The sequence below is a fragment of the Bubalus kerabau genome, chromosome 12 (assembly GCF_029407905.1).
Source record: "Bubalus kerabau isolate K-KA32 ecotype Philippines breed swamp buffalo chromosome 12, PCC_UOA_SB_1v2, whole genome shotgun sequence".
Taxonomy (NCBI): Eukaryota; Metazoa; Chordata; class Mammalia; order Artiodactyla; family Bovidae; genus Bubalus; species Bubalus kerabau.
Genome location: NC_073635.1, coordinates 55,989,571 through 56,061,659, shown reverse-complemented (window position 1 = coordinate 56,061,659; position 72,089 = coordinate 55,989,571). Strand labels below are relative to the sequence as shown.

The window sequence follows — 72,089 nt, the reverse complement described above, 5'->3', positions numbered from 1 at the left end:
ATCATGAGAAATGCTGGGCTGCAAGAAGCACAAGCTGGAATCAAGATTGCCGGGAGAAATATCAATAACCTCAGATATGCAGATGACACCACCTTTATGGCAGAAAGTGAAGAAGAAATAAGAGCCTCATTATGAAAGTGAAAGAGGAGAGTCAAAAAGTTTGGCTTAAAGCTCAATATTCAGAAAACTAAGATCATGGCATCCGGTCCCATCACTTTATGGCGAATAGATGGATAAACAGTGGAGACAGTGGCAGACTTTATATTTTGGGGCTTCAAAATCACCGCAGATGGTGACTGTACCCATGAAATAAAAAGACGCTTACTTCTTGGAAGAAAAGTTATGACCAACCTAGACAGCATATTAAAAAGCAGAGATGTTGTTACTGTGCCAACAAAGGTCTGTCTAGTCAAGGCTATTATTTTGCCAGTAGTCATGTATGGATGTGAGAATTGGACTATAAATAAAGCTGAGCATCAAAGAATTGATGCTTTTGAACTGTGGTGTTGGAGAAGACTCTTGAGAGTCCCTTGGACTGCAAGGAGATCCAACCAGTCCATCCTAAAGGAAATCAGTCCTGAATGTTCATTGGAAGGACTGATGTTGAAGCTGAAACTCCAATACTTTGGCCACCTGATGTGAAGAGGTGACTCATTGGAAAAGACCCTGATGCTGGGAAAGATTGAAGGCGGGAGGAGAAGGGGACAACAGAGGATGAGATGGTTGGATGGCATCACCAACTCAATGGACATGAGTTTGGGTGAACTACAGGAGTTGGTGATGGACAGGGAGGCCTGGCGTGCTACAGTCAATGGGATTACAAAGAGTTGGACACGACTGACTGACTGACATGAACTGAACTTATACTTACAGACACTTAAACTTTTTAAATTTAATATTGATATTTTAAAAATTTGGGAATTCATTTCTTTACCTATTGATGAAAATAAGATGGTTTAGAAAAATCTCAGTGCAAAACCTTATGTGAAATTCTTGCTACTGACGTAATGGTTTCAAAAAATAATATGTTTTTACTTTGACCTATGCCTTAAATTTTCAGAAATAAGATTGCTTGGTTTTTCCCTCAGAAACAGTAAGGATAACCTGCAGTTCCTTTTTGTAATGTTCGCTTACACAGAAAGAGAAGTAAATACATATTCTACTGACCTGGACTTTGAAAACAGCTCATTAGTGCCAGTTAGCATGTAATAGATATTTTGGCTAAAGAGGTTTATGAGTTTTACAAATAATTTCTCCTTCCCACACACCAACTTTAACAGTTTTATAGTCCTTTACAACTTCCACCCCCATTCATGCACCTCGTCATTATACCAAGAGCCAAATTTTAATGATTTTTGTTGCCTCTAGCAGTGTATACATGTTCAGAAATGATGCACCCCAAACTCTGATTAAATGCCAAACTTCACTGATGAAAAGCAGGTCCACTGAGTAAGTAATAATGATGAGTGAGATTTCATGCTGTTTTACTGCCAACAGACCATCAGAAACAGTGCAGTTCATATAAAAACAGCCCTCCTCTAAACAGTCAGGATGGCTGGCAGCCTTGCTAAACAAGTAAATGAACTTGATAACCCTCTCTGTTTGGAGAATTCATGTAAAATACTCTCCTGCTTGCTTTATTTGGCTTGGTTTAAAATGTCAAGGGATTTGCAATGAGGCCATTAGCTCCTAAACTCCTAAATGAAGTAAATGTGTCCTGTGATGGCTGACTAGGACCTGAAGTAGGATGTATGATGACTTGAGAAAACTGAGAAACACATACGAGAATCTCATGTTTTACCAAGAATAATGTGTAAGGTAGCTAAAAAGAAACGTCTTTAGGTTTCTACAACTACTCAGTGTTGCCTGCATGCTGAAGTCACTCAGTTTGTCCGACTTTTCGTGACCCTATGGACTGTAGTCCGCCAGGCTCCTCTGTCCATGGAGTTCTCCAGGCAGGGATACAGAGTGGGTTGCCATTTCCTACTCCAGGGGATCTTCCCGACCCAGGTCTCTTATGTCTCCTGCATTGGCAGGCAGGGTCTCTACCACGAGTGCCACCTGGGAAGCCCACAACTACTGGGTCCTACCATGCTAAGAACAAAGACTTGGCGACATGAAGAATTATTGTATCTTGTTATAATTAACAAGGTATAATGATGTGATATTAATAATAAATAATATTTACTTACTGCCTAGTATTTTCTAGACCCACTACTATGTTTTACATATGTGAATTCATATAACTTTTATGATAGTTTAGTGTAAAGAACATGAAGACTGAAGACCAAGGAGATTAAATACCTTGTTCAGAGTCACATATAAACTTTGGAAATAGAACCAGAGTTCACACCCTGGTGTATCAGATCCAAACTCTTGGCACTACACAATAAATAGGACACAGGCATACACATGCATGCACACACACACACACACACACACTTTATATTTTGTTCATTTTTAAAAAATTTAAACCATTACTTATATTATGCATTCCATTGTAAATGAAATAAGGGATGAAACTAAGTGATTTATGTCAATTAATGAAAAATGATCATGCCAAACACATTTAATTGTCCCTCTTCAAGGCTGAGTTGGTTCTAGACAAAATGAGAAGTCTTGAATTTGAGCCCCTTCCAAACTTTATTTTGTACCCAGATTCCCACCACTTATCCTCCAGAAGCTGTTTGTCCTTCTTTGGTCTTCTGAATGTCAAAGACATCCCTCATGGCCACTCCACTCCACTGGCTTGAACAATACCCCAAACTTGCTTATGGGAAAGAAGTAGAAATACCTTATGTGTGCACAAAGAGCTCTTATACCACAGATGAGGAACCCAAAACTATGAATCTGGAAGCTTGTATAGGCCACCTACTTCCTCCGCCCCAATGGAGGGAAAGAAAGAAACCCTTGCTCCCTAATGTTTTACAATTATTTGGAATGTGAGCAGATGGCTCCATAACTCCAGATTTTGTCCACCTTTCGAAAGTAAAAATATGTAGAAATAAATCCCTACCTTACTCTAAAGTTTTTTCCAGACCTACTCAGTAATGTTTTACATCCTTTAACCCAAGCTTGCCCTTCAGCCTAGTTCAGTTTTGATTGCTCAGAAATCGCTATCACGCAGAAGTGGGAAAGTATGTCCTTGCTGTCATCAGGTAGGCCTGAGTTTGAATCACAAATCTATAATCTACCAACTGAGTGCTTTTGCACAGTGTTTTAATATCTTCAAAGTTCAGTTTCCTCAATTATAAAATTTTTTAAAAATTAAAAGATGTAACTTCAAAGTCATCTTGTGATATAAGTTAGATGATGCATGTAAACAGCAAAAAACATTTCCTGGCTCCATGCTGCTGCTACTGCTGCTAAGTCGCTTCAGTTGTGTCCGACTCTGTGCGACCCCATAGACGGCAGCCCACCAGGCTCCGCCATCCCTGGAATTCTCCAGGCAAGAACACTGGAGTGGGTTGCTATTTCCTTCTCCAATGCATGAAAGAGAAAAGTGAAGGTGAAGTCGCTCAGTCATGTCTGACTCTTAGTGACCCCATGGACTGCAGCCTACCAGGCTCCTCCATCCATGGATTTTCCAGGCAAGAGTACTGGAGTGGGCTGCCATCGCCTTCTCCATCCTGGCTCCATAATAGGGGTTTAATCCATGTTAGCTACAGTTACTTGTATTTTGAAATCCAGGAGGAAGGCTCTAAATTTTCTGTAACTAAAACATGAAGATATTTTTAAATTGTTAAGCACAAGGTTGAAAAAAGGTGTTGAAGTACAGTTATTGAGAATAAAGTCTTTGCAATGAGCCATTCCTGGATTTGGGTTTGAATCCTGGATCTGCCATTTACTGGTCATGTAACATGGAGGTATGACTCTGCGGTCTCTTTTAGCCTCCAAAGCCTTGTTTTCCTTATGTTTGAAAGGTTGACAATGAAACTTAACCCACTGGATTGTTACAAGAGTTAAATGAGAGAGTGTACAAAAAGCATTAAAACCGGCATACATTAAGCTCTCAGTATATGTTAATCATCTTATTGTTATTGTTATTACCATGGGAATTCTAGAAAGGTGGGTTTAGAAGTCAAATGTAGTCAGAATAGCTAGTGCTCTCCTGGAGTGGTGTAGGGGCACCTGGACTTCTAAGGAAGCAGAGGGTTCGAAGCCCATCCGCAGTTGTGAGGAAATGTTCGTATGTCTCTACTTACATTTACTCCAGGAAAGAGCCTCCATCTTTGTAACGAACATGCTCATTTGTGTTTTTCCAGATGGAAGTGGTCTGCACTTAGTCATGGCGGAGTGTTGACTAGTATTCTACTGTATTTCTAAAGTAATAGAAGAGACTTCCCTGCAAGTCCAATGGTTAAGACTCCACGCTTCCAAAACACGGGGATGCAGCTTCAATCTCTGGTTGGGAAACTAAGATCCTACATGTTACACGGTGAAGCCAAAAATAAAAAATTTGTAAATAAAGTAATGAAAGAAATGACAGAGAAGAGAATAACACATTTACCTTGAGTAAACCAGAGTAATCAAAAAAGAGCTGTGATCATATATTTCCTTCTTTTCTGAACACAAAGAAGTGAATTTTCTGAACACAAAGATATGAATCAAGCATCTTGAGTGTTGACAAAATATGAATAAACTAGAAGAACTGAACTGTGTAATAATGTGAACAATAAAACACAGTCTCAAAATCCACACAAGTGAAGGAATTACATTTAAAGATAATGAAAATGCAAAGACCAGGAAAAAATCCTCAAAGATGTTAGAGGGAGGCAAGAGAGAATTTCAAGGTAGCAATAGAAAGACAATATGGCTTATAATGATTACTTTCATTTATTATAAAATATGTTGCTTTAAAAACCTTTTCTTGCAGTTAAGCGTTCTTTATCTGGGTTAAGTACAGGCTTTGGTAAACAGAAACATACAAATGGGTGATTTAAAATGATACTCTCCCACAAGTCTCCTGGAGAATTCTTTTCTAACAAATAGAGTATTTCTTTTGTCTTACAGTCTTTTATTTTAAATTAAATTAAGAACAAATTGCACATTACCCCTTCATGGTATTACTGTACTTAAGGCAGCAGGAAATCCTATAATATGAGTCTTTTTCAAGAAAGTTAAATAAAGCCCTTATTTCAACAATCACATCAATTTCTGTACCATTTGTAAAATTGATTCTGACCTTATCAGCCTTCATCATCTTCTTCAGATTTAGATCAGAAAATTCAATTCTTAATGCTGTTGAAGATTTTAAATCAAATGTTCATAAATCCAGTCATTCATTGGCCTTGTATTCTTGTTAACCTATTAGTCTTTCAACTAGAGTTAGTCTTTCAACTAAAGTTAGTCTTTTAACCTAGAGTTAGTCTTTCAACTCCAGACTGCTTAATGAATTTCTGTTTCTACAAATGGTATTACTGTTCCTTCTTTGTTTGAGGGCATTATACATTGGCAGTTCTATTTGTTATAACAGCCCAGTCTAGCATACCTAGCCAATATGACTATCAAAGTATGTCCTAATTCTGTCCAAGCCTCAGTTTCTCCAATCTCTGTTTTAGTCCAAGACACTGTTATCTCTTGCCTGGACTTCTACAGTAGCTTCCTATTAATAGATGTTTTCTTACTTCAGGTTCTTCCATTTCCCTAGTCTGTTCTTCTGATATTTTAAATTACAATGTGTCACGCATACCTCTTGCCCATTACTTAAGATTCTCCAGCAGCTCTTCATAATACATAGACTAGAGACTTCAATCCTCACTGTCAGGGATGACATTGAAGACGTTTAATAAGCAATGGTATAGATGATCTTATTTGCAAAGCAGTAGTAGAGACACAGATGTAGAGAACCAATGTATAGATACCATGGGGGTAAAGGGCGATGAGACGAATTGGGAGATTAGGATTGATGCATATACACTGTTGATACTATGCATAAAATAGATAATTGATGAGAACCTACTGCATAGCACAGGGAACTCTATTTAATGCACTATGGTGACCTGAATGGGAAGGAAATGCAAATGAGAGGGGAATATGTATATGTATGGCTGATTCATGCTGCTGTACAGTAGAAACTAACTCAGTCATGTGTGACTCTTTGCAACCCCATGGACTGTAGCCTCCATCCACAGGATTCTCCAGGCAAGAATACTGGAATGGGTCACCACTTCCTTCTCCAGGTGATCTTCCTGACCCAGGGATCAAACTCAGGTCTCCTGAATTGCAGGCAGATTCTTCACTGTCTGCAGCACCAGGGAAGCCTAACACAGCATTCATTGTAAAGCACCTATACTCCAATAAAAATTAAATTTTAAAAACAGTGATGCAATAGCACCAACCATTCCTGAATCAATCCTGAGGGAAGTATCAGGGCATCTGCAAAGGCAAAGAGATGATAAAGGACACTGGAGTAGCAGCTATTTTCTCAATAATATTCTTAGAAGTATTTTACATTTAAATGAGTTTAGTTGTACCAATGCAAACAGGTTGGACCTACCAGGGCTTAGATCCTGCATGTTTTGATCCCAGATTTCCTTTTTGACCTCATATTTTATCCCTTTTCTTTCTCCCCCTGTGCTTAGCTATACTGGTCTTCTCAGGAGACATGGAAAGCACACAAACCTTAGGGTTTTTATACTTGCTGTTTCCTCTGTGGGGAAAATTACATTGTACACTGTCTCATTTCATATGTTTTATATTCAACAGTAACCTAAGAGAAAATGCCTTTGGCCATCCTGTCTACAAGGGGCATCTCCTTCACTCTCCTTCCACTATGGTCCTCTATTTTTCTTCAGAGCACTTACCACAGCCCAATATTATTTAATGCTCTTCTTTGATATTTTTATCTCTCTCCCACTAAATTGTCAAGTTGGAGACTTTGTGTGTCTTGCTTACCATGGAATCACTAGCACCGGTAATAGTTCCAATGGGTGATCAAAGGAACTTGTGTACAATGGATACAAACACCAGAAGCAGTTCAAGAATGATCTTATGGCTAACACATTACACTGGCAATGGGCATAATACTTTATCAATGCAGGAAAGGGAGATTCGCTAGAAACAAAGTTTTGTCTAAGGAAGAGCAAAAAGTTCAGAGCCACAAAGACCAGGTGAAAAATCAGCAACCAAGATCAAAGCCAAGGCAGTTACATAGAAACTGGGTTCACAAACATGCTAAATTAAAAAAAAAAAAATCACTAAAAAGCATTTAGAAACTCCTAAGCACTCTTCTGAAATAATCTTTTAAAACCTGTGGTGGATTCATTTTGATATTTGGCAAATCTAATACAGTTATGTAAAGTTTAAAAATAAAATAAAATTTAAAAAAAAAAAAAAAAAAAGAACACAAAAAAAAAAAAAAAAAAATAAAAGTTTGTATTGAAGATGAAGGCATAAAAGATATTTATAACTGATGGAGAACATATAGTATATGGGGTTGTGAAACAATAGATTAAGGATGAAATTTCATAGCATGTATCCAACTAAAACATTTTCATATGTGCTTTTTAAAAATTTCTTAACTGGTATTAATTTTAGGAAAAGGTAACACTGGGACTCAATATATAAAGCAGGAAATATTGAAGCATAGCATGGTGCAGGCTTGTAAATTTGCTAAACAATTTCCCCAACCTGCTAATATATACTCCCACGTCCCCAAGAAAGCATTATACAAGTTAAAAATGAAATGACCTCTTTACATCTCATTGAGCATGAATGAGTATTAAAAATTACCTAAAGTATTCCCAGTTTAGATACATCCTATGGAAGTACAATGTTGTAAGATATTATGTGGGCAGTATTTTTTCAGGTCTTAGCCATTATTTATCTTCATGTCTAAATCAGTTTAAGAAGATTATTCATTAAGATTAATAGTAAATTTGACTTTCCTGATATCACTACTTTAATTTGTGATCAATTTAACTGAGGATATGTACAATTTAAAAGAGAAGTTACTAGAGTGTTAAAGAGTATGTTTTTCCTATTATACTTTCAAAAATAATGTCAAATTTTATGCTTCCAATGCCACGATTATTTGAGAAACTATGATAGGAAAAAAATATGGATACAGGAAATTACTAAAATTAATGGAAAAGTATTTCCTTATTTCAGAAACAACCCCTAATATTGAGATTTTGGCAGAAACAAAGAACAAAGAGCATCTGCAATTTAGCTCAGCAATGGAGCAGAATGGTGTGAAGTTTTGGTTTGGGAAAGCAGTGCCCAAAGAAGGCTATCCACTGAGTCTTCACATTGAGCAAAAGATGGAGTAGAAGGACCTTTCAAGGACTACCTCCCTCCCAAAGAATGCCAGTCAATTTGTCATGTTCAAGAAGAGACATCCCACAACTATCAGTATTCAGAAAACTATTTCTCACATAAAAATGGAGAATACTACCCCTAGATATCTCATTTTTAAGCATAAATATTTATGAAAAGGGAAGTGAAATGACTAGAAAGATATAAACCAAAATTATTAAGAGCTTACTTCTAATTTATCTGTGTATATATTCCTTATTGGAGAAGGCAGTGGCACTCCATTCCAGTACTCTTGCCTGGAAAACCCCATGGACGGAGGAACCTGGTAGGCTGCAGTCCATGGGGTCGCTAGGAGTGGGCCATGACTAAGCGACTTCAGTTTCACTTTCATGCATTGGAGAAAGAAATGGCAACCCACTCCAGTGTTCTTGCCTGGAGAATCCCAGGGACGGGGGAGCCTGGTGGGCTGCCATCTATGGGGTCACACAGAGTCGCACACAACTGAAGCGACTTAGTAGCAGCAGCATATTCCTTATACTTTCTAATATTTTTCAAATACTTTATATTACAATGACTGATATAATGTTAATATGCCCAGTTGTGTCTGACTCTTTGGAATCAGATGGACTGTAGTCCACCAGGATCCTCTGTCCATGGGATTTTACTAGCAAGAATACTGGAGTGGGTTGCCATTTCCTCCTCCAGGCAATCTTCCTGACCCAGAGATTGAACTGGCATTTCCTGGGTCTCCTACATTGCAGGAAGATTCTTTATCTGCTGAGCCATTGGAGGGGGGGCATCTCTATATTAAAATGAATGTTATTCCAAGTAAGTGTTATAGTTGTAGATCCACGATACTAGGACAAATCTAATACCTTGGAAAAAAAATTGGCTGTTCACTTAAATAATTTTTTTTCCTGAATCTTTCATCCTCCTCTGACTTGTAACTTGGGTGAAATAGCTTGGAAACTTGGAGGAAAATATATTTTTTTATATAAATTTTCAAATATAAATATATTTTCTAAGAAACTCTCTTTACTTCACTTTTATGGCCCTCCAGTTTGTTTTCTTTACATCTTTTGAATTATATTGTTTTACTTAGTGCAGAACATTGTGCAGGCTCCTGGAAACAACTAATATATTTGTCTCATAAAACACAGTGTTTTCCTTCATGCAGCATTGTGCTTGTACCATGCATTGCTGGGTGGCCACATTGCCTATTGAAATGTAAATTAAACAAAGGTCCATCTAGTTAAAGCTATGGTTTTTCCAGTAGTCATGTATGGATGTGAGAGTTGGACTATAAAGAAAGCTGAGTGCAGAAGAATTGATGCTTTTGAACTGTGGTCTTGGAGAAAACTCTTGAGAGTCTCTTGGACTGCAAAGAGATCCAACCAGTCAATCCTAAAGGAAATCAGTCCTGAATATTCATTGGAAGGACTGATGCTGAAGCTGAAACTCCACTACTTTGGCCACCTGATGCAAAGAACTGACTCATTTGAAAAGACCCTGGTGCTGGGAAAGATTGAAGGCAGGAAGAAAAGGAGATGACAAAGGGTGAGATGGTTGGATGGCATCACCAACTCGATGGACATGAGTTTGAGCAAGCTTTAGGAGTTGGTGATGGATAGGGAAGCCTAGCATGCTGCAGTCCATGAAGTCGCAGAGTCACACATGACTGAGGGACTGAGCTGAAGTGACCATCATATGAGAATAGAATTCCAGGCACTGTTGTTAATAACTCACATGAAATAACACACTGATATCTGGAAACTGAGTACAGGGATTTTTAATTGTTTGACTGAAGTAACCATTAACACAGGCAGAATGTCATTAGTGGGGACCATTAAGTGACCTGCCATCCAGGCAAAGCATATCGACCTATTGCAGATAAATTCACATGGTTGGTGTGTTTATGGCCAGAGTTCCAAAGCAGCAATGGAGAAATTAACTGATCCACAGTGGACACAGAAATTAACTGATTCACAGTGGGTACAGAAATTAATCAATCCACAGTGGACAGTGGTCTCCTGTTTTGCCTTTCCTTCCCATTTTCTATCCTATAATGTGTCAGTGAAGTAACTTCCTTTTTGCTTCAATTGAATCAAAGCTCTACATTTTGATTTCTTTAAAAGTTCACCAAGCCATTGTTGCTGTTCTCTTGCCCAATCTTATGGCCTCTCCTGTCCTTGACCTTACAATTTCCAGGAAGAATCTGAAGCCATTTGAGCTACAAGTTAGATCTCCCCTTGAATAAACCAAAAAGTCATCTACTTCCTTAAACTTTTGGTTCTTCTCCTGAACATCATTAAATTCCTGCTCACTAGCCCCCTCCTTGACTTATTGTATATCTGCCTTTTCAATTTGATGGTCAGCATATTTCCCATCAGGTAATAGTAAAACCAAAAGATTATATGGAAGCTGAGATTTCATTTATTTTTATAATAACATCCTTTGGAGGGATTAGAAAGAAAACGCAAAGAGACACTTGAAGGAATGATAAATATACATACCTTTATACATTGTATGTTGGGAATTAAATCCCAAATGCAATTTGTTATATGTTAAAGATGAATTAGGGGCTTCCATCAATGGCTCAGCAGATAAAAAATCCACCTGCAATGCAGGAGACACAGGATATGCGGGATTGAGGAAACGGCAACCCACTCCAGTGTTCTTGCCTGAAAAATCCCACAGTCAGAAGAGCCTGGTGGGCTACAGTCCAAAAGGTTGCAAAGAGTCAGACACAACTGAGCGACTATGAACAATGATAAATTAGATGAAGGTAGAGATTAAAGTAACCTTAAATACATTGATAAGTAGAAAGAAATATCTTTTATTATAAAATCTATTTTGCTACAGCAAACTAGATTTGCTTGATCCAATGCTGTAGGTTTCATGAATATCTGTGAACTATTGACATTAATGGTGAAACAACAGATGATTTTTCTCCTGAGAAAGTGAGGTTACTAAATGATTTACTTTTACATTGTGTTTGTGCTTTCTTGCCTTAGACAATTTTTTGCATTGGTTCTATAAGATTCCTAGTTTCCAATCATGAAACTTAACATGAAAAAGATAGTGTGATTTTTTGATGTGTCAAAATTTCCACTTTCTTCTCATATTTCGTGATCTAGTCAAGGGGTTTGGGGCTGCTTTAACAAAATAATAGAATAGTTTTGAGCCATGAAAGCTAGTCAGATAAATAAAAAACACTGGCACAAAATTATGAGAAATCTGAATCTCAAATCACTTAAATTTCAGTGGCAATGGTAACCACTACCAAAAAAAAAGAAAACAATTTATCAAGATGGTTAAAACTCATGTTTTATGGGTAAAACACTTTTTCTCTATAATTAATAGACTGAAACAATCACGTTTATTTTTGTTTGCTATATTATGACACATAAGTTTGGAGGAAATAATAATCAATTTTGTCTGTTTCATAGACATGCTCACACATTGATTCTGGTTATGAACTAAATGCATATACTCCATACTTTAGTTATACACACTAGACTAATGATGGTGTTAAAGATTTGTCTAACTCTTAGTTTCCCCAGCCTAAGAAGGTTAAACTTTATTTTTTAAAAAGCCAACATCTTCCATCCTATCCATCCTATAAACTAAAAATAAATGTGTAAGTACTAAGAACAGAATGTCTGGTTGTTGTTCTTGTTTTTTCTAACATATACAGTATATATAGAGAACATTTCGAAGTTTGAAACATCAGTAATATAAATGACCAATCACTCCATTCAGAAAACAGATGTGTACTTTAGGCAATCAAGGTAGTTACACAAATTTAAATGAAAACCTCTGGGACTCATGTAAATGAAATATAATGAACATCTGCATTTAGGTAGGTGTCTTGTGGAATAGTCACACCATCATGCCCAGGTGGTTGGCCTCTCCACTCATGTTACTTACAAGCAGTTCCTGATTCCTGGACCTGATTTGTACCAAACCAATGATACATATGCCCCCTTGAGCTTCAGTCTCTGAAATGTGCCCCTTATACACCAATTCCCCCATCCCACCTATTTTCATTTCAACATCTAGAGGATTTTCCTGAAGGCAATATGAAACGTGGCCATGACTAGTTGCTAAAACTAATATGTGGTGGCAGCAAAAAGTCATTAGTTGGTGCAGATTTGGCTGGGGATCAGCAGTGTTGGTTAGAATCCACATACTAGATTCTGTTAAGAATAAGAGGAGCCAAGAATCATGAACTGGAGTAGCTTGTCCCATCAGCAAAAGGCAGGTAGATATGAATGATACAAAGTACCCTTCCCATAATAACCCTGTACCTATTTAGAAAGCCCATTGTTCAATCTTGGAGTGCCCAAGGCTACAGGCTATAGGTCAGGTTTAATAAGGAGCCCACTTCCAATTTGCAACTCCCTCTTTATATAGCAAAATAGTGCCATGGAAAAAACTCTAGGCAGAAGGTCAGAAGAGGCAGGGCCAACTTTCAACGTTTCAGGCCCACACATTTTTACTGAGTACTAACTACATACAGATACACATGTTCAAGAAAGCAGGCTAAAATAAGACATAGCCTCTGACCTGAAGGGCTTCCCTGGTGTCTTAGATGGTAAGGAATCTGCATGCAATACAGGAGACCTGGCTTCAATCCCTGGGTCAGGAAGATTCCCTGGAGAAGGGAATGGATACCCATTCCAGTATTCTTGTCTGGAGAATCCCATGGACAGAGGAACCTGGCAGGCTACAGTCCATGGGGTTGCAAAGAATCAGACACAACAGAGGGACTACACTTTCATTTTTGACCTGAAGGAGCTTACAGCCTGTCGCTTGGAACTAACGTACCTTTTTGTAAACATACAGTGCCTCAGATTCCAAATTGAGAATGTAAATGATTATATCTGCTTCAACATACTTCACATATGTACTATAATGCTCATCAGACTCACAAATGAGAGTTTTAACATCTAGTTTAGAGAGATCACATAAGAACAATAAAACCCAATCCGATGTCAATATGAAATTGAATTCACACTTTTTTTTTTTTTGGTCCTCAAATGTTGCTGGAGTGACCAAAACCAAAATAAGTGGGTTACTGACAGAGGCTTAGTGTATATTATTTTTCTATAAATGGTTTCCTGAATATTTATATTTGTTTATAATAATTTTGGTCCCATAAAAATATATTGGATTCTTACTATGTATATGCATAGTAAGGAGAAGTGGAAGAGTTATATGAAAGCTAAAATGAAGAATCCTTTCCTGAGAAGTCAGGCTCACTTTAGGAGACACACAAGTAGTCATCAAGGCATATTATTTAGGAAATAAATGTTAAAAAAGAAAACAAAATTTCAGGAAAATTAGGAATAATGAGAAAAAAAATCAGACAAAAACTTTTAAAAAAGGCCTTTATTAAGATAATTGTTTCTGTTACTTCTCTTCTTCAATCCCTTTCTCCAAAACCTTTTTTTTTTTTTTTTTTTTTTTTTTTTTTCAGAAAAGAGCTAAACTGTGGGCAAGATAATTTGGACCATATGTGATTCACATTTTTAAAAAATATTTTGGTTCCAAAAAAGAAAAATGTACCTACAACCAAAATTCTTTGTCTGCTATCATCTACCATAGGGTCTCCATATTGACATCAAATAATAATTGTTATAATAATAATAATGATAATATTGTGATAATGTACTTTTAGGGTCTTTATTAAAATGATTACCATACTCTTTGAGGTATAGTACATTAAGCCATTATAAAACACTGGTATCAGCCTATATAAGATTGGGCAAGTAGTCTTTTTAAGTGACTAAAAGGAAATAGACAGCAGAATTTGATAATGTAGGGGGACTTGGGGAGGTGGCATCTGAATAAGAAAAAATCTGGATATAGTTACTCTATAAGGAAATTAGACCATCATGGAGCACCAGGAGGGAACTGAGGCTATGAGCTGTAAAATGCCAAAATTAATGAGGATTTATGAGCAAATGGATGAGAAAAATTATCAATGTATTACTCATTCACAACATTTCTTAAAGCCAACCCTCTTATTAATGTGTACTTTGAAGAAAACAGCTGCAAAAGTAGTCCATCTTGGAGAAGGTGATTAGGCATGAGATGAAACAGTTGAGAGAAGTGACTTCTATGAGAATTGAGGAAGAAAACAAAAATGAAAAAGAGAGTGAGATCCATGGGGTACAAGGTGGTAGGTGTGTGTGTTACAAAACATAGGAAAGAGTCAACATTTGTAGCCTGAAAATAAGCCTGTAGAATGACGCTGTCAGAGAGTAAAGAAGTGAGACCCTTGAAGAGGACAAAGAAAATCCCTTCCTCTGAGACTTGTCCAAAAAAACCTGTCAGATTGGTGAGGACATAGATTATGATGGTAAGGAGGGGCTGAGTCAAGGGTCTTCAACCTCCAGCATCTAATGTCTGATGATCTGAGGCGGATCTGATGTAATCATGATAGAAATAAAGTACACAATAATGTAATGGGCTTGAATCATCCCGAAACCATGTCCCCCCCCCACCCAGTCCATGGAAAAACTGTCTTCCATGAAACTGTCCCGGGTGCCAAAAAGGCTGGGTGATGGGCTGTGCACTTTCACAACTTCTTTTTTTTTCTAGCAAGTAAAAGACAAAGTCACTGATTAAAAGTAAAAGGCCTGGTAGTTTTATTCTTAGTTTTTTAAGGAATCTCCATACTGTTCTCCATAGTGGCTGTATCAATTTGTATTCCCACCAACAGTGCAAGAGGGTTCCCTTGTCTCCACACCCTCTCCAGCATTTATTGCTTGTAGATTTTTTGATAATGGCCACTCTGACTGGTGTGAGGTGATATCTCATTGTAATTTGCATTTCTCTAATAATGAGCAATATTGAGCATCTTTTCATGTATCTATTAGCCATCTGTTTGTCTTTGGAGAAATGTCTGTTTATGTCTTCTGCCCATTTTTTGATTAGCTTTTTTGTTTTTCTGGTATTGAGATGAATGAGCTGCTTGTATATGTTGGAGATTAATCCTTTGTCAGTTGTTTTGTTTGCTATTATTTTCTCCCATTCTGAGGTTGTCTTTTCACCTTCTTTATAGTTTTCTTCACTGTGCAAAAGCTACTGAGCATATAACCCTGAAGAAACCATAATTGAAAAAGATACATGTACCCCATTGTTCACTGCAGCATTATTTACAATAACTAGGACATGGAAGCCACCTAGATATTCATGAACAGATGAATATATAAAGAGATTATGGTACATATATACGATGGAAAATTATTCAGCCATAAAAAGGAATGCATTTGACTCAGTTCTAATAAGGTGGATGAAACTAGTATACAGAGTGAAGTAAGTTAGAAAGAGAAAGACAAATATCATTTATTAACACATATATATGGAATCCAGAAAGATGGAACTGATGAACCTATTTGCAGGGCAGCAATGGAGATGCAGAGGGTTTCCCTGGTATCTAAGTTGGTAAAGAATCCGCCAGCTATGCAGGAGACCACCTGTAACACAGGAGATGCAGGTTTGATCCCAGGGTCGGGAAGATCCCCTGGAGAAGGAAATGGCAAACCACTCCAGTATTCTTACCTGGGAAATTCCATGGACAGAGGAGCCTGGTGGACTACAATCCATGGGGCCACAAGAGTCAGATATGACTGAGCGACTAAACCACGAATGGAGATGCAGACATAGAGAACAGACTCCTGGACATGGCAGGGAAGGAGAAGGGATAGATTGAGAGAGTAGCATGGAAACACATACATTAACATATGTAAAATAGATAGTGGAGATTTGCTGTATGACACAGGGAGCTCAAATCCAGTGCTCTGTGATCACCTAGAGGGGTGGAATGGGGTGGGAGGTGGGAGGGAGGCTCAAGAGGGAGGGGCCATATGTATGCCTACGGTTGATCATGTCGATGGATGGCACAGAACAACACAATATTTTAAAGCAATCATCCTCCAATTAAAAATAAATAAATTTAAATAAAGGAAAGAAAAAAATAGTAAAAGGACTGGAGTGAAACAGTTTGAGGAAAGTGGTAAGATTTTCAGTATCTTTTCAGAAAAAGAACGTTGGCTAGAGTGGAGAGTAAAGGTATGGCCAAGGAGAATCGTGAGTTCAATTAGGGGTGGAAACCACTATTGAACTCTGATCTTCTGAGGAAAGAGCAAATCCTAAAAACACCTACTTTTCTGAGGCTATTCACGGGGAAAGTTCATAAAACATAGTCCTGGGACCCAACCAGGGTATTCAGATTTGATAATAGTATGAACATGACAGTCTCATGGAGATGAGACTCAAGCCAACAGATGAAACAAGAATTAACCTATGTGCCAATATTGGAAGTGGGGCAAATACAAGTAGAACGAAGAGGCCATAGGTCAGAGCCTGAGCAGTATGCAAGAGAGCAGAGCCTTTGGCTAGTGGAGGCTTGCTTCAGGAGAATGCATTTTGGAAACAGAGTTATTTGGTTGCTCTATTTATTTTGTCTGTGGTTGGGTGAACTTGGGCTAAGTCCAGACAGTACGACTACAAGCATACATGGCAGTAAAGAATCCACCTGCAATCCAGGAGACACCGGAGACTCAGGTTCGATCCCTGGGTCAGGAAGATCCCCTGGAGGAGGGCATGGCAATCCACTCCAGTATTCTTGTTGGAAAAATTCCATGAACAGAGGAACTGGCGGACTCTAGTCCATGAGGTTACAAAGAGTCGAACATAACTGAACTGACTGAGCATGCATGCATACCTGGATACAGGAGACATGAGTTTCTCCAGCAACCTCCACAGCCCAGGAGGAGGAACAAAGAAAATGGACTTTGAATAACTTAGGGCTTGATACTAGCTTGATAAGAATGTTGGCAAACCAATAAACACATTGATCAAGGCAGGATTTTTTTTTAAATAGTGTTGCCAGAAATCTGCTGATAGATCAGAGGATGGGGGACTCGATGGCTAATGGAACAGGTGAGAAGAAGAAAAGGAGTGAGAAAGATAGTTATTTCTAATGAAAAGGCAACTGCATATTCAAACGCAATTCTTCAAGTCAGCTCTGGAAATAGATAACATGTGACCCACAATGGAAGCATATGCTGTACATGAACAGTTAGAATAAGGAAGAGGATAGAAAAAAAATATGATGCAATTTCCCATACTTTCCAGTTCACTGAAATGGAAAATAATATCAGACTATAAGAAAGATCAGATTATGTGTACTTTCAAGGAGCAGCAGGAAGAGTATGTCTAAGGAAGTAAAAGAGATCATTTCACAAATAAGAGACATCACAATTTAGGTCTTGTATATGAGTGATCATCCTTTGGCACTAGCCCTTGAGCTTCCCTGGTGGCTCAGATGGTTAAGAACCCGCCTACAATGTAGAAGACCTGGGTTTGATCCCTGAGTCAGGAAGATCCCCTGGAGAAGGTAATGGCAACTCACTCCAGTATTCTTGCCTGGAAAATCCCATGGACAGAGGAGCCTGGCGGGCTACAGTCCATGGAATCACAAAACGTCGGACAGGACTGAGTGACTAACACTGTACTATATGTTTAAGGTGCTACAGACCTGAGATACAAATCATAAATTGACTGTTATTTCCATAGTCTTTTGCTGTTTACAGCTCACTTCACTTTCTACTATGTTCAGTGACTCGGGGTCATCCTGAGAGAGGGGGATCACAACACCCTCCTCCCTGGTTATACAGAAGCAGAAACTAATATGAAGCAAATCCTTTAAGCAGATATTCTTCTGGCTCTACAGCCCAATCTACTTCCATGACATCACTTAGCATGAGTAAGACAAGCTTTACGCCTCCATAACAAGATGGAGAAAAATATCGAGACCCCCTGAAAGACAGAAATATCAGCTGCTAAATAAATGGTGAGAATATATGTGAATGTGAATAAATGGTGAGAATAAGTGAGGATAAATGGTGAGAATAATGCTTTTGGTATCTGTCATACACGAATAAATCTATAGTATTTAATAAGTGATGAGACTACATTGCTATTACAAAAAAAAGTTCTCTCTTTCACCAGTTATTTGTATAGGCATAAATCTATAGAGTTGGCAGAATTTATAATGACTGTGTCTGCCCACAAAGAAAGCTCAACTGCTGTTTATTACAAGGCAGAGATTCCTTGCACTTTTCTATTACATCATTGAAAATATTGATCTTAAGTTATTACCCACACGATCATGAATCAAGTCCTATGTGTTTACATGCTGCCACCGAAGACACTGATCCAGCAGAATCATAATAGGAATCTCCAGTATTGCAAATTCTTAAGGAAATTTGCTAAAACCCATTGGACATACTTTGAATTATTTGTTTGGTTAATTATCAGTGGCTCCAAAGGAGGCCACTGTAAAATCTCTCTCAGTAAATTGCTTTCAAAGCCTCAGGCAGTTTGTAAGCATTACGCATCTTGTACACGCCACACAAAGTTCTCTTTGTGTATTGCCCTGTGTTACTTGTATCCTTGCACTTTTCACTAATGGTTTATAGGAAGCCTTGGCCTACTAACAGGCTGCCCTGACAACTTAAATAGTCTTCCAATCCTCTGAGTTTGAATTTGAACATAAGATCTTTACCGTCATGGTAAACACACCCATCAGGTCACTGGATGAAGCGAAACTTGCAAGTCTCCGAGGCCTTATTACCCAATATCCTTCTTAAAGCTTCCAGATCCCAGACTAACAATTACCACATCTAATGGCTGTTGCTTCCCCTATTATCTTATTATCTTCTCTTAACATCCTTGGCAATTAAGATGATATCCAGTGTGTCTGGAGGAAAGGTGACCCACATGAGACTTCCTGAGATGTTATCTGAATGCAGGCACTGAAGCTATGATGAGAAGCCTGATGAAAACATTGCATTGACCAAAAGATAGTAAGTCTTTGTTCCAGGGAGAAAATGAGATTGTTTACATTTTTATTTCATTTTTGTTTTCAACTTATACAAGGTGATTCGCTTACATGCAAGGTGTGTCAGCTCATCTTTGGGACTGCGATTCTCAGAATTCCTTTTCCCTGAATTGTTTCAGGTTCCTGTGGACCACAAGAGATATTTGGGGTGACATCAAAAAGGTGGAAAGATAGTGGGAAGCTGCTGTATAGCAGAGGTGCTTGGTGATGACCTAGAAAGCTGGGACCCAGGGATGGGAGGGAGGTTCAACAAGGAGGGGATATATGTATACTTATAGCTGATTCGTGTTGTTGTACAGCAGAAACTAGCACAACATTGTAAAGCAATTATCCTCCAATTAAAAATAAATCTTAAAAAAAAAGCCCTAAAACTAAAAACAAATAAATAAAAGGTGGAAAGAGGGAGTAGTTATATGCTTCTATGATGGGAAATTCCACGCGAGGCATGGTTCTGACCTGCTGGCTCTCCTTGTCTAAGGGGATCTCAGCCAGCCCTTAGTAACTCCAGCAAGCTTAGTAAATCCTTAGTAAGTCAGCAAGCCCTTAGTAACTCAGCAAGTTCCTAAGCTCTTACTAACTAAGCCCTTAGTAACTCCTCTGCCTTTGAGTTCCCTGAACCCCAGGCTTCCATGTGCAGCTCCTACATTTGTTCTTCCAACTCGTACCAGATCTCCCCTTTCAGTTTCTGAAGGGGAGAACAAGCTCCACAAGTTTGGCTCAAGAGTAAAGAACACCAGCCTCACATTCAAGTCATCAGCAGCAACTATGCTGAGCTTCGCGGGTGGGTTCCACCTTGCCCTGCCCCTCACTACTTCAGCATCTTTCCTTCCCAGTGGCCTGCCCTACTGACTTCAGGCCCAGCATCCGGTGTAGAAAAACAGGCTTGTACCAACGATTCATTCAGCTCCTACAGATGTATAAAGTCAAAGCCCTTTGATAAATCCCCTGGTCTTTATCACTCTGAGTGGCTCCGTTTTTCTGATCCAAATCTGGCTAATGAAATATACATATCTGTTATACTCCAGAGGATAATAGCTAATAAAATATGGCTCAATAATCTATTAAAATTTCAAATGGTAAAGGAGAAAATTTCCCACTTACTGTTTTATGTTGGTATTTTGAAGCTTCTACCCTTTCAAATAATTTTATTTTAAAATAGGTTTCTATAGGTAAGATGTCATAATATAAAATTATTGAAAACATAATATTACCTCCAAAAGACTATTCTGAATGCTGCATTCATGCAGAAATTAGTTCAGTCAGATGAGAACCATGCTCTTCATTAGGACATGGATGATTTTTGTAATCCAAACCACTGAAACAATTTCCTAATTTTGACCTCCTAGTTCTTCTCACACTTGGGAAAATAAGAGAATTTGTTAAATTTCTTTCAAGGTATGGAAAATATCTTGTAGTGAAGACACTACAGGCAAGTGAAACCAGGAACCAATCTAATAAAATTACTTATGAATATATGAACATTCTCTCCTAATATATTTCTCCATACAAGCTATTAATCTAATTTATATCACATACTCGGTTCTCTTCTACTTTTTCCTACCCCACAGAGGAAGGAATGTGCTGGTAAAAATTCACTGAGGTGGGTGTTTATAATTGCTGGGATCCTTACAAGTTTAAAAGGCAGAACTAAAAAACTGATGTGTTCCACAGTTCTCTAGTTTTGTTTCTGTCTCTATATTACTTACATGTGTTGAAGCAACGAGACACTTAACATCTGAGTCACTCAGTGCCACGTAGCAATTTAACTGAGTGTGAGGCATGGTTACGGAAGATATAAGGAGAACATAAGGACTGCAGAAGATACAAGGAGGACAAAGATTCAGCCCCTGAAGAAGGGTGTGGTCTGTGCCAAGGCTTCAGAGAAGGAAGTTTAAAGAAGAAACTGCTCTTTTACTTCCATAAAGCAACTAAAGGAGTAGAAGAAAGGTGGACATTAAAGCAGAGTCCACAAGCTGGAGAAAGGGTGCTATAAGGAGAACACACTACTTATGTGCACATTTTATGGCTTCCCTGGTGGCTCAGATGGTAAAGAATCTACCTGCAATGCAGGAAACCTGGGTTTAATCCCTGGGTCTGGAAGATCCTGCGGAGAAGGCAATGGCTACCCATTCCAGTATTCTTGGCCTGGAGAATTCCATGGACAAAGGAGCCTGGTGGGTTACAGTCCATGGGATTGCAAAGAGTCGGACACACTGAGTGACTAACACTTCACTTTTTAAGGAGAAGGAAATGACAACCCACTCCAGTATTCTTGCCTGGAGAATCCCATGGACAGAGGCGCCTGGGTGGGCGGGGGCTACAGTTCATGGAATCGCAAAGAGTTGAATACAACTGAAGTGACTTAGCATGCATGTAGAGAACTACTGATTCAGGAGTTTTCTCTGGCAATAGTTGTGTGGGTTGCATCAAACAGTATAAAGGCAAGAATTGTAGGAGTTGGTTCAAAAACAATAGGATTGACCATAAATAATATGGAACTAGGAATTCACCATAAGTATGAAGTGTAACTATTTTATTATAAAAATGTAGGATGGGGAGAGATAGAAGAAACACCAAATAAAGTTTTACGTACATGGTCATATTATTTTCACGATAGAAAGTAAGGTCATTTTTTGAGAAAAATAGAATAATAGTTACATTTTAAGGAAAATAGAAAAGGTTAATGAATCAATTATCTATGGTGGTATTTCCAGTCCCCTTCACGGCTCCAGTAACTGTCCTGTCCACTCTGCTTCATCCATGTGGTTTGCACTAGAACTGCCCAACTATTTGGTTATAACTATTCCTTCTTGGCCACAGTTGGTTAGCCTCGAACTGGCCACCAGACTATAGTGTAACCAACCATTCATTGTGTTCTCCCAGAATTTCAGAAACTTCAGTGTAAAAGTCACTGTCTTTCTAGTAATCCAGGTTTTACCATGGAAACCTAAATGCCATGTCTTACTGTTCTCTCAGTGTGTTTCCCACGTTTCCCACCATAGGTAACATAGAACAGATGTGACCTGCCCATAAAAATAATTTTTAATAGATTCACAAAGAAGATAATAAACACAAGATGGAGAAAAACGGAAGTTAATTTCTGGGTTCCAGTTGTTACTTAGAACCAGTCCTATTCCCATCCTTTGATTCTGTAAGATATCCCAGGAAGATTTTAATAAATACCCCCAATTGTTTAAGCTAGTGGTTTTCTGATACTTTCAATAAGAAGGCTGTAGTGAATAAAAATCATTTTTCTCTTCAGAGAATGAGCAGTAGAGTTGAGTAGGGAGACATCTAAGCATGACCAGACACCATTATGGGGTTCTTATGAAGTTGGAAACCATAAACGGTAATGGTACTCATCTGCTTGGTGTGTGAGTTTCTGCAGAAACATTCTGCAGCCTGGGGATAGACAAAGAGAAAACAGGCTAGTGAACTGATCAAGAACTGTGGTTTTCATTGTAAAGTAACTCCACAGAAGGGCAATAGGACAGGAGAGTTAGTGATATTGACAAACGTGTGATTGAAATTCAGGATGAAATGTCTCTCAAAGGGAATGATGTAATCCATTAGTGATATCAGCCCTGACCAGAAGAACAGGAGGCACCAGAATGGTTCCTAATACATTCCTTTTTTTTCCTCCCTTTCAGGATATAAATTTATACTCCAGCCTTCTTTTAATAAAACCAAATTAACTTCCAAATCAAGATTATGGTAAAGAAACTGATATAAAAATCACTGAGCAAAACTGCAACATTGATGTCTAGGAGATCAAATCATGTGGTCTATCTTAGGCATAAGATACTAGAAGAAACAATCACAGAGAAGAAATGAAAATTCTAGTCCTGCTGTTATGGGAAAAAAAATTAGGCTAAAAAGAGAATTCTGTACATATCATTATAAAATAAAATGGTGACTGCAAACACCAAAGTTTTATACTTTCCATTTTTTTTTAATTTATTTATTTTAATTGGAGGCTAATTACTTTACAATATTATGGTGGTTTTTACCATGCATCAACATGAATCAGCCATGGATGTACACGTTCCATTTCTATGCTTCCTTTTCTGTAAGATTTTGAAGTGAGAAACAATTGGTCTTGATGCCCACTCAAATCCCCTTTTACTTACCATTCTAATACCTGTTATCTATATTTCCAGCTGTCTACACCTGCGTTTCATTACCTGTAAATTTTATCTGGCCAAAGCCACAATAGCCTAAGAATTAACAGCCCCTACGAACATCCTTCAACCAACAAGGGAAGAGACTTTGGTGCATAAACATTCCAGCTTGCTCTCCCCACTTGGTACTAACTCTGAAATGCACCCAGATTTTTCTTAGTGAGGGCAAAATCTGGTCACGCCCAGAAACAACCTGCTAGTGCTTTTGTTACTGGCTGTCTTTCCTTCCCTATTCTACTTTCTTGCCCTCTATTCACATTTCCTGAAATTATCTCTCGATTTAGCTCTTAAACTTGAATACTTGCTTCAGGATTTGCTTCTGGGGATATGCAAACTACCAAAAGATTTGGAATGGAGTCTATAGGGCTAACTCATCATTCTAGGACCTCTTTTGTGAGAGTTCAAGATTTAGAGAATTTCCTTTTCCCCCTGTGAGAAGTGTCAGTTCTTTAATTTTTGGTAGTACAAAGATGTGTGAGATCTTTGAGGTATTAGTTCAGGGTTATATAAAATTAAACTGGATGTGAGCAAAGGGGCTAAAGGTTAAAATTATATTAAGAATTTTTTGTTCTGTAAATACAGGTTCTTGCTAACTGAAGTGCTGCTGTTGTTCAGTTGCTCAGTCATGTCTGACCATTTGAGACTCCATGGACAGCAGCACGCAGGCTTCCCTGCCTCTCACCATCTCCTGGGGTTTGCTCAAATTCATGTCCATTGAATCAATGATGCCACCCAACCATCTCATTCTCTGTCGCCTCCTTCTCCTGCCCTCAATCTTTCCCAGCATCAGGGTCTTTTCCAATGAGTTGGCTAGTTATAATTGCATTAAGAATTTTTTGGTCTATAGATACAGGTTCTTTATAATTCACGTGAGACAACCTATATGTTAAATTAAAGGCTATTATGATATATTGAGGCTAAAATATTGCAAAAGAGCTTTAAACACTATAATATCATAACCTTGGACTGTATTTGTGACAAGGTAGCAGATGAGAATACGTACTTGTAAGTTGCTGCAATAACTCCCACAATTGAATGGCTTCACACAATTAGAATTTCATTTTACACTATTAATATTCAATGTAGGAGTTCCAAGTACAGGCTAACAGAGATGCTTCACCCAGTCTATCAGGAAATCAGCTTCTAAGGCTTCTGAGGTCACCCCAGGGGTCTCCTCCAATCTAGACAGCCAGAAATAGAAAAGAGCAGAAGGAATGAATCAGAAGAGAACTTTAAGGAGCAGCCTTAAAGGAGGAGGAGTTCATTCCACTCTCATTCCATTGGCTATGATGCAATCACGTGACTATGCTGAACTGCAAGAGGCGGGGTGGGTTATAGGTGGTATTCCCGCTGGGAAACAGGACCTGCTTCTCCAAGGTCTCCTTGAGAAGAGACAGTACCCATTTCTGGCAAATAAATAGCCATCTCTTCCACCACCTGGCTTCCACAGTAGCACTGGTGATAAAGAACCGGCCTGCTAATGCAGGAGACACAAGAGATGCAGGTACAATCCCTGTGTCAGGAAGATCCTCTGGAGAAGAAAATGGCAATCCACTCCAGGATTCTCACCAGGGAAATCCCATGGACAGAAGAGCCTGGTGTGCCACAGTCCATGGGGTCACAACGAGTTGGACACGATTGAGCGACTGAGTACATGCTCCACCGCCAGCCATCTGTTTGCCTTATGCAAGATGAATATGCCAAATAAATTAATGATATAAACAAATTAGAATTGAATATTAAGTAAATCAAACCATTTTCAAGAATTGGAGAAAGATGGATGATCATGTCAGCAATTCACATACATATTAAAATAATCCTTACCCAATTATTAAAACTTGTCTCCTTCTGCCAATAGCATATTTAAGAGTTCAATTCTCTGAAATGGAAAACACTAATATTTCAATCACTTAAAAAATCCATCAGTGAAACACTTCATTGATTCATATTAATCTTCTCCTATGCCACTTCGCTAAAACAACTACCTTACATACAAATGAAATCTGAGTAAATTCTTATCTCTTCTTTACCACATACCTGTATATTCTTCATGGGGAATATGAAGACCATTTCACAGTTACCTTTTCTCTCCATAAAACTGGATCTGTTTTCTCTGATCTGAGGAGATAAATGCAAGGAGGCAGAGATTATAGAAAATGTAAAGATCAAAACTGAGTCAGACAAGTATTTGGTCTCAATGCCACAGGCTAGAATAAATGGATAACAAATTGAGATTTCTGTTATGAATTCATTGTTCTTCCCAGTACAGCAAACTGCCCTCTTAATTATTGATATAGCAACAATCATTTGTATTAATATGATATCTTCATTATGAGTATCTACATGGGATCTGTTAAAAGAGAAAAATAAATGCAAAACAAAACCCAACTTTTATACTTTGAACTAATTCAGAAAAGCTACTGACTTTATTTTGGAAAGTGGACTTAAGCTTCATGCATAAGTGATTCTCAAACATTACGTTGTATAGATTTTAAAGGAAAGAAGACAGCGGCAACAGTAGTGTTGCTGACTGCTATCGTGATGCTTATTAATGGAACTGTTGACTTCTAGCACTCAGTCTGGGTCAGTCTGGGTGGTGGTGGTTTTCATGATCACTAATTTATAAACTATGTGCCAGTTACTGTAAGTGCTTTATATGCTGTCTCATACTATTATTATTTCAGATATGTAGAAGAGAAAGCTGAGATTTAAAGAAGTTAAGCATCTTGCCCCAAACCACACCAATAGGACACAGATGAGATGAGGTATAAACATAGCCTGCTTGACAACACTCTATGCTATTAACCGTTATGTTGTGTGACTTTCCCCAAAGGTACATCACTGTTTGGTACTCTGTTAAGTACAGGTCTGACAACAAAGAATTAATCTAATAAAAATGAACAGAAACTAACTACAGTGGTTCCCTCTTATCCGAGAGGGATAAGACCCCCAGTGGATGCCTGAAACCACAGATATCAGTATAATAGTACCGAACCCTACCTTATATATACTAGGTTTGTTCCTGTACATGGGTACCTATGATAAAGTTTTATTTATAAATTAGGCACAGTAAGAGATTAACAACAAAAACTAATAATAAAATACCATACATTGTAAATAACAGTTATTAACTGTGGTCTCTCTCTTTCAAAATATCTTATTGTACACACTTAATACCTTGTCCATCTTAACTGAGCACTTCACGCACTGTGGCCGAAACGTCTGCAGTTTGAGGTGCAACAGCAAAACTGGTATGAATTTCTTTTCCCTTCATCACAGTTTCACAGATAAAAGATTGGTTCTTACTGCAGATTTTAGCAACTGCAGCATATTCTTTTTTTCATTCCCTATTAAGCTGAGAACTTTCACCTTTTACTTAAAGAAGTTACCTCATGGCTTCTCTCTGGCATACTCGAATGACGAGCATCACTACTCTTGCACTTTGGGGCCACTAATAAGTAAAATAAGGGTTGCTGCTGCTACTGCTAAGTCACTTCAGTCGTGTCTGACTCTGTGTGACCCCATAGACGGCAGCCCACCAGGCTCCCCCATCCCTGGGATTCTCCAGGCAAGAACACTGGAGTGGGTTGCCATTGCCTTCTCCAATGCATGAAAGTGAAAAGTGAAAGTGAAGTCGCTGAGTCGTGTCCGACCCTCAGCGACCCCATGGACTGCAGCCCTGCAGGCTCCTCCATCCATGGGATTTTCCTGGCAGGAGTACTGGAGTGGGGTGCCATTGCCTTCTCCAAAAATAAGGGTTACATGAACACAAGTACTATGATATCATAATGACAAATAACTGAGACGGCTACTAAGTGACGACTTGGCAAAATCTACTGAAAAAGAAACGATGATGCAAGTCTGGGGCAGGACAGAGCTGAATGAAACAAAATTATATTGTGCTACTCAGAAAAGTATTCAGCTTAAAGCTTAGGAACTGTTTATTTCTGGAATTCTTCCTTTGATACTTTCAGCTTCTCACCATTGACTGTGGGTAACTGAAACAAAGGAAAGCAAAGCCATGGATAAAGGGAACTAACTAGTATAAACTATAAGATAGAAGATAATGAAAGAAAATTAGGCACTTTCACATCAATACTGCTATTTTATTTTGTTAATTTATTTTTCAATTGGAGCATAATTGCTTTACAATGTTTTGTTTCTACTGCACAACAACAGTGAATCAGCTATAAGTATACATATGTCCACACCATCTTGAGCCTCCCTCTCACCCCTACTCCACTCCACCCCTCTAGGTCATCACACAGCACCAAGCTGAGCTCTCTGTGCTGTACAGAAGCTTCTCACTAGCTATCTATTTTACACATGGTAAAGTATATATATCAATGCTACTCTCTCAATTCATCCCACCTTCTGATTTTTAATATGACAGCCTTTGGAAATGGATAACATTTTATATTTTCCATTTTCCAATTGAGACTTAGAGAAGTTGGGAGACACGTCCCTCACTACCACACAACGATTAAACGACTGACTCAACACAGACCCATGCCTTTTAACTTTACAACTCTACTCCTGCTACTGCACTCCTTCACAGTGCATGGAAAATAAAAGCCGTGCTCAGTCGTGTCTGACTGTTTGCAACACCATGGACTGTAGTCCACCAGGCTCCTCTGTCCATGGAATTTTCCAGGCAAGAATTCTGAAGTGGGTTACCATTTCCCACTCTAGTGAATTGACCCAACCCGGGGATTGAACCCGCATGTCTTGCACCTCCTGCATTGGCAGGCAGATTCTTTACCACTGTGCCACCTCAGGAGCTCTCTTTTAGAGCACGCTGTCTTCTCATTTAATATTTTTGTTTCATTTCTTATTGCCTAAGTTTACCTGAGTTTCAATGCTTACATTAACTATGACTTGTCATTTCCTTCTGAAACAAATCAACCAATCTAATTTAGTGTTACTTTCCTAGCAAAGAATGAAGATATTTGTCAAAATCCAAATCTGTGTCTTTGGAGCGTAAACTTTTATTAACATGATCCCAAAAAAGGAAGATGAAGGAGACATGTATAACCCTGAATGTTCACTTCTCTGACACATGATAGAAATTGTCACCTTGTTTTTCAAATAAGAAAATGAAAAACGAAATTTTGAACAGGAAACAAATAGAGTGATTGCAAAATCAGTAACAAGGTCAGAGTTATGCAACTGAGACTAAAAGCAATTATATGCACGAGTGCTTTGAGAAAATTGTGTACTCAAAGTGTAATCTGGGGTATATTAGGAGGAAATCAAATAGTCCATAATGTGAAAATCTGAAGAAAGAGAGGGATGTAGTATAAATTGCCTAATAGTAACAAGGAAACTTGGAGAAGGGAATGGCAACCCACTCCAACATTCTTGCCTAGAGAATTCCATAGACAGAAGAGCCTGGTGAGCTACAGTCCATGGGCTGCAAAGAGTCAGATATGACAGAGCTACTAACACAGACACACACAACAAAAAAAAGATTTTTGTAATAAGAAATAATATATTTGTAGTAAGAAATAAATATATTTCTTATTATATCAAGAAATATAATATTCAGGATGGGAGAAGATATGGAGGAGAATCTAGCAATGAGAAGAATTTTCAAAGATGTAGAACCCCATATAACAGAAAACAGTAGCAGAATGAAAAAGCTTCTCTAACTGAATAGAGAGCTTAAAAGCTGAGAATAAACATGATTACTGCAGGAAATTTGCAGATCTAACACATAAAAAAAAATAGATTCAGTCTTTATAAGAATGATGAAAAAACTCAATACAGAAAATAATAACCCACAAAAAAAGTAAATGAGATGAAAGGGTAGTTTCAAAAACTTTAATTTTTATTCAGATATTCTAAAATAATTTGAAATCAGACACCTAAGAAAAATTTTTATTTAAAACATTGTTAAAAAGAAATAAACTGTATCATACAAACATATTTTTAATCTTCTCAGTGACATCATTGTTTAGTATGATAACGAAATATAGAGCCAGTAATGGGCTCACACTGTGACAAAAGAGAGAAAAATCAGAAAACAAGAGTGATGCTATAGAAGACTACCTTTTGAAGGCTACATATAACATTTTTCTAGCAATGTACAAACATAAGACTTGTAAAAATGTTTCTCTAGTAATACCTCCTTTGTTGTTCTTCCAGACAGTTGGGCAACAGAAATGTCATTTGATCCATGCTTAAGTTCTTGAGAGAACCAGAAACATAATGGGCTACAAAACACCTTAAACCACTGGCATCATGAACACTTCCTGTCTAATTCTGTTGGACAACAGAGACAAAGTAAGCCCTGTAATTACATCCCAGCCTGATCTATGCTTGCAGTCATGTAATTAATACTTCCTCTGTAAAGCAATGGAATAATTTAAAGAGCAGATTTTTTTTTTCAACCATGGTCTGAAAAAAAGAAAAAATTCTAAGAGGAGAATACATGTGCATTTTAGCTATGTGCAGACACTTCTGGGATTCCATTTGCTAAGAGAAATTGTAACTAGATTCTCAGAGCTTTCATTGTACCAAGAGATGAAAATGATACTTCCTTCCTGCTAAGGGCTATAGCGGGGGGTAGAAGAAAGGGTGACCAGAACCTATATTTATTCCATGAGGTTTTATGAAAATGGTAAACATAATCTCAGTTCCTGGCTACCTGAGCCACCCTAGCATGGTGCCAACCACATTTACAGAGTCTCAGCCAGGAAAATCACTGCAGAAATCTGGCTCTAGAGGATAGACCTCAACTTACACAACAGAAATAAAACACTGTACCCCAGCAAATCTATAGTGACTTCCCAAATGCCTGCGTAGTTTCTAATGTCCATTTTAGAGATGTATTCACAATCATGAATGTAGATCCTACAGAACTCAGAGACAATAAAACTGGGTTGTAACACAAAGGCAGAAAGACAGAGTAAGAGTCAGAATGTAAAGCTAACAATGTGGGTTTTACCAAGAGAGACGCATTTTCAATAGTTGTTCAAATTTTAAACACTTTTACATTATTTTCTATTAAATGGCTCATACATATGCCCAGAAAAAAGTCTATATTTTCAAAATCCCTCTCCATTGCCAACCAAATCCAAAATGAATTTCATCTTTGTCATTTTGTCAACTATCTTTATTTAACATTTAGAGTACACAAAGAGTGGTGCTAGGGTATACACAGGGTCAATGCAATGGTGATTACCTATTCCTGAAACAGTGCCCCATCTTACCCCTTATAACACTAAACAACCTTATTTTCGACCCAATGAGGTCTTCTCTGGGACTTCCCTGATGGCCCAGTGGCTAAGACTCCATGCTCCCAATACAGGGGGGGTCCTGGTCAGGGAACTAGTTCCCACATGCCACAACTAAGACCTGCCACAGCCAAATAAATAAATACATAAATATGAAATATTTTTTAAAAATCCTTAAAAAAAAAAGTTAGTTCTTCTCTGATCACTTTTCTACTTCTCTAAACATCACCCTGTCTATATGCTATGAAATACCTCACCATCACTCAACATTTTGTTTATTGATTTGTCTGTATTTGAAATATGAGAAAAAAAAACTGAAAATGAAGAATCAGGGAAACAGCTAAGCGAATATCATAGTTATCTTGGTCTGCTTGGGCTTCCATAACAAAATATCATAGACTAGGTGAGTTATTAACAGAAGTCCCTTTTCTCACAGTTCTCAGGCTGAGAAGTGCAAGATCAGGGTGCAAGCCAATTCCATTTTTTGTGGGCATTCTCTACCTGGCTTGCCACCTCCTGAGTGTATTCTCCTCTCCTCTTTTTGTAAAATCACCAATATTCTATGATGAGGGCCCCACCCTCATGACCTAATCTAACCCTAATTACCTCCCAAAGGCTTTGGCATTAGGGTTTCAACCCCCAGTGAATTTAGAGGGGTCACAAATATTCAGTTCATAAGTGCCAGATCTGGATCCCCTCAACAGAATAGAAAAGAACAGCAAGAGAATATTTTGCTTGATTATTAAACTGAATTACCTTGCATCCATCATAGAAATCATCTGTTCTGTTCTGGCAGGAAAATGTAGTTCTCAGTGTCCAGTAATTAATATTCATTTCCAGAGCAACTTGACTTAGGCATTTTCACTCTGGTAGCTTGATAGGTTGCATTTTATATTCGTAAATTCAATTGATTGGCTCATAAATTCTTCAAGCTCTTCATTTTAATCTAAGAATTATGCCAAGAAAAACATAAAAATTTTAAGGTAATATATGGCCCTGCATGAAAATTTAAAGGTAATAAGCCAGATTTATATTCTGTGAAACAGAGAATAAAAAAATCTTAACAAAAAACAAAATGATGGATAGGATACATCAAAGCACACTGTCTTTTTGGCACAATGATTTGGAGCTCACATGTAGGTAAGTCCCCTGTTCTTCAGGCAAGCCCACAGAAGAGGGAGTCCCACTCCATTGGAGATTGCTTCACTTTTTTTCCACTAGACAATAGTAATTGGGGATTTTTAAGATATTTTTGGCTGAGGAACTCTGAAATTTAATATATGTTCCAATTTGAAAAAACTGGAAACACAAAATAGGACAGTGGCCCAAGTCCAAGTAGTCTCAATTTTCCAGAGGCAAACACTGAAGCAAAGAAACAATAAGAAAACTCTCATGAAAATTACCAAGAGCAAGGGATGTCTGAATTGAACATTTTATTCATTGAATTCATAATTTTTTTACTTCCTTTAATTATTAGTCTTATCTCACAGAGCGAATTCACATTGAAATGATTAAACAGGGTTTTGGGAACCTGTGTTAAACTGACTAGCAATCATGCCCACATGCCTATTATAAAAAGTCATCATTCACTGTCATCAGCCACATGTAGGTCATATTAACTGATTAATAAACATATGAGTCGACAGCTACATCATTCACCCAGGTGGAGCTAGTGGTAAAGAACTTGCCTGCCAAAGCAGGAGACATAAGAGATGCAGGTTCGATCCCTGGGTTGGGAAGATCCCCTGGAGGAGGACATGGCAACCCACTCCAGTAGTCTTGCCTGGAGAATCCTATGGACAGAGGAGCTTGGTGGGCTGTGGACCACAGGGTCCAAAGAGTCAGATATGGCTGAACTGACTTTGCACGCACAAGCTATGTACAAAGCACTGTACTACAAACTATATCCAAATACTATTTCAGAAATAACTTCATGTTAAAGTGGAAATATCTCTCCATAGATTATTTTGAGGACTCAAGAGTTCTTCACAGTCTTCACAAGTACAAATGAACACTCTCTAGTTAAAGAAAGAGATGTGTGATGTGAAAGCTTCATCAACATCACAGCAGAAGACAGACACATGCACCACATTTGCACAGAAAGAAGAAAGCTATTAACACAGCCTGCCCTGTGCCATCCTTAGGAAACTGCAGCCAAGCCTGCAAAGGCAGATTGGAATTGAAGAGCAGCCCCAGGTTGGTAGGGTTTTCCGCCAACCTGTATATAAATCATCTCGTTCCTCATCTGCCATGTGAATAGGTTCTGCAGCTCCCATGGGAGTAGCTCATGAAATGTACTCATGCAACCTCAGAATATTCAGTATTTTTTTCTTCTCCAAATTTCCATGGCATTATTCCTGTGTTTATCTTTCTAGTTCTTGGATAGATCTTTCTCTATTTCTTGTACAATATATATTCTTGCAGTTCACTTTTTAAATACTGAGGTTCCCCTCTCAAAGAATCATATCACCCAGTCCAGATCCCCAGCCTCTTTATCTCCTCTGAGTTCCAGGTCCAAATCTCTAACTCCTTACTGGAGAGCTTCTTTGAGATGCCCAAAGGGTACCAAAAAGTAAATGCAACAAAAATCCAAGTCCAAATCTGTACCTTCAGAGGCTGCTGTTGTTTAGTCGCTCAGTCACATCTGACTCTTTGTGGCCCCAGTGACTGTAGGCCTGCCAGGCTCCTCTGTCCATGGGATTTCCCAGGCAAGAATACTGGAGGAGGTTGCCATTTCCTTCTCCAGGGAATCTTCCCGACCCAAGGATGAAACTCATGTCTCCTGTACTGCAGCTGAATTCTTTACCACTGAGCCACCAGGAAAGCCCCAGAAAGCTGCCAGCTCCTCTCTTTTTCAACCACTCAAAAAACACAACATGAAATCTGAGAGTCTGTACTTCCTCCTTCATTCTTCTTCCAAAGAGCAGTCAGGTACAGTTGATACAACTTCTCGTGCATCCTTCCAAGTACTTGATTTAAACTCTATTATTTTCCCTTTATATATTGAAATAATGTTTATTTGCCATCAGTTACTTTTCAGATGTTATGATAATTAAAATAAATTATTTTAATAGTGTCTATACTGGGAGAAACAGATAAGCAAATGTGGCTTACTTTCTCAAGGCATTTCTTAAACTCTCTCTAGCCTTCTATTCTATCCTTGACGTTGTCAGTGTTCTCATCAGGACCTTCTCCAATCTACTCAAAATGTTCCAGTCATTTCTAATAACCTATAAAGAAACAACAGAGTTCTGCAAGGGCTTTAAGTAAATTTAAATGAAAATTTAAATTCTTGAAAATGAATTTGAATTTTTCAAAAGAAATTTAGGGACATGTGAATGGCAGTCCCTGTGAGACAAGCTCTGAAAACAGAAGAGCAAGGCTGCCAGAGCTGGGTGTGAACCAATGTCAGAAAATGGGGAGAATACTCAGAAGCCATGAACACAGGTCAAAAGAAGGAAAATGTAAGCAAGCACAGCAGCAAAGCAGCAAAACAGAGCTCTGGGGGCAATGAGAGACTTATAGCTGTAGCATTTGATAAAGAAATAAGTCAAGGAAACTGGGAAATGATCCTGAGGGACCAGAGGGAAATCATGAGTATTTAGCAGCTGCTCAAAACGGGCAATCTGCCCAATGTACACGATCGATCCTCAGCCTGCCTGCAAGAGGCAGAGCTCTGCCCTGATTCACACTCCCCAGGTAATATTCTGCACAGCCATTATCCTAAAAAAGAAAAAGTCTTGAACTGTAGAATTATCAACAGAAGTTGCTGGGTTACCCAACAGGTTGTATTTCCAGTTTTCTAGACAGTGGCTGTAGCCAAGAGAATAGTGATAATCTCCAAGAAGGCAGACATACAGCCCTGACATTCTCTGTACCCTTATATCCTTAAAGTATGTATCTGTATCTTCTGTATGTCACTCAGTATTATGGTGACATATGTTATTTGTCTCCTTTATTAAAAAAAAAAAGTTGTAGTATGTCTGAGACTATGTCTTCTAATCAGTACAGAACTAAGAACACTGCTTTTTACAGTGAAGGCCCTTTACAAATGTTTTAAAATGACAGAAGTTTGGAGTTAGGTTATAAGAGCTTATTTTACAGATAATAAGCTCTCTTTTGCGACCCCAAGAACAGTAGTTTGCCAGATTCCTCTGTCCATGGGATTCTCCAGGCAAGAATGCTGGAGTGAGTTGCCATTCTCTTCTCCAAGAGACACCAACTCAGGGATTGAACCTGAGATCTCTTGTGTCTCCTGTATTGGAGGTGGATTCTTTACCACTGAGCCTCCGGGGAAGACCTACATTACACATAATAATGAAGTGGATTTATGTAGTGAAATGGGAAAACTTCATTTGACAATGTGGTGATTCTGTTAAGACATTCAGAATCACTGGGATTACTTAGGTCTGCCTGAAGTAAAGAGTAATCAAACCTCACAGGTAAACTTATTTCATCAACTACCTTTTAACTCACTAAAGAAAACCTAAGTCTCAAAACCTAAAATGCTTTTGTGTGTGTTAAGTTGCTTCAATTGTGTCAGACTCTTTGTGACCCTATGGACCATCGCCCACCAGGCTCCTTTGTCCATGGGATTCTCCAGGCAAGAATACTGGAGTGGGTTGCCATTTCCTCCTCCAGGGGATCTTCCCTACCCAGGGACTGAACCCACATCTCTTACATCTCTTGCATTGGCAGGCAGGGTTCTTTACGACTAGCGCCACCTGGGAAGCCCACAAGGCTCTTAAGTATCACTTAATAGATTCAAAGTTTTATACTTGGACTATTTGCTTTCTTTAAAAGCTAACCATAACTGATTTTAAATATCTTTATGAGGATCTCTGCATTTGGACATAGACCATATTCACAAGTTTGCCTGTCTTCAAACTGACCTCTCTCTAAATGAGACGTATAAAATAAGATAAAATTTGCATTTATCAGAAAGTTCAGTGGCAATGACTGATACTCAGTAAGAACAAATTTTAAAGGCCATTTTTACTGGAAAAATACTAGGGAATCTTACAGAACAACCAGGCTACAGGCAAAGCAGGGAACCAAGAATTCAAATAATTCAAAATAATGCAAATGACATCAGGACCATTTATTACTCTTCTACTTTCTTAACTTTCTGGGTCTATTTAATAGCTCTCTGTCCCCAACCTCCTGCCCCCTTAATGCTCTTTCACCTTCCCTATCATTCTTCTGTTCTCATTTTCTCTCTCTCTGTCTTTCTACCATTTCTCTCCCACATCCTGCTAAGTCACTTCTGTCGTGTCCGACTCTGTGTGACCCCAGAGACGGCAGCCCACCAGGCTCCACAGTCCCTGGGGTTCTCCAGGCAAGAACACTGGAGTGGGTTGCCATTTCCTTCTCCAGTGCATGAAAGTGAAAAGTGAAAGGGAAGTCGCTCAGTCGTGTCTGACTCTTCGTGACCCCATGGACTGCAGCCCACCAGGCTCCTCCATCCATGCGATTTTCCAGGCAAGAGTACTGGAGTGGGGTGCCATCTCCCACATCACCCTCTACCAAAGAATCCACCTTCCTTCTTCCAGCCAAAAAGGCATGACAAGTGTCCATTTGCCACTTTAGATCTCTTTCACATTAAAACTTTAGCCACAAATAGTGTACACAGTATCAAGAAAATTCTAGAGAAGGAACACACTGGCAAACTATGACCATGTACCCATATCTAGACCAACCAGTCTGAGGCCAAGAGAAGGAAGTACTATAACTTTTCCCCATGAAATGAATCAACTATTGCATGGTAAAATGACATCTCTAAGATAATGAGGTGGAGCAGGGCACAGTTTCCAGCTTAAAAGACAGGGCCTACGTTTTCAGGAAGAAAATATTTAGCAGGTCTTTGCCCAATTGTTTGTTTTTTTTTTAAAAAAAGCAGGTATTTAAAAAGACTTAAATGTGACACAGACATATTCAGATGGCCTATACACTGGTACTTAGTAACTTGAGCATAAATTTCATGGGTTTCATGTAAATGAAATCCAGGCTGCTAACGGACCTTCTGCTTCATTTTACTTCATTATTATTTATTTAATGTTCCCAGTACTGTAATAAAACACTAAACAGTGTATAACTTCTTTCTGTGAAGTACTTTTTTGTCTAAATATTTTCAATAAGTAGTGGCTTTCTTTAAAGTAAATGGAACGGTCACACTATTAAATTTAAATTGACCTTATGAATGAGAATGATTTTCTCCATCTATTGTCTAGAACAGTGCTTCAAAGAAGTGGTAACATAGCAGCTATGCCCTTAATAGGATAATGGCATCATTTAAGAATGACTTTTAAAATACAATCATGCTAAAATTCCATCCAAATGCTGTAGAATTTGTACTAATTATCTCATAAGAATTTTACATAAAACTATTTATACTGGAATAAGATTTTTTTAACCCATACAAAGGAACATTACATTTCTCTATCATATGAACACGGGTTTTAGTATAACTATTAAGATCCCCAAATATTCAAAAATTAATAAAGTGTCACAACAAATACAAAGACTACAAACAAATTAAATTTTGAGTCAAAAGTAATACAGCTGATCCTTGAACAATACAGGTTTGAACTGCATAGGTCTACTTATACACTGAATTTTTTCAATAGAAAATACTTTGGTATTACATGACCTAAGGTTGGTTGAATTGGAGAATGCAGAACCTCGGAAATAGAGGGCCAAAGTAAAGTTACACTCTTGTTTTCAGCTGCTCAGAGGTTCAGTTCCCGTAGTCCCTGTGTTGTTCAAGGGTCAACTGTATTTTCTATTGTGTTTGTAAGACTCGTACTCAAAAATTACAATGCTTTTAATCATTTTCTTTTGTTATTTTTTGTTCTTGAGGTCGTGTCCACTCTTTTGAGATCCCATGGACTGTAGCCCGCCAGCCTCCTCTGGCCATGGGATTTTCTAGGCAAGAATACTGAGTGAGTTGCCATTTACTTTTCCAGGGGATCTTCTCAACCCAGGGATCCAGCCCAATTCTCCCACATTGTAGGCGGATTCTTTATCAGTGAGCCACCAGGGGAGCACAGTCATTTTCCTTAACTCTGCTGAATGAGGGAGAAGAGGCTATTTGGTTCCACTACATAGATTCCTATGTGGACATCCACCCTACCCAAGATTCCAACCCAAGCTGGTCTACCTAAGAAGAAAAAAGAGGACTCAGAATGGAGCAGAAATTTCCTAGCTAGGTCTGTCTTTTACTGTTCTTTAGACATAGTCCAGCTCCAGGGCTAGGGCTTCCCAGGTGGCGCTGGTGGTAAAGAACTTCCCAGCAAATGCAGGAGACATATAAGAGATGTGGGTTTGATCCCTGGGTAGGGAAGATCCCCTGGAGGAGGAAATGGCAACCCATTCCACTATTCTTGCCTTGAGAATCCTATGGACAGAGGAGCCTGGCAGGCTGCAGTCCATAGGGTCGCAAAGAGTCACACACAACTGAAGCAACTTGGCAGCAGCTGCTCCAGGGTTACTGCTGATCATTTCTGACAGAAAACACTGAATAAAGACATCCTCGCAAGCTGCCCACCACACCCTCTGCAGGCTATAAGGCACCTTTGCTTAACAGACTTGTAAACACTAGCAAACAACTCTTTCTAAAAACAAAATTATAGGTTCAGAGAGTTTTAACCTCTCAATCTTCTTTATCAAACTTCATAAGGAATAGGAGGTAAGAGGAAACGGAAAAGAATGTACAAAAGAAAATCTCATCTCCACCATCAAAACTGTCAGAGGACTTTGTTGAAATACTTGAGATAGAGGCAGAAAAGAAGATAATTAGCTAGGTAGCTAGATAGATGGATAATAGCTTGACAGATAATTGAAAGCAAAAAAATAATAGTAAAGGCAGACAAAATGTAGGGAAGAAAAGGAGTGAAAATTATAAAGAAAATGAAAAGAAATAAGAAAGAATGCTTCACTTCAGTCATGTCCAACTCTGAAACCCCATGGACTGTAGCCTGCCAGACACCTTTGTCCATTGGAGTTTTCCAGGCAAGAATACTGGAGTGGGTAGCCATTTCCTACCCCCAGGGGTTCTTCCCCACTGACCCAGGGATCAAACTCACATTCATCAAGAGGAATGTGCAAATAAGGGAGGAGATGGAGTGTAGATTAAGGCAAGCTAATATTACTCACAAGCCCGTGCATGGCATACCCATCCAAGCCTTACACACTGTGAGGAATATATGGTATTTGTTAGCTCATTACTCGTTAAGCATGAAAATACTGGCTTTTTAAAATAAATCATATTCCCCATCTGTTGTGAGGTGGTTTTTTTTTGACATTTTCTATTTTTTTAAATTGCTTTCAGTATAATTTTTAGTATCTAGTGAGCCTTCTTTAGCTAGATCAACACATAAAGTTTAAACTATAACTAACATTATCTTGTCGGTTATAGTCTCTGTCATTGTAATGCACACAGAACTATGGAATAAAAAGAAAGACTAAAAAGAAGTTTAAAATGTGAACATGAATTATCATTTTCTTTTTCAAGTAAAATCTTGATGAGTAACTCTCTGTCAAAACAATGCATTGAAACATGAAGAAAACTGTCAAATTAAAAGCAAATGAGTATAATAAATGGAGAAAAATAGACTATGGCATGAATAATTCTGGGGAGAATAAAAAGCAATGAGGATAACTTTCAATACAGCATCCACTTAATTGTAACAGCAGAAAGAAAAACAGGTCAGGAAATGTATATGAGGATAAGTAGATTCCTTTTAAAGCTTCCTTAATAGCTCCACTGAAAAATAGTTTTAAATTCTTATATATGACTTTAAAATGAGTGTTGACCAAAATTCTCATCCCTAAAGACAAGCTATTTTTACTAGGCAATTAAATCTTGCCTTTATTGCAAAAGACTATTTTCTAAATCCCCCTGTTTGTGTTCAATTCGCCATATACAATTGCAGATTTGAACCTAAAAGAGTATATTTTAATAGCAAATGTATCATAAGGGTGAGGCAAAGTGTTCATTAGTTTTCAATTTCAAAATATTTCTCCCTTTTGATATTCATTTTGCCTCCTTTGATTTAAAAAAGTAGTTATATTTAAGGCCTGGAATAATGATAAGGAAACAGAAAGGGAAAGGATGGGTTTTTTATTATTTTATAACTTAATATATGTTGTTGAGATTTATAAACTGTCTTGGTTTAAAAGTAACAGAAATAATTTGATGATGGTTTTCCACTTACTAGTTATCTGGATGTGCCTGAAAATAAACACCTCCAGTGAAAAGACGGTGGTGGTGACTTTTAATGGCAAGCCTAGACTGGGATAGCAGTGAAAAATTTTGGGTAAGCACAATTGCCTAAATGAAGCCTAAAAAAGTATTAATTTCATTCAAAATGTCAGCTTGAGCAATGTCAAATCCTTCTAGATGATAGAAAATATACTTAAATGAATAAACATAGCATGTACAAAGATAAAATGAGAAATCTCCATAGATCAAAAACTACATAGAATTCCTAAGTGATGACACCATAATAGGGATAAAAGAAATGGGAAAACATAAAACAGGAAATACAGGGTAGAAGACAGACTAAAGTGTAGGTGCCCCAGACCTGGGAACAGGGGAGACCTCATGAGAGAACTTGCCAGGACAGCAGAGAGATTCATCTTTGTGCCACTGCCCTCCCTCCAGGGAGCAACTGGTCAACCTGAAAGATGGAAGATAGGTAGGTGCTGTGTGTTAAACAGGTGACACAGCCCTAGGTGGCTGTCAGTACTTAAGGGCAACAGAAAATACCCAGAACAAGAAAACCAGCCCCTAAAGAAATACATGTCTCTTTAAATTTAATTGAAAACACAATAGAATACAAGTCTTAGCAGAAGCTCACAACGCATCCATCAAGCACTTTGCACAAATGCTTGCAGACAAATAAAAACACACAATCAAGAATCACATCACCAAAGAATGAAATAAAGCCATGCAGTGAAGTAGACACAAAACTCAACCAACAGAATAATCTACACTGGAGGAAACAGAGGTGCTAAAACAATCAGAAAAAGACTCTAAAATCAGTATATTCCTAGAAAGGTAAGAAAAATTATTTTACTTATACAAGGAGAATAAGCTGTTATAAAAATGAAATGAGAAAAGGAATCAATCGACCTCCCTTTCTAGAAGGAACCAATTTAATAGCTGACTCCAAATCAACTACTGAATGATTCCTTAAATTACCCATTAGTTCTACTCCACAAAGTTTCTCAAGTTTTCATGAGCTTAAGGTCTTCACATCATTTTGTTTTAATTCAGCAGCCTTCTGTACCAGGAAAAAACAAAACAAAAACGAGTAGAACCGAAAAAGCAGGTCACAGAGTTTTTCACCATCACCCCTAATAACATCATAGTCTTACATCCCTGAGGTGGTACCAACTTCTTTATTACCAGAGAACAAATGCTTTAAAATTTACCTTTACATATTGTTGTTGTTCAGTCGCTAAGTTGTATATAACTCTTTGTAACCCTTCACAGCTCTGTATTATGCTTGATCAAATGAGCTATTTATGAAAGTCCAAAAACATATACGTACAGTACAATACCTTGATTGCCTATCCTAGGCTGAATTTTATTTCATTTTTGTAGGTAAGAGACTCACAAAATCCCTTTCAATAGCTATTTCCTGAGAAAACCAGCTTTGCATATCCCTGATTTAAGTGCTTTGTCAAATCATTTCCTCTAATGAATATGAAGAACTGCTGAAGGCAATGACATTCAGCTCAGCAATTCTAACTTTCAGAGGAGTCAACATTCCAAATGTATTTGTGTCATTAAGAAAAGAAATAGAGACCATCAATCAGACTTTCAGGTTGTGTTTTAATCAGAACACATTCAGGAAACAGTCTGAAAAGCCAGAACTTTGAATGCCCCTGTTCAAGAAGGTTTTTTTCTTATCTGATTTGCAGCCCACAGAGGAAGAACAAATACTGGCAATGCTTTCTATTTAATTTAGTATAAGTTCATAAAACAAATTGCCCAGATAATTGGACATGTCTTCAATTCTGCACTACATTTTCCATAGATGTAAACCAGATTTATAACTTAGAAGTACAGCAATAAATGAGCATAGCTTGTAATAGACTTGCGCCAAGTCTTATGTCAAAGTGAAATAAAAAATGAGACTGACCACTTTGAGTAATTAAATCTGTCAGCTCAGTTAACTCCTTCTAAAAGATGAACGAGAACACTAAGGTCTGCAAAAAAAAAAAAAAAATGTTGAATGATATCTACTAGCACAAATATACACAAGCAAGAAATAGATGTTTTAGTAGCTTTTCTAAAAATAAACTTATCATCCTAAATTCTGTAAATGATTTTTTTGTTATTCCTTTTTTATCCCCTTTAGAGAACTGAAAACCCACTCACACATGGAAACTACTATCTTGAAGCTAAATTCCCATTTTCCTCTGAGGAGTTTTTCCACCCCTGCTTAAATCAGAGTTGGCAATTATGCCTTTTGAGACTGAACCGTCTGGTCACCATTTGTCTAGTTTCTCATCCAAAAAAAAAAAAGAGAGAGAGAGAGAACAAAAATATTCTGTTGGAAAATACAAGGTGTTTTTCAGGTTCATCTCTTGGTCCTGCAATAACTAAACGCATCTAGTTGTTACAAGGCAAAACTCAAGCCAACAGGTGTCCTTTCATTGAATTCTTCCTTGTTCTGGTCAAGAAAGGGGAAGGACATTAATAGTGATGAAACAGAGAACGCAGAATTCCCACCTGCAAAGACCTTCCTAAGTCCACATACTTCTCTGGGCTATTTGCCAAAGACAACGTTCCAGAGAAAGTAAGTTTAAATAATAACCTCTTCCAGGAATGGGAAAGGATATGTGCGGATCAACTGGTATTGGTAATACAGTTTCAGGATTTTTTTTTTTTTTAAAGAAGGAAGACTTACTTATTTTGGAAGAAAGAACTATTTTTTCCCAAAATTTCTCTTTGTGTTTGTATTTAAGTAAATTGTTTTACTATTTTTCATATATCCAGTTTACCCCCATACAAGAGTATTATCTTCCCTCTGCTTCTCTTCCTGTCCTTACTGAGTAACAGAAGCATTGTTCACCATCTGGACAAACTAGAAACCAGGTAATCACTCTTGGTTCCTTTCTCTCTTCCCTCTGAATCTAATTAATGATGAAGACCTGATCAGTTCAGTTCAGTTCAGTCACTCAGTCGATTCCAACTCCTTGAGTCCCCATGGACTGCAGCATGCCAGGTTTCCCTGTCCATCACCAAAGCTCGGAGCTTGCTCAAACTCACGTCCGTTGAGTCGGTGATGCCATCCAACCATCTCATCCTCTGTCGTCCGCTTCTCCTCCCGCCTTCAATCTTTCCCAACATCAGGGTCTTTTCCAATGAGTCGGTTCTTCGCATCAGGTGGCTAAAGTATTGGAGTTTCTGCCTTAGCATCAGTCCTTCCAATGAATATTCATGGTTGATTTCCTTTAGGATTGACTGATTTGAGCTCCTTGCAGTCCAAGGGACTCTCAAGAGTCTTCTCCAACACCACAGTTCAAAAGCATCAATTCTTTGATGCTCAGCTTTCTTTATAGTCCAACTCTCACATCAATACATGAGTACTGGAAAAACCATAGCTCTGACTAGATGGACCTTTGTTGGCAAAGTAATGTCTCTGCTTTTTAATATGCTGTCTATATTGGTCATAATTTTTCTTCCAAGGAGTAAGCGTCTTGTAATTTCATGGCTGCAATCACCATCTGCAGTGATTTTGGAGCCCCCCAAAATAAAGTCTGACACTGTTTCCACTGTTTCCCTATCTATTTCCCATGAAGTGATGGGACCAGATGCCATGATCTTAGTTTTCTGAATGTTGAGTTTTAAGCCAACTTTTTCACTTTCCTCTTTCACTTTCATCAAGAGGCTCTTCACTATATGCCATAAGGGTGGTGTCATCTGCATATCTGAGGTTATTGATATTTCTCCCGGCAATCTTGATTCCAGCTTGTGCTTCCTCCAGCCCAGTGTTTCTCATGATGTACTCTGCATATAAGTTAAATAAGCAGGGTGACAATATACAGCCTTGACATACTCCTTTCCCAATTTGGAGCCAGTCTGTTGTTCCATGTCCAGTTCTAAGAACCCCAGTTCCATGTCTAGTTCTGAGAATCCATGCACAGTATGAGGACTTGATAGCTCCAGCTATTAAGTATTTCTCTATTATTTCCACTTTTATTACAACTGCTACTCATTTTTCTGTCTAAATGCTCGGTCTTTTCCAGTTCACCCTTCAAGGTGCTGCCAGAGATCTTTCCCAAAGCAAGTCCAATCACGTCTGTCTCCCTCATAAAATCTTTAAGTGACTCTCCAATCCCTGTGCTAAAAATGCAAACTGCTTGACTTAGCATAGAGAAGATCCTTCAAACACCTTTCTTTGATCTCATCTCCTACCACTTCCTAAAAATCTGCAGTGCTTATGCTGTAGTTTCCAAAACAACCCATGCCCTTCTATAATCTATGCTGTTGCACATTTTCTTCTACCTGAAATAATTCCTCCACTGATTTATTGTTAAGAACTCAGTCATACTTAGATTGGAATCAAGCATGACTTCTGAAACCTTACTTTACTCTCCACCGCAACACTTAACATCCCATCTCTGTGAAAAGTGATCGCATAGCAGTACCATTGTTACATGTTCTTGTATCTCTGACTGTCTGGACTTCTGAAAAGTAAGGAGTATATGTTTTTCCTCTTCAATGTCTTGACACCCACCAGAAAATAAATACTATACAGTGAATAAGTTAAGCAGTGAATGAGTGGTAAGATAGATAACTGTCTTAGGTAGTGAAATCTCTGTCCCAACTGTGGTCAACACAATACAGTTTTCACCTTCTTAGGTTAAATGGAATTGAATAACTGGGCCAGTTTTGACAAATCACTACAATGGATTAGATATCTCTTGAATCTGAGTTCATGAGTCAATGCAGTGAAATAGTCCCACTGATTTTTTAATTAACATAGTTTGCTTTTTTTCTGAAATTGATTCTGCACTACACTGTTCCCTTCTGGATTATTTTCTGTAATGTTTCTTATATTCTATTTTTAATTTGTTTACTTAGCTTTCTCTATTGGCTTTAAAATGCAGCATTGGATGTAACTGTCAATATATCTTTCAATTTCTTTATCATTTATCTAATGGAATGACATGGCATTAAACACTCAATAAATATCTTTCTATGTTAATTTGAAAGTGCATATTTAGAAATAGAATCAAAGGAAAAGAAACATGAATATTATCTTTCTATTCTGATTACTTAATTTCAGAAAATGTCACCAACCACCTTCTCTTCACATCAATCTTTTTGCTTTGCTTTCATTTTTTATTCTATGCAATAGGAACTTTATATATATTCTATATGGAGAGATAAGTGGCATAAAAATACATACATTTCTTGGGGAAAAATAATTTATGTAAATTTTTAAAAGAAATTAATGTAGTCTGAACTGCTCATTAGGAGGAAAACTATTTGGAAAAGCAGTACTTTTTTTCCCTCTTACCTCATATTTTGTTTGTTTTTTAATGTCTAACTGAGGCCTTATTTGGGCACATATTCCATTAGTTTGAATAAGTCTGGTTAGCCATCCAGCAAACTGATACTTCTTCAATTTCTTTTGCCATATAGTGATTTCCTATAAAACCCACTCACTGTGTAGACAATTTTAACTCATGTAGGAAGTACTCAAACCTCAGAATTCATCTTACAAGGATGGAGGCAGTTCTTCAATGCTAATTTACATGTTGTTTATTCTCTTCTACTAGCATACTGGCTGAAGCCATACTGACATCACTTGATACAGATATTTTCATCTTTGCCTTGGTTTTGATATTTACTATTAAGCCTACTTCTTTGACTCAACAGTTACTTATTTTTTGAAATTATTACATATTTAACCAAGTTCTTGAAAATGAGGAGCACTCCATTTTTCCAATGGTTTTAACTCTCATTTACTTTTATTATTTGTTTAATATATGTTTAGTGTTTCTGCTATAGAATGAGCAAATTCAACTAATTCACCCCACAACTAGCATGCTGTTTCTAATCTGAATTCACTTTAGAACTCTGAACCTACTCTTACTTGTGGCAAGATTGATTTTTTCACTCCCTCACCTCACATATGAAGGTCATTACAAAGTTGATGAGGATAATCAAGTCATACTGGAAAGAATGTTTTGGACCGTGAATATGCAGCTGCAATGAGGAGATATTTTGGCATTCCCAGCATTATAAAAGTTAGAATGATTAATAAGAAAAAAGTATGAAATTGATCTACTGAGAATACTGTAATCCCTTCATGGTTATTAAGAGATGTGTGAAGCACATTAAAATAGATGTAGATTATTTGTTACTAAAGGCATTCATGATTCAATTTTATCACCTTTATAAATTTATCTTGCTTTTTTTGCACTTCACAAAACATTCAGAAGTTATGACTTCCATGCTTAGATCAGTGTTTTTATTTTTTTCTTTCTCTTATACATTTTATTCATCATTCTAAACAATTCATAATGAAAAATTGTTCAACTTATAAAATGTCCCCAAGATAAATTTTTTTCATTTTCTTTCTCTTTTCTCCCCCTCTTTCTTTTTTTAAAATTTATATTGGAGAACAGTGCTTTACAATGTTGTGTTAGTTTCCACACAACAGCAGTTTATACAGCAAAGTGAATCAGGTATATGTATACATATATCCCCTTTTTTTTGTATTTCCTTCCCAATTTAGGTCACCACAGAGCACTGAGTAGAGTTCCCTGTTCTATATAGTAGGCTCTCATTAATTACCTATTTTATACATGTGTGTGTATATCAATCCCAATCTCCCAATTCATCCCATCCAACCCTTTCCAAACCTTTGGTATCAATATGTTAGATAGTTTAAAATAATGCTGTATCTTAAAGAGGTTGTCTCAAAAAAACATATATTCCAAGTTGTCTAAATTATACAGCAAAATGAACACATGCTTACCTGTGTTACCTTATGACACCCTACCAGAGTATCAGTGGGTTTTTAAGGCAGTAAGTGATAAATACAAATGTCACACAAGAAAAGACAACAGCCACACATTTTTGAAAGCTTGAAAGCTAATAGACATGTATTTTAGTAATTGCCTTAGACGGGAGAAAGGTAAATGCCAAGACAGTCATAGAGAAAGTTTAGAAGCAAAATGATGTGTACTGCAAAACTCAGAAATCCTCCAGAACTGACAGTCCCAGCCATCCACAAACCTGAATATAAATCGGAGTTAAATACAGAAGGATTTTGTTGAATGCAATAGAGAAACCAATCCCTAACTGCATCCCAGATGGCTAGCCACCTTCTCTTCCCTTGTGCGAGGATGAGGCTTACCTTCTACAGAGGAGGAGTCAGAGTGATGCTAGGGTGGAGAACACAGCCCAGCTAGAACCACAAGAGCTCCCTGATATCGCCCCTTACCTGATAACAGCCTGTATCAGACCCTCCGGATAAGTGGGTGGGTAATTCTTCTCCAGGGAATCTAACCAGATTAAGAGAAAAGACCTGAAAATCACTAACAGTCAGGAGTTTAATGACCAAATAGTAGGGCCCACCAAATAGCAGATCACCCAAGAAGGTACACCAGTTGACAAGCCCATAAGTTTCTAATCAGATATTTAGTGACTCATTCCTAAATATTTATGGGCAGCCAAGTGTCCCCAGATATTTGAAGAAAACCTCTAACATGAAAGATAGATCAAACAGAAATAACAAATTTGGAGAAAACAGAGTTATGGAAGCAGAAAAAAATTGTGTGTCTGCATTTAACATGTAGTACCCCAGAGACAGGAAATCTTACTTCAGTGAAAAAAAAACCATGATGTTAAAAAATAAATAAATATCCATACACACAGAGGAAATCTTTTGGAAATTAGAATTTTCTCAGTCATGTCCAACTCTTTGCAACCCCATGGGTCGTAGCTCACCAGGCTCTTCCGTCCATGGGATTTTCCCAGCAAGAATATGAGAGTGGGTTGTCATTTCCTCTCCAGGGGATCCTCCCCACTCATGGATTAAACCCATGTTTCCTGTGTCTCCTGTATTGCAGGCAGATTCTTTACCACTGAGTCACATGGGATCCCTGTTTGAAAATTAGAACATAATGTCAGAAAAGAAGAAAAAAGCAGCTAGAAAATGTTGAAATTAACTTAAAGAAATCTCTAAGATATTAGAATAAAAAGTCAAAATGTAGAAAATTTTAAAAAAGTAGAGCCCCCACCTCACAGCTTCATTATATGAATAATATGAAAATCAGAAAGAACAGAAGAAATTACAGTAAGGAGATTACTAAGGAAATAACAAATGTTTCAAAACTGAAATTCATAGTGAAAAGTCCATGGAATGCCTAACACAAGTGGGAGAATACCCACATCAATGCATATCACTTTAGGAAGCAGAACACTGGGGCAAAACTTCCAGAGGGGAGAAAGAATGGCATCCAACCTGTCAGCAGCAACGCAAGACAAACAAACACACAGATAAATAAAACAATATCTTCAAAGTTATGAATGAATATTATTGCTATCTTATGTTTTTACAGAAGCCAAACAGTGTAAGAGTGGAATAAAGATAATTCATACTTACAAGGTATCTCAAATTTGGCTTCCCATGAGCTCTTTCTCAGGAAATTATTAGAAAATATGTCATGAATATTAGGGTGTAAATCAAGAAAAAGACAGACATAAACCTACACATAGGGAATCCAATGCAGGTGAAATACGATGGAATTTCTAGGATGATGGTGAAAGGAGAGCCCAACACAACAATAGCTATACAAAGGACCAGGAGGGTAGTAAGCCCAAAGGGGACCAACAGGAAAAAGCTCTCCTGGGACGATAGCTTCAGGAAGATAAAAGGAATAGAAATACCTAAATGTTTAAATAATTAAGACATTTACACTTTGGCAGTGGAGGTGTCACTCCACTAGTTGAGCCAGTGGAGGTGATGGAATTCCAGTGGAGCTATTCCAAATCCTGCAAGATGATGCTGTGAAAGTGCTGCACTCAACATGTCAGCACATTTGAAAAACTCAGCAGTGGCCACAAGACTGGAAAAGGTCAGTTTTCATTCCAATCCCAAAGAAAGGCAAAGACAAAGAATGCTCAAACTACCGCACAATTGCACTCATCTCACACGCTAGTAAAGTAATGCTCAAAATTCTCCAAGCCAGGCTTCAGCAATATGTGAACCGTGAACTTCCAGATGTTCAAGCTGGATTTAGAAAAGGCAGAGGAACCAGAGATCAAATTGCCAACATCCGCTGAATCATCGAAAAAGCGAGAGAGTTCCAGAAAAACATCTACTTCTGCTTTATTAACTATACCAAAGCCTTTGACTGTGTGGATCACAATAAACTGTGAAAAATTCTTAAAGAGATGGGAATACCAGACCACCTTACCAGCCTCCTGAGAAATCTGTATGCAGGTCAAGAGGTAACAGTTAGAACTGGACATAGAACAACAGACTGGTTCCAAATTGGGAAGGGAGTATGTCAAGGCTGTATGTTGTCACCCTGCTTATTTAACTTATATGCAGAGTACATCATGAGAAACGCTGGGCTGGATGAAGCACAAGCTGGAATCCAGATTTCCAGGAGAAATATAAATAACCTCAGATATGCAGATGATACCACCCTTATGGCAGAAAGGAAAGAAGAACTAAAGAGCCTTTTGATGAAAGTGAAAGAGGAGAGTGAAAAAGTTGGCTTAATACTCAACATTCAGAAAACTAAGATCATGGCATCTGGTCTCATCACTTCATGGCAAATAGATTGGGGAAAAAATTGAAACAGTGACAGACTTTATTTTTGGGGGCTCCAGAATCACTGCAGATGGTGACTGTAGCCATGAAATTAAAAGATGCTTGCTCCTTGGAAGAAAAGCTATGACCAACCTAGACAGCATATTGAAAAGCAGAGACATTACTTTGCCAACAAAGGTCCATCTAGTCAAAGCTGTGGTTTTTCCAGTAGTCATGTATGGATGTAAGAGTTGGACTATAAAGAAAGCTAAGCACCAAAGAATTGATGTGAATTGTGGTATCGGAGAAGACTCTTGGGAGTCTCTTGGACTGCAAGGACATCCAACCAGTGTATCCAAAAGGAAATCAGTCCTGAATATTCATTGGAAGGACAGAAGCTGAAACTCCAATCCTTTGGTCACCTGCTGTGAAGAACTGACTCACTAGAAAAGACCCTGATGCTGGGAAAAATTGAAGTTGGGAGGAGAGGGGACGACAAAGGATGAGATGGTTGGATGGCATCACTGACTCCATGGACATGAGTTTGAGTAGGCTTCGGGAGTTGGTGATGGACAGGGAAACCTGGCATGCTGCAGTCCATGGGGTCACAAGTTGGACACAACTGAGCGACTGAACTGACTGACTGACTGACACTCTGGCAGAGTTTGGGGATGAATCAGTGATAGATATGTAGAAAATAAAGCAAACAACATACACACACACACATCACAATTTTTAATTCAAAAAAGTATCCAAGAAAGAAAATATGAACATAATAACTTATATGGGTTACAAGAAAAATGGTTACACTCACAATAACATAAGGACTGATTATTGATCAAATAAGCAAAAATAAACATTGGACAATGTTGGAAGAAACTGAAGGAGATTGGAAATATAAAAGAATTAAATATTAATCCTTCTTTGTGGTAAGTGAATACTGCTGCTGCTGCTAAGTCACTTCAGTCGTGTCCGACTCTGTGCGACCCAATAGACGGCAGACCACCAGGCTCCGCCGTCCCTGGGATTCTCCAGGCAAGAACACTGGAGTGGGTTGCTATTTCCTTCTCCAATGCATGAAAGTGAAAAGTGAAAGTGAAGTCGCTCAGTTGTGTCCGACTCTTGAGACCCCATGGACTACAGCCTATCAGGCTCCTCTGTCCATGGGATTTTCCAGGCAAGAGTACTGGAGTAGGTTGCCACTGCCTTCTCTAGTAAGTGAATACATAATGTCTAAAATTGGAAAAATAAATTATCAAAGTAGCTTAAGAGTATTTTTTTTTTGAAATATACAGGTAAAATACGAAAGAAATGGATAAAAGATTTGAAAATGATTGGGAGAGGTTAAAAAAAAAAAAAAAGGAGAGGATATTAGATAATGTTTTCATTTAAAAAAAAAAAAAGACAAAAATCCCCAAATAAAATTTTTTAGAAAAACTGGAATGTAAATTTTTATAAAAGTTTACATTTATTTATTTATTTATTTACCAATTAGTATATTTATTTATAAAGTGGGCTTCCCTGACAGCTCAGTGGTAAAGAATCTGTTTGCAATACAGGAGACACAGGAGATGTGGGTTTGATCCCTGGGTCAGGACAATCCCCTAAAGGAGAAAATGGTAACCCCATCCAGTATTCTTTCCTGGAGAATTCCACGGACAGAGGAGCCTGGCGGGCTACAGTCCATGGGGTCGCAAAGAGTTGGTCGTGACTGGTCATTAAGAAATGAATTTTTTTTAAGAAATGAAGTGCCATATTGGAACAAGATTGGAACATATTCTGAGCTTAAAGAAAGAAGCTCTAGCTTAAAATTAACCAGGTGTGTGGCTATTGAGTATGGAGGTTGATGAAATAATGGGCAGTGATAGTAACTGAAACAGAATATATACAAAAAAGAGAAGTATGAGGTTTGGAGCAGATGGATGAATCAGCAATAATCAGCTGATGTGTGTTGAGCACTTTTATACATATCTTACAAAATGTTCTCAGAAAAGGCTCCCTTAAAGAGGCTTAGATTTTTTAAAGAGAGTCTGCATTGACCATATCACCTGTCTTTAATATAGGATGTTGTCCTAGTTTTCTCCTCAAAGCTAATTTTACCCCTGATAGGAGCTTGGTCCTACAATCGTATCCTCTTTCTGTATAAGTTTTTACTCCTTATTTTGCCTCTTAATTTATAGACTTCAAACATGCTCAGAATTGCTCTCCTATTTTATAGATTAATTAATCCAAAAAAATCCAAAAAGTCAGGCCCTCCCTTGTCAGCTCCATTAATTACTTCTGCATGTTATACTAGTTCTCCCCTTGATAACCTGGTCTTTGAAAGAATGATTTGAAATTGTCGTTTCCATTGTCTCACATTTACTTCCTCAAATGACTTAAAACAATTTACTATCCTCCCCACAGCCCAGTAAATGTTCCATAAGTGTCACTCTTCTCTAATGGGTTGCTTCAGCCTTGTTCCACTGACCTAAGTTCACTCCCTGCCATTGCTAACCTGTCTGCTACTCTCTACCTCACTTCTCTGCTGCTGCTGCTAAGTCACTTCAGTTGTGTCCAACTCTGTGCGACCCCAGAGATGGCAGCCCACCAGGCTCCCCCGTCCCTGGGATTCTCCAGGCAAGAACACTGGAGTGGGTTGCCATTTCCTTCTCCAATGCATGAAAGGGAAAAGTGAAAGTGAAGTCGCTCAGTCGTTCCCGACTCTTAGTGACCCCATGGACTTCAGCCTACCAGGCGCCTCTGTCCATGGATTTTCCAGGCAAGAGTACTGGAGTGGGGTGCCATTGCCTTCTCAGCCTCACTTCTCTAAATATCCCCTAATCTCTTCTGCTCACTCCACAATAAGTTTTTCAAACTTATTGGAGTACAATTGCTTTATAATGTTGGGTTCGTTTCTGCTATAAAACAAAGTGAATCAGCTCACTTTGTGAGGTATGTCTGTACCCCTTCCCATTTAAACCACCCTCCCAAACCCCATCCCACCTTTCTAAATCATCACAGAGCACTGAGCTGAGTTCCCAGTGTTACACAGCAGCTTCCCACTAGCTATCTGTTTTACACACGGTAGTGTGTACACATCAATGCTACTCACTCAATACTTTAACTTCTTAAAGCTTGGAATCCCTACAACTTAGTCTTCAGATGTCTCCTCTTCTCTATAGACATTCCCTAACATTCTCATCCACAACATTAGCTGAAATAGGTGCCCAGACACCTACCATACCTCCTTTATTGGAGCTCTGCAACGCTATGGACTGCAGTCCGCCAGGCTCCTCTGTCCATGGGGATTCTCCAGGGAAGAATACTGGAGTGGGTTGCCATGCCCTCCTCCAGGGGATCTTCTCGACCCAGGAATCAAACCCAGGTCTCCCAGCATTACTATCTGAACCACCTGCAAAGCCCAGGAATTGGACACACAGTTCTCCAAATCTCTATGTCCTCCTGGGTTTCCTTTTTTTTTCTTTTGAAAACCACCAGGATTCACATGGAAATAAAGGACCAAACCTGGGAATAATCTTGGTCTCCTGCTTCATCCTTAGCCCCTCTTCAGTCACTTATAATTATCTATTGTTATTCCTTGTTCTTTTACTTTTCAGGGGCCTTCTTTTATTCATTGCTGTCTTTTTTTCAGAGTCTCATCTTACCAGCACTTTTACAGACAGTGTTAATACTCTCTCCCAGGATCATTCCTCAGGTCACCCCATTTTAATTCATCTTCTACACTGCTATCTGGGTTATTTAACCTCAGATACCAAACTTGTTATTTTAGTCAATGACTTGAAACCTTTCAATAGCTTCCTGTACTTGCAGAACAAATTCCAAACCTATTATAGCACATGACCTTCCATGATTTGGTAACTTGCTACTTATCCCATCTTCTCTCCTGTTGTACTGCCCTTGCTGTCTACGCTTTAACCATAATACATTTCATCCAGCTTCTGGATCACACATCTGTACTTCCATTCAGATTGTGTCATCTGTCTGAAATTGCATTCCCCCTTCCTTCCCTGTTTCCTTGGTGGCTCAGATGGTAAAGAATCTGCCCACAATGCAGGAGACCTGAATTCAATCCCTGGGTTGTTAAGATACACTGGAGAAGGGAATGGCACCCTACTGCAGTATTCCTTGCCTGGAGAATCTCACGGACAGAGGAGCCTGGCAAACTACAGTCCATGGGGTCACAAAGAGTCAGACGTGACTGAGCAACTAACACTTCCTTCCCTACCTCCACACTCAACAGTGAATGTCTACAATTAAGGTGCTTCTTCTAAACCAACCTTCCTATGAAGCCTTATTAAACTCTCCAACTACAGTTAACCACTTCTTCATCACACCTCTGCTTATATCTCTGCATAACTATATTTTTAGCAAAAAAAAAAAAAGTTTGCATTTCTACATCAGACTGTGAGCTCCTTTCAGACAGAATTTATGTCTATTTGTTTTATAACACCAATGTTTCAGAGTTCCTAGAGGATAGTAGGTGTTTGCCCTAGGAAACTCATAAAGCTGTAACTATCCTCTATACAACCAAACAGTGGACTAGGAAAAGCCACTCTACACATTTCTTTATATGGAGGTTACTGTGCTTTGAGTTATGTGATAGTAAAGCCCAAGCACAATTGAATGGACCAATGATAAGCCATCTCTAGGTTAGACATAGAAGAAGCTGTCTCCCATGGCAGTCTGGAGAACACCAAGTAGAAAAATTGTTTTATGTTGCATTTGGAATATATAATCCAATTGCCTCTGGGTGTTATATATAAAACCAAAGCAGAAGAAGCAGCCATAGTCAAAGTAGTTAACAATGAAAGAGGAAGGAGCTTCTAAGGAATGACAAGATGATGGTATGCTGTTGGATGACAAGTGATGTTATTGATGCTGAAAGGGCTGCTATATACTATAATTTGATCAGGGTAAATGACATTCAGATTCTTCATGGAGCCTGGTTATGCTGTAGTTGAGACAGCATGGATGGCATACTTTGAATATATTCCATGATCACAGATGGTTATAGAAATTTCATAGACTGGACTTAGACTACAAAATTCAAACTTTATAGGATTTAAACTAATTTATTATCAGAGTTGCATAATTTGCACCTTAGAGGTACAACATTTATTTGATGGGGGAAAAAAAAAAAACCACCATCAAATGCCTAACGCACATATTTTGTAATAGCTCTACCTTCTATAAGGTCATATAAATCAGGCCAACATTTACTGCTCACCTTCAGACTGATTTTAAATCAGTCTTGAACTTGGGACTTTAATTCCCCAATTTCTAGTCCATATTCCCTTTCACATACACATTTAGGTCCTCTCTTTTTTCTCTAGTCCATAAATATGGGGTCCAAATACAGGTGATACATGATAAAGGAAGCCTCAGCATACCCAAAAATAAATTAATTTTTTAATCTATTTAAAAAAAAGAACCCTAGAGTCATGGAACAGTAAATGTAGAGGAGACCTTTGAAACCATCTAGTCAACATTCCTTTGTTTTACAAATTTTAAAACCAAGGCTCAAAGGCTTTGATTTACAAAATGTTAGATAGCTTCCTAAGACAAATAAATTGTGATGGACATTAGAAACAAATGGAGCAAATGTGTGAATTATCTGCACACAGGAAGTTGCTGAGTTCCTTAGCAAATGCTGGATGGCTGGCACATAAAGAGGCAATAAAGAGATAAGGAAGATTCAAAGAAATAGCTTATGAAAACTTGCAAAGGGAGAGGGAAGGCACCTCATCAGTCTCCCCCAAAGCAGACACAGAAGAAAAATCACCAGAAAAAAACAGTGTTGAAGACAAGGTCCTATAAAAACATATAAAATATATATATAATGTATAAAACATATAAAAATATAATGTGAAATATAGAGAACAAACTGCTGGTTTCCAGTGGGGTAGGGGAGAAGAAGTAAGATAGGGGCAGAGGAGAAAATAAAGGATATTCCAAATCCTGAAAGATGATGCTGTGAAAGTGCTGCACTCAATATGCCAGCACATTTGGAAAACTCAGCAGTGGCCACAGGACTGGAAAAGGTCACTTTTCATTCCAATCCCAAAGAAAGGCAATGCCAAAGAATGCTCAAAATACCGCACAATTGCACTCATCTCACACGCTAGTAAAGTAATGCTCAAAATTCTCCAAGCCAGGCTTCAGCAATATGTGAACCGTGAACTTCCTGATGTTCAAGCCGGTTTTAGAAAAGGCAGAGGAACCAGAGATCAAATTGCCAACATCTGCTGGATCATGGAAAAAGCAAGAGAGTTCCAGAAAAACATCTATTTCTGCTTCATTGACTATGCCAAAGCCTTTGACTGTGTGGATCACAATAAACTGTGGAAAATTCTGAAAGAGATGGAATACCAGACCACCTGATCTGCCTCTTGAGAAATTTGTATGCAGGTCAGGAAGCAACAGTTAAAACGGGACGTGGACCAACAAACTGGTTCCAAATAGGAAAAGGAGTTCGTCAAGGCTGTATATTGTCACCCTGTTTATTTAACTTATATGCAGAGTACATCATGAGAAATGCTGGACTGGAAGAAACACAAGCTGGAATCAAGATTGCCGGGAGAAATATCAGTAACCTCAGATATGCAGATGACACCACCCTTATGGCAGAAAGTAAAGAGGAACTAAAAAGCCCCTTGATGAAAGTGAAAGACGAGAGTGAAAAAGTTGGCTTAAAGCTCAACATTCAGAAAACGAAGATCATGGCATCTGGTCCCACCACTTCATGGGAAATAGATGGGGAAACAGTAGAAACAGTGTCAGACTTTATTTTTCTGGGCTCCAAAATCACTACAGATGGTGACTGCAGCCATGAAATTAAAAGACGCTTACTCCTTGGAAGAAAAGTTATGACCAACCTAGATAGCATATTCAAAAGCAGAGACATTACTTTGCCAACAAAGGTTCGTCTAGTCAAGGCTATGGTTTTTCCAGTGGTCATGTATGGATGTGAGAGTTTTACTGTGAAGAAGGCTGAGTGCCAAAGAATTGATGCTTTTGAACTGTGGTGTTGGAGAAGACTCCTGAGAGTCCCTTGGACTGCAAGGAGAGCCAACCAGTCCATTCTGAAGGAGATCAGCCCTGGGTGTTCTTTGGAAGGAATGATGCTAAAGCTGAAACTCCAGTACTTTGGTCGCCTCATGCGAAGAGTTGACTCATTGGAAAAGACTCTGATGCTGGGAGGGATTGGGGGCAGGAGGAGAAGGGGATGACAGAGAATGAGATGGTTGGATGGCATCACTGACTTGATGGACGTGAGTATGAGTGAACTCTGGGAGTTGGTGATGGACAGGGAGGCCTGGTGTGCTGCGATTCATGGGGTCGCAAAGAGTCGGACATGACTGAGCGACTGATGTGTGTGTGTGATGGGATTATATGAAGTCATGTGTGTGAAACTTCTGAAAATTGTAAAGCATTCTAGAATTTGAAGAATCTTTAATTCAGTAAAATAAAATAAAATGATGGATTTAATCAGCAAAAAGTGTAATGTGCAGCTGTGTATTTTCTTTTTCCATACTCCTGATTTATCTAAGTAATTATACATTTTCTAGTCAGTTCAGTCAGTCAGTTCAGTTGCACAGTCGTGTCCGACTCTTTGCGAACCCATGAATCACAGCACACCAGGCCTCCCTGTCCATCACCAACTCCCGGAGTTCACTCAGACTCACGTCCATAGCGTCAGTGATGCCATCCAGCCATCTCATCCTCTGTCATCCCCTTCTTCCTCCTGCCCCCAATCCCTCCCAGCATCAGAGTCTTTTCCAATGAGTCAATGCTTCGCATGAGGTGGCCAAAGTACTGGAGTTTCAGCTTCAGCATCAGTCCTTCCAAAGAAATCCCAGGGCTGATCTCCTTCAGAATGGACTGGTTGGCTCTCCTTGCAGTCCAAGGGACACTCAAGAGTCTTCTCCAACACCACAGTTCCAAAGCATCAATTCTTTGGCACTCAGCCTTCTTCACAGTCCAACTCTCACATCCATACATGACCACTGGAAAAACCATAGCCTTGACTAGACAGACCTTTGTTAGCAAAGTAATGTCTCTGGTTTTCAATATGCTATCTAGATTGGTCATAACTTTTCTTCCAAGGAGTAAGCGTCTTTTAATTTCATGGCTGCAGTCACCATCTGCAGTGATTCTGGAGCCCCAAAAAATAAAGTCAGCCATTGTTTCCACTGCTTACCCATCTATTTGCCATGAAGTGATGGGACCAGATGCCATGATCTTAGTTTTCTGAATGTTGAGTTTTAAGCCAACTTTTTCACTCTCCTCTTTCACTTTCATCAAGAGGGTTTTTAGTTCCTCTTTACTTTCTGCCATAAGGGTGGTGTCATCTGCATGTCTGAGGTTATTGATATTTCTCCCAGCAATCTCGATTCCAGGTTGTGCTTCTTCCAGCCCAGCATTTCTCATGATATACTCTGCATATAAGTTAAATAAGCAGGGTGAAAATATAGTCACATTAAAAAAACAGAAACTGGTAAATTAGTTTAATAATACATTTTATTTAACCCAATATATCCAAATAATACCATTTCCTGCTTAGGAGTATGGAAAAAATAAAATAAATACACAGCTGTCACATTATACTTTTTGTCGATTCAACCATTTTATTTTATTTTACTAAATGGAAGATTCTTCAAATTCTAAGAATATATGTTATTTAATCCAATATATCTGAATAATACCATTTTAGGATGTGTAAATATACCATTAAATATTTTATATTCTTGTTTTGTACTGAGTCCTCAAAACTGTTATGTACAGATATTACATAAAGCATATCCCAATTTAGACCAGTCACTTTTCAAGTGCTCAATAACTACACTTGTCTAGTGGCTACTATACCAGATGGCACAGTCTGTTTTCTCATTCAATTCTGCAGATTTTCTTATTCAATTCTTCAACATCTTTTCCTGATGTTTTTATATCTTACCATCCTGGTACAGAAGATATATGGGAAAAAGTAGACAACAAACATGAATAGTCTGCATGGGCTGGGCATTTTTATTTATGTTGTTTTATCCTAATAATTTCAATAACTATTATTCTTTTGTCTGCTTGTCCAAGGAACCTCCATGTTTTCTTTCTCTTAAAATTCCAAAGGTCAGGGTATAGCAAATTGAATAGAATTCACTCCATTATTGCAACTTTTATTCTGTTTATAGTATAAGGCAGGGAAACAATATTTGAGACCCTTAAAGTGATAAATATTGTGCTATCAGTTGCTCTGCTGTAGAAAATATGTCCAATAAGAAAAATCTATTCTTAAAAGTTGAATTATTTCAGTTGTAAAAGAGAAAACTGGTATTGTTACCCCGCTGTGCTAATTTACATTGAGATAACATGTGGATGACTGTGTCCCGCCCTTCCTGGAGAGTTTTAATTGGTATGCTCTCTGCCTTTCCCTAATGTATCTTATTTCTCCCATTATCTATACAAGAAGCAAGTGTTCTTTCACCTTGAAAACTGAAATACCTCTTCCCGATATAATCAGATGCTTTCCAACCCCTTTTAAGGGAAAGGAAATTGCTTCTCTGGCTGCCAGCCATCTTGAAGCTGAGAACATGTCTGCTGGAAAAGGTAAGGCACTCAAATGAATGACTTTCTTTTCAAAGAAGGAGAGACGGTTCCTGCAGTAATTCAGTACAGGCTGCTGTTATTTAGGTGCTAATGGAAGAAACAAAAATAGATAAATAAAACACAACTTCCCATGTGTAACTGTCAAAAGTGACAGCAAGATAGGAGGTCGTTTCCAACCAATCAAACTGTGGAATTTAGTTACTTAAAGAAACATGACCAAAATTCTATTTTGATACTTATTCTTTTCTTTTATATGTGATTAGCTCATCTACTAGAAGGACAGAAGAAAGGAAGGACAGAGGGGAGAAAGGCAGGAATCAAAACAGTGAAACCTTTAACAATGCACACATCTGCTTTAAAATGTTATGTCTTATTCACAGGTTAGTTTTTGTCCTTATGATAAAAGACCATAGATTTTGTGTAGTCTCTTGGTGTCACATTTTGCTATAACTGTCATTTAATAGTTACTTCCTTAATTTGTGGTGTTTTTCTTAGTTTCAGCAAGAATGGAGTTATGTGGGAGACACATTGTCACTCCTATACTTTCAATTTTGCTTTTTTTGATGTTATTTATTTTACTCTAAAATAGAAGGCCAAAATACACAACTCAGAATGAATAAATTAAATTCCCTTAAAATTCACCATGGTTAAATTTACATTCTCGTCTTCCCTCCATTGCTTTATACCTACAAATTTTTTTTTCCTCCATTTTATTAGTGGTTCTAGCTGGGGCTGGTCACAGGATTGTGGTTTCACAAAATTTCAGGGTGGTGGTACTCAGGAAGCCTTGATTTATAGCACCAAGGTTTCCATGCAATCCACTGACTTATACAAGGACATGCATTAAAATATCAAATTATAACAAAGCTGCTTTTCCAAAACACACTAACAGTCCCTGAACTTCATCAACCTAATCTTGAGAAATTTTCTCTGGACATATGAAGTGGAATTAATTCACTCAGTCACAGCTATTAGGCAATCAATACATTGCTTTGTGGAGAGACATCATAAAAATGCACTGGACACGGTTCCTGTCCTGAAAAACAATGTAATGTCAAGAAAAGGAAGAGACAGTTCCAGAAATCTCTTGCTGTGTTAACAATCCACTCTAAAATGTAGTGGCTGAAATCAGCAGCCATTTCATTGCTCACCATTCTGTGGGCCAGGAACTTGAACAGGATTCACAGGGGACAGCTTGGCTCTCGCTCCATACAATGTTGGCTGGGATAGATTGACTGGGACTGGAGGATCCAAGATGGCACACTTTAATATCTGGGGCTCTGTTGCTGGAAGCTATACTCCACGTAACCTTTATCTGCACTTGGCAATCTTAGTCTGCTCTCATTCTATAATTGGTAGTCTATAGTGAGCATCTTTCCAAGGTCGAAAATGGAAACTTCAAGGACTCTTAAGACTCAGAACTAGAAGTCACATAGTGTCACATCTGTTGTACACCACTGGTCACAGCAAGTCACAGGACCAGACACAGATGAAGGTGACGGGAAAGAGACTTCATCTTTTGATAAGAGTGATAAAGTCACAGCATAGGCAGCTGGTGGGATGGGAGAAATTGTAGCTACCTTTGAAAACATTGTGCCAAGTACTTGTGAAAGAAATTAGAATAAAAAACAAAGAAAAGTCAAAGTGAAAGTCACTTAGTAGTGTCCAACTCTTTGCGACCCCATGGACTATACAGTCCATGGAATTCTCCAGGCAGAATACTGGAGTGGGTAACCCTTCCCTTCTCCAGGTGATCTTCCCAACCCAGGGATTGAGCCCAGGTCTCCCACATTGCAGGTGGCTTCTTTACCAGCTCAGCCACCAGGGAAGTCCAAAAACAAAAGAATAGATACATATATCTTTTTTTCTTTTCCCTTATAATCTTCAGATTTTTGCTTTATGTATCTTTGTTGTTACATGTCTAATGCTTTATGGTGTCTATCTTCTCTGTAAATTGTACCTTTTATCATTAACAATATTCATCTTTGTTTCATTTAAAGATAAATTTAAAAAACAAGGGAATAAATACAAGTTTCACATTTATATAGATAATTATGGCACAGAAGAATTTTAAGAAACTGCTACAGTAATGAGATATACAAATCTTCTTTAATAAGAGAACATTATCCATTTTCTTATAGGCTTGAAATCATCAGGATATGTTACTATTGACAAAAAGGCCTCAAAAAAGTTGACGGTGAAGTAAGTAGGCATATACATGCTACAAGCAAAAATATCTGTTACATCAAGCCAAAGTGAGATGGTACTTTAACAACTTTCTCCACTTTTGTGGAGAAAACGCCTGCCTAGAAAGAAGGCTCAAGGCCACTATATTCATTAAAATCAGAACTTTATGACAAAAGTCTAATTTAAAAACTATATTACTTAACACACAAAATAATTTTTTAAAATTGAAAACTCCCAGTAACTCTGAATCAAAGAAAAAATAAATTCTGAATATCCCAAATAATGAGGTATAGAAGCTACCTGTCTATCAGGATTTTTTGACAAATGTAATCCTGGATTACTGGGCTATAATGTGTTTATGTTTTCTTTAGAGAAAACTTCTGGTTTCATCTCAAAGAAACAACACAAATGCTTTTGCAAAGGAAACGACATGAATAATTTGTTACTCTATTCTGAGTGTTAACTCTATGCAAATAATTTAGTTATATGAACTGTGTGAGGTTTGAGTTAACACTCAGAAAACAGAGTAGGTTTGGCAGAAAACTAAATGACCTTATGGGCCATTCTCATCTTTCCCAGTCTTGAAGCTGGGCACATGGTTTCTCACCCAAAGAACATATTTTGCAACATCCCTAAAGGCTAGAGGTGACCTTTCAGCAACAAGCAAGGGTTTAATGTATGCTCAATTCCCAGATATTCCTATAAAACAGCTGTCACAGTCCCCCTTCTTCCTTTTCAATTTTCTGCTAACTGGAGACCATGAAAATGATAGCAGCCACCTTGAACCGACAAGGTGTAGCTATGTGTGAGAATTACAGGACCACTTTCCTGCGCTGTATGTTCCCCTGCCTTTGGACTAGGGAACTAGTCAGTGTCTAGTGACACTAGTGAACTAGTGTCAGTGGGAAATAAACTCTTACATTTAGGGATCTACTGTAGCTGAAGGTTATGTTTCTACAGTAGGTTACCCTATACCTTAGCACTATCTGTGTCACCATTTTAAATATGGAGAGCAGAGAAATCAGGGTACTTAACCAAAGCAACAACTAGTAAGTTGTAAAGACTATGTGGGAAAGCGTTAATAGCTCAGTCATGTTTGACTCTTTGCAATCCCATGAACTGTAGCCCACCAGGCTCCTCTGTCCATGGGATTTCCCAGGCAAGACTACTAGAATGGATTGCCATTTCATTCTCCAGGGGGTCTTCCTGACCCAAGGGTCGAACCTGGCTGGGTCTCCTATATTGCTGGCTGATTCTTTATTGTCTGAGCCACCAAGGTCACAATATAAGGTCAGGTCCCTGGTGCTGGCCACCAAGCAATACTACTTCAGTAGCTAGAGTTTGTAAAAGCCTTTGTGCTATCACAACTGCATGATTCCAAGAAACGTCTAAAAGAATTTCAAAGAAAATTAACATTTCCAAAGGGGAGGAGGTAGTCACATTACATTTGAATGAAGCAGCAGTCCCAATTTCATTAAAAAGTCCTGCTACTCTATGGCTGATTCATGTTGAGGTTTGACAGAAAACAACAAAATTCTGTAAAGCAATTATCCTTCAATTAAAAAATAAATAAATATTAATTAATTATTTTTTAAAAGTCCTGGTACTTTTTAGAGTTAGTAATACAGAGTAAAGTAAGTTAGAAAGGGAAAAACAAATATTATATATTAACACATATATATGGAATCTAGAAAAATGGTACTGATGGACCTATCTACAGGGCAGAAATAGAGATCCAGACATAGAGAATGGATTTATGGATATAACGGGGGGAAGGAGAGGGTAGAATGAATTGACAGAGTAACACTGGGATATATACATGACCATGTGTAAAAGAGATAGCTAGTGGGAAGCCTCTGTATATCACAGGGAGCTCAGCCCAGTGCTCTGTGATGACCTGGAAGGGTGGGATGGGAGGTGGGGTGAGAGGGAGGCTCAAGAGGGAGGGGATATATGTATACTTACAGCTGATTCACATTGTTGTACAGCAGAAACTAACACAACATTGTAGAGCAATTCTCCAACTTAGAATATAACAAAAAAAAGAAAAAAATTCTTATAACACAGGTATTACATAAATTCAGAACAAAGAGGAAAAATAATTTGAAGGACGAAATACTGTTTTAAAAAATCAAATTTATCTTTTCCTCTAAAAGGAAAAAATTGAAGAGCTTGAATGAGTTGAACCACGATGCTCTTGAATGCATCACACAGAATTGCTGGCAATACTGACTATAGCTACCAACACCTATTTTATAGTGGGTACAGATCACCACTAGCTTGACCGTAAGATGAAAAAGTAACCTAGGAAGAAGGGCTTGACCCTAAGATGAAAAAGTAACCTAGGAAGAAGGGATGGCATACACAAAGCCAATAATTTAATAAAAAGCCACAAAGATAACAAGAAAATCCCCACAGTATTGTAGTCATACATAGTGACTGTAAACTGGTTTAATGGAAATAATTCTGATCTCCTACACCCAAAGAGGAGAATTATTGATGTTACATAGGAAGTGTTACAATATCTGCTTTAATCTGGAAATTTTGGCTTCATAATTCATAGGGAAAATGTGAAAGATATATAAAGATCCCAGAAAATGGACTAGTTCTATACAACTAACCTCATAGGAACTAGACCAGGAAACCAATGCCTCCCTCCCTATCTCCCCCTCAGAGATCACATCTGCATGCCTTTCTGCTTTTTCCTGCTAGTCTGCTTCATTCATCAGCCTCTCTTCCAGAGGCCCTTCCTGCTTCAGCTTGTAATTGTCTCCAAGTGAGTATTTCAGCCCCCTCTACACAATAGCGACTTTTCATCCATCATTTTGATGTATGTCCCTAAGGTTAACTGCCCTAGGCAAAGTCTGTTTCCCAATTCTAAATTCTTAAGAGACAGATCTGATTGGCTCTCTTCACTTTTTTTTGAGCCAGACTAAGCAAGTTTCTTGCCTTGCTGAAACATGGACTTGCTGCCTTGGGGTACGTGCACATCCCTGGCCCAGTAAGTATCAGCCAGATGGTCTGGTCACGTGATACATGACTATAACACACCCACTCATCAGTAAGCAAGGACCTTAGCAGCTTCCTGTGGCAGGGCTGAGGAAATAGGAGGCCACGATAAGCAAATCTAGTACAGTTCTGGTAATTCTGCTCAACTGAGAAACCATTTTCCACTCAGATAGTAATCAAGAAATGAGTCTTTCTACCAAAGGCATTAGAATGAAATAGCTTGCAATGGCTTCAGTAGGAAAGAACACAGAGGCAGCTGGCCAGAGGACACAGAATACAACAGAGCAAAACACCAGGGTGGGCACAGAACGTCGGGACAGAAAGCGGAGTTGCAGCACTAACACAGAAAGAAGGGATCTGTATCAGAGAGGAGGCATCAGTCTCACGTAAAAGAAATTTACTCTGGCCAGCTTGGGTATATACAAAGACACTGTATTGGATAGATATAGGGGAGCATTCAGGGCTAACAGAAAAACTCAGGTAGCCATCAGGTATCCTCTAGAGAGCCTAAGTTAGAAGTTCGTCCAAGTGCACTGCAGCTGGAATGGAGAGATCCAACCCATTTTACTGTATTTGTCACTCTGTCCACTACTTCAGTTCTCAGAATTCCAGGAGTGCCCACTTGGGCTTGAGGAGTTCTCGAGAAGTAAGCACCTTCAGGACTGACAAACCACCTAAAGATGGTGAGAGAATTCCCTCAGAAAGAAGCCAGATGCTATTTAAAAGTAAAGAGGGATTTCCCTCTTTAGGCAGTCTAGTGGTTGAGACTCCCTGCTTCCACTACAAGGGGGTGTGGGTTCGATTCCTGGTCGGGGAACTGAGATCCTGCATGGCGCATGGCATGGTCAAAATGTCAATAAATAAATAAACAAAACTATGTAAATGTTAAGAGGGAAGAGTTGTTGAACAGAAAATAGTGATAATAACAACAATAATACCCATTATAGAAAATACTTCTTGAGCCATAAACCATTAGTAAAAGCAGTTGGCAAGAACAGCCTCTTCAAGAACACTGTTGAAATCAAACTAGAGTATATAGACAAAAATGAAGCAGATATAGAGAGGATAGAGAGATATGTTTGTTCTATAGATATAGAGAACAACTGGCAGTTATCAGTGGGGACAGGGAGAAGGGGTAAAACAGGGACCAGGGAGTGAGAGGTACAAACTGCTAGGTTTAAGACAAGCTCAAGGATGTATTGTACAACATGGGTAATATAGGTAATATATGGTGATAACTGTGAATCAAAAGTAATCCTTAAAAACTGTATATATTTTTAAATTTTTTTAATTTTAAAATACATAAATTAAAAAAAAAAACATGGAAGTCATGGATGACCTTGACAAGGATAATTACAGTGGAATGCAGTGAGTGAAAGATTAATGAGATGCTACAGATCCTGGCTGATGACTTTTAAAACGGAAGCTACCTGTTGGAGTGAGGTTCACAGTTAGGCGGGGAAGAGCAGATCCAGTGTTCAAGTGGAGAATAGTGGTCGTAGGTGGAAGACCAAGCAGTTTATCCATTGCAGTTGGAGGAAGGGCAGAAGAGCCCATTTTAAGTAGGTTAGCAGAAGTAACCAGAGGTGTGGAAGCTTGTTTTTCATTGAAATAGAAAGAAAGCGTCTTCTAATTTCATGGCTGCTGTCACATCTGCAGTGATTTTGAAGCCCCAAAAAATGAAGTCTGTTACTATTTCCATTGTTTCCCCATCTATTTGCCATGAAGTGATGGGGCAGAATGCCATGATCTCAGTTTTATAAATGTTGAGTTTAAGCCAGCTTTTTCACTCTCCTCTTTCACCTTAATCAAGAGGCTCTCTAGATCCTCTTCACATTCTGCCATGAGGGTGGTATCATCTACATATCTGAGGTTATTGATATTTCTCCCCACAATCTTGATTCCAGCTTGTGCTTCATTCAGCCTGGCATTTCTCATGACGTACTCTGCATAGAAGTTAAATACTCAAGGTGACAATACACAGCCTTGATGTACTCCTTTCCCAATTTGGAACCAGTCCATTGTACCATGTCTGGTTCTAACAGTTGCTTCTTGATCTGAAGACAGGTTTCTCAGGAGGCAGATCAGGAGGTCTGGTATTCCTATCGCTTTAAGAATTTTCCATAGTTTGCTGTGATCCACATAGTCAAAGGCTTTAATATAGTCAATGAAGCAGAAATAGATATTTTTCTGGAATTCTCTTGCTTTTTCTATGATCCAACAGATGTTGGCAATTTGATCTCTGGTTCCTCTGCCTTTTCTAAATTCGAAAAGATGCTTTCTCCTTGGAAGAAAAGCTATGACAAACCTAGACAGCATATTAAAAACCAGAGACATTATTTTGCCAACAAAGTTCTGTATAGTCAAGGCTATGGTTTTGCCAGTAGTCATGTATGGATGTGAGAGATGGACCATTAAGAAGGCTGAGCACCAAAGAATTGATGCTTTCAAACTGTGGTGATAGAGAACTCTTCAGAGTCCCTCGGACAGCAGGGAGATCAAATGAGTTACTCCTAAAGGAAATCAACCCTGAATATTCATTGGAGGGATGATGCTGAAATTGAAATTCCATCCTTCAGCCACCTAATGTGAAGAGCCAACTCACTGGAAAAGACTCTGAAGCTGGGAAAGATTGAAGGCAGGAATAGAAGCGGATGACAGAGGGTGAGATGATTGGATGCCATCAATGACTCAATGGATATGAGTTTGAGCAAATTCTGGGAGATGGTGAAGGACAGGTAAGCCTGGCATGCTGTACTCCATGGGGTCACAAATAGTCGGACACAACTGAGTGACTGAACAACAACAAAAAAGAAAGCAAAGTCATTATCAGCTGAGAAGTGGAGAATAGAGAGGTCTTGGAGACAAAAGGAGAAAGAAGAACATACAAAATAGTTACCTAGGTGAGCAGGAAGGTGAATTACCTAGGAAATTATAATAGGATCATTTGACCTGACAAAGGTGCACTTGATTTGCAAAACTGAGGTCCTAAAGTGAGATCAGGCACCTGGCCTCTATGCTTTTCCTCCATCTGTGCTTCTTTGCACAGGGGCAGATGAAGAGTCAGTGCAATTTTTTTTAAGATTATTTTTTAGAATTTTATTTTTTTTCAAACTTTTTATTTTTTATTAGGGTATAACAATGTTGTGATACAGTTTCAGGGGAACAGTGAAGGAACTCAGCCATTCATAGACATGTATTCATTCTCCCCCAAACTCCCCTCCCTTCCAGGCTGACCCATAACATTCAGCAGAGTTCCTTGTTCTATACAGTAGGTTTTGTTGGTTATCCATTTTAAATATAGCAGTGTGTACAAAAAGAGAGACTAGAGATCTCTTCAAGAAAATTAGAGATACCAAGGGAACATTTCACGCAAAGATGGGCTCGATAAAGGACAGAAATGTTATGGAACTAACAGAAGCAGAAGATATTAAGAAGAGGTGGCAAGAATACACAGAAGAATTGCACAAAAAAGATCTTCAAGACTAAGATAATCACGATGGTATGATCACTCACCTAGAGCCAGACATCCCAGAATGTGAAGTCAAGTGAACTTTAGAAAGCATCACTATGAACAAAGCTAGTGGAGGTGATAGAATTCCAGTTGAGCTATTAGTCCATGGGGTCACAAAGAGTTGGACACGAGTGAGAGACTTTCACTTCACTTCTAACCATTCCATTAGCAAATCCTATTGTTACCTCCACTGTATATCTGGCATCTATCAGTTTTTCTCAATCCCCATGCCCACCACCTTGGCTTAGCCTTTTGTGCCAGGGTCTTGGCCATCTAACTGTTTTCCCTGTCTCAATTCTAACTATCCAGTAATGCACCCTCCACGCAACGACCAGAGTGGTCTTCTTACATCTTCATTTGATTACATAGTCCCTTACTACATCCTTTAGCAGTTTCCCACGGGACTTCTGTTTTAATCCAAATGGTGGCCACCAAAGTCCTTGCTCCTTTGCCCAGCTCTCCAACCTTCAGCACTGCTTTCTCTGAGGACCATGTTCTCTGGTTCCACTGGCCTCACTCAGCTCTGGTTCTCAAACATGCACACTCTTTTTGTGTTTGATTAATGAAATTCTTTCTCCTTCTACCTGAAATGCTCTTCCTCTGGCTCATTCATTGCTCACTTTACTCAAGCTTTAGGTCTCAGGCCACATTGTTACTTTCTAGAGAAGACATCCCTGAGCTTAGGATCGGAAGTACTTTTACCAATGATGTAATACATCACCCCGTTTGTTTTAGAGTCTTACACAATCTGAAGTCATGTTTACACATTTGTCCACCTGCACACCCCAACTAGAATGAGGGCAAGGACTCTGACTCTCCCATTTTCTTGCCTAGTCTTAGAGCAGTGGTTCTCAAACTTATTCATCTCAGGAATTTTACTTAAAAAGTATTCAGGGGGACTTCCCTGGTAGTCCAGTGGTTAAGACTTCGCTTCTACTGCAGGGGTATGGGTTCAATCCCCAACAGAGGAACTAAGGTCCCACATGCCTAAGGAGCTTTAGTATACGTGAGTTATAGCTACTATTATCTTCTACATATCAGAAATTAAAACCAATAGATTTAGAAAATATGCATTTCTTTATTTAAAAACAGTCATCATAAATGCACTGCATGTTGACACTTAACATTTTTATGAAAAATAATTGTATTCTCTAAAACAGTAAAATAGTCAGAGGAGTGATATTATATTTTTGCAAATATGTTTAACCTCTGATTTAATAAAAGACATCTAAATCCTCCAAAAAAAAGAGAGTACTGTTGAAAAAACTTGTAAAAGAAAGTGAAATTTGAACAAAGACAGATGAAACTAAACCAAATCTTCCACTATAAATAAATATTACAGCTAAACTTTACATTAACCCTGTGAAATTGGAAGATAAGTCTCATTTAGAAGGAGAAAAGCAAAGCACTTCAAGGTTCAATGACTTATGAGAAAAACCACACAGGAAGCAGCAGGGCAGGGATCAGTTCCTGTGCATCTGGCCCCACTCCAGTTCTACCTAAGAACCATGACAAGGTGCTTACAAAAGAAAGGAAAGGTGCCACTGAAAGGCCCAGGCACTCAGAGAAAGGAGTCAGCAGAGATTACACAAAGCAAGGGGAGAAATCCAAAACTAGATAAAACCAGAAAATACCCTGTTGATAGGTCAAGCTAAGGATTTAACTGAACCTTTTTTTTTTTTTTTTTTTGGCAGGGGAGGTGGGGTATAGCTGCTTTACAGTGTTGTGTTAGTTTCTGTTGTACAATGAAGTGAATCAGCTATACATACACATATATTAATATCTCCCTCTTGGACCTCCTTCCTGTGCTTCCCCACCCCCAACTCCAAACCCACCCATCTAGGTCACCACAGAGCACCAGACTAAGCTCCCTGTGCTATACAGCAAGTTCCCTTTAGCTATTGTTTTACAGATGGTATCAAAGAAGGCAATAGCACCCCACTCCAGTACTCTTGCCTGGAAAATCCCACGGATGGAGGAGCCTGGTAGGCTGCAGTCCATGGGGTCGCTAAGAGTCGGACACAACTGAGCAACTGCACTTTCACTTTTTACTTTCATGCATTGGAGAAGGAAATGGCAACCCACTCCAGTGTTCTTGCCTGGAGAATCCCAGGGGCAGGAGAGCCTGGTAGGCTGAGGTCTATGGAGTCGCACAGAGTCGGACACAACTGAAGCCACTTAGCAGCAGCAGCAGCAGCAGCAGTGTATATATGTTAACACAATCTCCCAATTCATCCCAGCCCCCTCTGCCCCACCCAAGTCCACATGTCCATTCTCTGCATCTGCATCTCTGTTCCCTATTGCACTGCAAATAGGTTCATCAGTACCATTTTTCTATGGTACAAATATGATTAATATACACATTATGTATATTAATTCCACAATATGTGTTAATAATATACAATATTTGTTTTTCTCTGTCTGACTTATTTCACTCTGTATGACAGACTCTTTAGTTAAGAGAAAAATAAGAATTAAGAGGAGAATCTACTGCTTGTGGCTTATGATTTCTTGAATCTGGAAGTGCTGTAGTTCATTATGCAGTAGATTTCTTTTTTTTTTTTTTTTTAATTTTTTTTTTTATTTTATTTTTAAACTTTACAACATTGTCTAAATGAATCCGCCAGAGGTATACCTCTGAATCGTAAGGTCAGACATTCCCAGCTCATCTTGTCCTTATATCTTCCCAGGTTAAAGCCTTCTGCACCACCAGCCCTTCCATCAAAGGTTGTTACTGACAGCGGAAGTGGGGCCTGAGATCTGGCTATCTTCAGTTTAGGATTTTACACAAGGAAAACATTTTGTATAATTCCCCATCCTTGTTTTAAATAATCTTTAAACAAGAGGAATTCCTAGTAACCAGATTAATTTCATTCTGGTTTAATTCCAGGAAAAGAAGAGAGTGAAAGAGTAAGAGGGCGAGGGAGAACCTGGCTAGAATGGTCTGTGACCCTTCCTCAGTCAGTTGTTTATGCTGTTGAGTCTTAAGAATTTCGCTTCTTCCCCTTCCTGTTTGTCTTCTTGAGCAAACTGAGATTCCAGATTGCAATTGTTTGTAAACAACAGAGGATTATTTGGTTGGTAGGAAAGGCTTGTCTACAACCTCAGATAAACTTAAATCCTGTGTACTAGAAACAGGCAAACATTAGTTGTGAACTAACAAGCTGATTATCTTTTTGTCTCCATCTCAGGTTTGCTGCTTATAATATGGCTCATTGCTCACTGAGGGTAGACTAAACTGTGTAGAGTTAATGAATTCCACTAACAGTACACATTTAACCCTATGCTTAATAAAAGAGGGAATTCTAGTGTATTCTTTCCTCTTCCTCCTCCTCTATTCATACTTGCATGTATGTGCTAAGTCGCTTTAGTCATGTCCAACTCTTTGTGAGCTAATGGACTGTAGCCTGCCTCTGTCCATGGGATTCTCCAGGCAAGAATACTGGAGTAAGTTGCCATACCCTCCTCCAGGGGGTCTTCCGACCCAGGGATCGAACCTGTGTCTCTCACATCTCCTACATAGGTGTGGGTTTGATTCCTGTTTGGGGAACTAAGACCCCACCAGCTACACAGTACAGCCAAATAATTAAAAGCCAGGGAAAAAAGGCCACTGGAAAGTTTTAAGGAGCAATTTGATTTAGGTCATGATATATTTTTATGATAAATTTAACATATATATTAACATATACATATGAACTGAATTTTAAAGTAAACAAACAATTTAGTGGTTTGTCATGACAACCTTTAGGAAAAGGAATGGGATTAGATTGGCATGGTGTTATAGGGAGGGACTTTTACTCTATCTGTATCGCTTACATCATTTGCAATGAATATATTTATGTATGACTCAAAGGATTAAATTTAAAATAGAGTAAATAATTAAAAGAAAATGTTTTAGGTATAAGCCAGAGAAATAAGTCATTATCAGACTTAGCCTGAAATTCACATTTTTTCAGAAAGAGGCACAAAGTCTGTGCCCAAGCCCAGATTTCAGCATCAGTAAGTTTAGAGGCTAAAGATGAAGTTAAGTCTAAAATTTAAAAATCATAATATGTATTTATATCATCTGAATTAGGACATATATGCTAATGTCCTACTCCAATTCCTACTCCAGGGTATCTTCCTAAGCCAGGGATTGAACCCTCATCTTTTATATCTCCTGCATTGGCAGGCGAGTTCTTTACCACTAGTGCCCCCTAGGAAGCCTCGTATATATGCTAATACATAAAGAAATTATTCTCGTTATTAACCTTTGTTAATTTGAAACCTTGGAAAGATGATAAGAAAGAAATAAAAGCAAGACATATTCCAGAGTTTCTGCTGTATCATACAGTCTACAAAGAAACAGGGGAGCAATTTAATTAGCAGTAACTGTTTATAAAAATC

The 72,089-nt window shown here is 38.4% G+C and overlaps 1 long non-coding RNA gene across 1 annotated transcript; it reads right to left on the bottom strand.

Annotated features, from left to right (window-relative positions):
* Window positions 1-18,893: 18,893 nt before the first annotated feature.
* LOC129624604 (uncharacterized) lies at window positions 18,894-47,234 on the bottom strand. Its single transcript, XR_008701057.1, has 4 exons — window positions 47,072-47,234; window positions 25,396-25,476; window positions 24,362-24,539; window positions 18,894-19,300 (listed from the first exon to the last, which is right to left on the bottom strand). It is a non-coding gene; the product is annotated as an uncharacterized LOC129624604 (long non-coding RNA).
* Between the last annotated feature and the right edge of the window lie 24,855 nt (window positions 47,235-72,089).